Here is a 72,089-nt window from a genome sequence, read left to right as displayed (position 1 = left end):
CATACAACGGCCCGTCTATTATGTGAGCAAGTCGTTGCATGAAGCAGAGATCTGTTACCTCCCCCTAGAAAAAGCCGTCCTGGCAATCATATAAGCCACGCGAAAGCTCCTCTACTATTTCCAAGCACACACCATTGTTGGATTAACCTAACTCCCGCTCAAATCAATACTCAGGAGTGCCGATTACACAGGGAGAATAGCTAAGTAAGGGACCATTCTTGGCACCTTCGACATGAGATACATGCCCCGCACCGCTGTAAAGGGCTAAGTCCTCACAAATCTGGTAGTTGAGTTTGCCAAGCCCTCACTAGAAGAAGAGAGAGAGACACTAAGCACAGACGAAAAACTGGTTGGCACAGTCTCTCAGCAAGAGCCCATTTATTGGAAAACATACGTTGACGGCACGGCCAATCAAAGAAGCTCTAGGGTAGGGCTCGTCCTGATCTCTCCTGAGGGGATTACCATCGAAAAATTGCTAAGACTGGGTCTCCCGGCCACGAATAATGAGGCAGAATATGGAGCACTATTGGAAGGAATGTCTATGGTCGAGAAACTGGGCAGGAAATCTGTAAACATGTTCTCAGACTCAAGACTTGTTGTAGGATAAGTAAATGGGGAGTTAGAGGCATGGGATGAAAGAATGCAAGGATACCTAGTCCAAGCCAAGCGCTTGTGGGCATGTTTTAACTTTTTTAGCCTAATACACGTGTCCAGGAGTGGAAACACCCATGCTGATTCTCTTGCCACACTAGCCACCTCCTCGGCACAATGCCTACCTCGAGTTATACTCATGGAAGATCTCCACAGGCCCTCGATGGTAAGAACCGGGTCGATGTGTGTTCACAGTGTCAAGCCAGGGCCTAGCTGAATGGACCCTATAATACTGTTTTTGAAGGAGGGTGTCTTACCCGAAGAGAAGAGCGAGGCCGAAAAGGTTAGAAGAAAGGCTACTCAATTCTGGTTGTCCGAAGATTTGAAACTGTATAAGCGCTAATCTTCAAGGCCGTACTTGCTATTCGTACACCCAGATGCCACGGAGCTTATCCTGGAGGAGTTGTACGAAGGGATTTATGGGAGCCACACGGGGGGTAGATCCTTATCCCATAGGGCCATAACCCAAGGTTATTGGTGGCCGAGTATGCAGAAAGAGGCGCACGAATACGTGAAGAAATGCAACTAATGTCAGAGGTTCGCCCCAACATACATCAACTAGGTGGGACCCTCAACCCGTTGTCTAGCCCTTGGCCATTTGCTCAGTGGGGCCTGGATATCCTAGGACCTTTCCCTAAAGAAGTGGGGAACAACAGGTTCCTTCTCGTTGGCACGGATTATTTCACAAAATGGGACGAAGCTGAGCCCCTAGAAAACATAAAAGACGTAGATGCTAAGAAATTTATTTAGAAGAACATTGTCACAAGGTTCGGAGTCCCTCACCCCCTAATCATGGACAACTGTCTCCAGTTTGATAGTAAATCTTTCAGAAGGCATCGCAGCGAGCTAGGAATCATGAACAAATACTCCACCCCAGCTTATCCCCAGGGGAATGGGCAGGCCAAAGCCATCAACAAAGTCATAGTAAATGGGCTACAGAAGAGGTTAGATGACGCGAAAGAAAGAGAGGAATTGCCCTATGTCCTGTGGACGTACCGCACCACGCCACGCAGGTTCACAAGGGAGACCCCCTTTTCAATGACCTATGGAGCTGAGGCCGTCATTCCTCTAGAGACAAATTTTCCAACACTAAAGACCAGCACATTCTACCTTAATGCTAACAACGAGTTGCAAGAAAAAAGCTTAGACCTCATCAAGGAAAGAAGGGAGAGAGTAATGGTCAAACTCGCCTACTACCAGCACAAGCTCAAGCAAGGTTATGATGCCAAGGTGAAGGTAAGACCCCTAGCACCTGGGGACCTGGTATTGAAGAAAGTTCCTCTACTTTCAACTTAGGTGAGATCATAAATGAACCTAAGATAGTCAGAAAAATTCATTGTGCTCTCTCTAAAAGCATCCGACCTAAGATAGGTGACTGACATAAATGCCATGAAAGTAACAAAACTTTTTCTTATCTTGTTTGGATTGCTTTTTGATGTTGTGGGTTTTGTTATGGAGGTTATTTTATTAAGTTTGTTTGGACATTAAACACCCATTTGGATTGCGCATTTTGCGCATCTTCGTTCAGCATTTTGGGTTTTTTTTTTTTTTAATTTTATTTTAATGTATAAACAGTAAAATCATAATAATTTATTGTGCAGAGACAAAAATTACTGTTCAGGCACTTTGGTAGCACTGTTCATGCACGGTAGCAGCACTATTAATGCATTTAAAAATGGGTCTCACGGTACTATTCACATATTTAAAAATTATTTTGCTATAGTGTTTTCTGTTTTCAGTTTTCAGTTTTTTGTTTTCAGTTTTCAGTTTCAGAAAAAATAAGTTCAATCCAAACGGATCCTAAGAGTTATTTTCTAAATTTTTGAACACGTTTTTTTTTTTTTTTTTTTTTTTTTTTTTTTTTGTCTTTTATGTTTTGAAAGCAAATACACAGCTTTTAGGAACGATCTAAACTATGGATTACACATGAACATTTTCGTTTTTTGTTTCTTTCGAGGGAATTTTTTTCAATAATTCTAAACATAGCGAATCTTCGTATGGACCAAGAGTTTGTCCATAGACTGTTTGTTTGTCTTCTTACAATTATGTGATGGTGCAAATGACGAAAGTGTGATTGTATGAACATGGTGTTAAGGTAATCATCATGAAGAAGTACGAAGTTTAGAGCTATTGTTGAAATTTTGATGCACTTGTCAGGCACGTTTTAAACCAATTTTTTCTATCCCGCATGCAAATTGGGTGCATAGGATAGGGATAGCCACTTTACTTGGATAAGTTCTCATAGTCTAATTGCAATGAAAAAAAAAAGAAGATTATTTTTAGTACACATACTTTTTCTCGCATTGGATTTACTTGAAATTGACAAGTAATGAATAGTCTACCATGTGGGATTTGATGTAAAGAAAATTCAAGATGCATGTTCTTGTACAGAGCTTCAGTATGTTCAAGTGAACAGGCACGAGTGAGAAAATTATGAAGAAAAGATGTACAATATAATGCTAACAACAATAATAAGATTGATTGAAAGGTGACAAAATGAAGTCAACAATTGAGTGGTGATATAGTAGTACATTGATAAAGACTCGCAAAGATATTAGTTGAATGTAGACTATATAGAAAATGGTATAAATATGGAGTCCTAAAAAATTTCAAGACTTAAAACTTTCATATGTTTTTGCTGTAAAAGGTTTAAAACTCTCATTATATATATATATATATATATATATATATGTTAAGGACATTTTATGTAATTGGCTAATCATTTGACAAAATGCACTTTACTGATAATTGGATAAATTTGGGATAAGTTTAGTACTCCAAAAAATAAGAATTCAAGTCAAGTGTTAAAGCCATGAAGATTGAACCAAGAAACAAGTGAAGAAAAACTGTTTATTAAAGCTCAACAAATACCTCAACAGAAACAATATCTATCAAGATTTAAAAACAAAACTCGACAAAAGTTTAGCAGAAGCTGAATCTATCGAGATCTACGAAGTCAGAATTTCCAAATCTGGTTTTTGGCCCTAACTGACATGTATGTGTAGGGTTTCTTTTTTCACAACCCTAGGCATATATAAGGCCTATTTTGAAGGTCATTATAGATGGAGAACACATGCATAAAGTAACCTAATGCCTTATTTTCTCTGCAAGAAGTTACTACACCTTTTGTGCCTTAGTGTTTTGTAACCAAGTACTTCTTGATCTTCATTGTTGATGAAGTGAAGAACTTTGCAGTCAACAACATCTTCAAGTTTCTGGAGTTAGTTATGTACTGGGATTCATGCAAAAGGGTGGCGTTCATATATTGAAGAGTTCAAAGGTTCTGAAGTGATAGAAGGTTTCTACTGTAAGTTCATCTATGAGGATTATAGAGTCTAGGGACAAAGGTTTTGTACTAGATCTGAAACTTCTCTTTACTATAGTGAATTGCTTTTCGGGAAGGTTTCTCCCCAGGTTTTTTGCTGTGAAACTAGTTTGTTTCATTGATTTTCCTGGGTCTTGATATTGATGTTTGTTTGTTTTAACAAGACTTATTCATAATAAATCTAATTAACAACTTGAATTTAAAATTTGTTAATTCTATCAACCAGAGTCTAAATTTACCAACAATATATATATAGGCGCAAATGATAAAAGTGTGATTGTTTGAACATGGTGTTAACAAGAAGGTAATCATCATAATGAAGTATGAAATTTAGAGCTATTGTTGAAATATTGATGCACCTATCAAGCACGTTTTAAACCAATTTTTTCTATCCCGTGCACAAATTGGGTGCATAGGATAGGGATTGCTATTTTACTTGGACAAGTTCTCAGAGTCTAATTTCAAAGGAAGGAAAAAAAAAAATTCTAGTAAACATACTTTTCCGCACATTAGGCTTATGTGAAAGTGACAAGTAATGAATCAAAACCTGTTGTGTCAGATTTGACGTGAAGAAAAATCAAGACACATGGTCTTGTACATAACTTTTGTATTTCTCAACTAAGTGAACGGGCAAGAGTGAGAATTATTTTAAGAAATTTAAAATCGGGACACATGGTCTTGTATAAACTATTCTCCGTCTGTTTCTCTCACTTTATATTCATAACATTTTAAAGAAACTTAAAAATTCAAATGATTGTGTGTATTGACACTTTCTCTATCGTTCTTTGAGGCCCAAATTTAAAAGTTTTGAAAATTTGATTTGAGTGCTATTCTATTGCTGCTTGTCTCCACCTAAAAAAATCCATTAAAATAATATTGGGCATACTATAGAAAATCATGCTGAGCAACTGAGATTGAATAGTTTGGAAGTTTTGTTTATGTGTTTTGGTGGTTTTATTTTAATTATTTTTTCTTGGAAACATAAATTAGTTTTAAAGTTAGAAGAAAATTAGACATGTAATTCGCTAATAATTCTGATTTTTATTTGACTTGTAGATGATGGTAAAATTGGTTGTAATACTTGATGATGCACGAAAAACAGTAGGCTGAAATACTTCGGGGTATGGTAATGGTTGTGAATCCTGAAAAGAAAGAAAGAATTATCAAAGGTGACTGGTGTGATTCGGCCAAAGACCTTCCAATGATTAAGTTAGTTTTCTCTTTTGGACACATGGAAAGAAAATAGTGAATGGTCTAGACTTACATTGGATGAATGGGATTTACTCCTTTTATAGAGAGTTAGACATGGGACTACTTGTTTGGATCCATCACCATCATGGGTAATGTTGGCATTTGATAAAGAAAATGGGCTATATGGAGCGTTGTACTTGGAATTTCTTCCACGTATTATGCAATGTGTTGAATTTTGCCTATGTGAATCTAATGGAGGATTTTCTACAAAACTCACCAAGTATATTTTTGTCATCCATGCACTAGTTGTCCGTAGATAATGTCATCTATGGAGAACTCCCTTCACTATATAACTCAATCATCAATGAACGAGTGTTTTTGTATGCTCTCATTCTTGGATGAGTTGATATAAGTTTGGCTACATTTTGGACGACGACACAAAGACAAGTAATACTTGTGTTTATCTCTATCAATACTTTTTTATTAATGAATTTTCAAAACTAGGTTTTGCAATAAAATAGAAAATGATTTTTAAAATTTAGTACATAAGTAAGCATTGATGATTATTGGGATTTGAAACACGTCGACTTTCATTTTAAAAGAAGATTAAGTTGAAATGTATTAAGAATGATTATTTTATATAATTTATTTTGTTTATATTATGTTAATGGAAATGTTAGCTTGAATTTTCATATGTTAATCTAGTTTCTAATTTTATTATAAATCTTATTCTTGAATTGTGGAAAAAAAAATGTTAATTGGTATTTTGACCAAAGATGAAATTATGGTTTCGTCTTTGTGCACAATCCAATTGTTGCTAATATTTTCCCAAAATTAAACACGGAATCTACTCTATTGATAGCCTCTTATTTGTACAGGGCACATGGATTCCAACATTTAATCACAACGTCTACTCTGTTGGAAACTTATTATTTGTAGGATGCTCAAAGTCTATTTTAATTGAGAGTAATTCTTAGATACTCTCAAAAGACGAAAAATAATGTTTTGTCCTCTCACATTCGTGGTAAGATCTACTAATTAAATGTATGGTGCGGTCTACCATGAATGTGGGAAGAGGGAATACCATTTTTCCATGTTTCGAGAGTATTTAAAAATTTTCCTTTGATGGAGGTCAATTATTTGTACATAATTAATATTTTGAAAATCTATTTGTTAGATTACATATTCTTTTTATTTTTAATATTTATACCAAATTCCAACTCATATATTTTATGTAAGAAATATGTATATATTGTCAATAAAAAAATTACTAAAATGGCATTTAAATCCAACTTTTAATTGTTTCTATTTTATAACTAATTACGTAAAATTGATTTTAGAACAGAATCTATGTTTTCAACAGAATTCTATTGCACCACGACACGTTACCAGCTGAATATGTAGTCAAGCTCCAAAAAACTCTCAACACTTAGATTGTGTATGGGTTGTGTTTAGATGATATCTCCTCTCAAGGTATGTCAACGAGAGAAGGAATGAGTAGTGACTACAAAAGAATTCTCTATTAAGTAAGAGTAACTCTCTATCAAAAGTGGGTGTTTCTGATCTGTGAAACCCTCAATCTCTACGTTAAAATTCATGGAAAAGAGATGTATTTATTGAGGAGGAAAAAGATGCACAACTGGCCTAGAAACATTAGCTATGAGTATAACATGTGGTCACACGCTGGTTGAACTACTTGAGGTTATTGGGGAGTCACTACCGTTGTAACTGACTTTTGAAATTCTTCACTTGCTCCTCACATGTCCACTTGAGGGTGCTGCAGTTCCAGGCTTCTCGTGCTTCGGTCCCAAGTTTCACTGAATGTGAAATTCTTCACCAACTCTAGACTAAACTTATATACACTAAATCCCACAAAAATACAAGGAGATTATTGCATAAAATACAAGCAAATTGACACGGAATAGAGCCAACAAAAACAACATAGAAAAAATCACAACTTAATAAATACAGCATGCTTGCACAGTGAATCAAAAAGTCACAATATTGTAAAAACTCATTGGATCGTGTTGAATTTTGGACAATCTCATAAGGTATATTTTTCCCTTTGAAATGATAGTTTATGGTCCAAAATCAAAGTAAAAATGAATGAGATATCACAAAAATACTAAAACCCTAATAAATTATTCATTATATTTTTCAAGAAGACGGGCCGTTTTTTACCCAAATTTGCACAATAAACTGAACCGATTGGGCAAGAACAAGGACAAGCTGGCTAGACCTTCTTGAAGAACAAGTTCTTAGCTATTTGTCACCAAAAGGACTCGACGATATTAGCTTCGGATTGAAATGTATGAATTTTTCAAGAACAGACATTCAAAATTTCTTAGTTTTGGATTACCATCCTTCTGAGCACAATATCTCGATGACCATTGGAAACTAGACAACCGGAGCTATTCGTGAATATTTAAAAAAAAAAAAAGAAAAAAAAAAAAAAAAAAAAAAAAAAAAAGAAAAAAAAAAAAAAAAAAAAAAAAAAAAAAAAAAAAAGAGAGAACTTGGAAAGGCCTCCAAACATCAGCGTGAAGATTGGGCCAGAAATCAAAAAGTGGCAAAAAAAAAATTGATGATGTGACAGATGAGAGGGTAGGCTTGCATTGGTGTAGCATTGTTGTATCAGGATACACCAATGCTAGCCGCCTCTTTCAAGGATGGCTAGCACTAGTGTATCTTGATACACTAATGCTAGCCCCCTATTCCTCATATTCTCCTATAAATACACCCCCTCCCCCACACTCCCCATTTTTGGAAAATTCATGTAGAAATTTTTGTAGAAAATCATGCAAAAATTGCGAAAAAAAAAAGTGTGAGGAAAATAGGAAAAAAAATAGAGGACAGTTAGAGAGAGAGAGAGAGAGAGAGAGATCCAAAAAAGAGAAAAAAAATTTCAAATAAAAACCTTTTTTTTTTAAGGGGGAATGTGAAACTTTTCAAAAAAAAAAAAATTTTTTGTAAAAACCCCTTTTTTTTTTTTTAATAAAACTGTTTTAAAAAACCACCCTTTACTGTTTTTGTTTGGCCCTCAAAAAATTGTTTTCCTAAAAATCTGATTTCCAAAGAACCTGTTTTTCAAAACTGTTTTATAAAATCTGTTTTCAAAATATAAAAAAAAAAATGTTTTATAAAATCTGTTTACAAAATATAAAAATATGTTTTCAAATCTACTTTTCTAAAACTGTTTTGAAAATATGCTTTTTTATAAAACTATTTTTTTACAAAACTGCTCTTTATGAATTTTTTTTTTGTAAAAAAAAATTTCACACAATTGTTTTTTTTTTTTTATAAAACTGTTTTTCTTTATATATTCTACTACTCATGAGGTTTAATCTCTTCGGCTTTCCTTCTTTACTTTCGTAGCTTCATCTCTATAGTTTGTTAATGGATCACAACCATCAAAATGAATATTGTTAGGCTCTAAGACTTTAGGAACTAAATGTATTAGAACTTCACTTTGTATATGTTGACAGACCATGATCAAAACAATGAGTCTAGGTTTAGGCTTGCTCAAAGTTTATTTGTTATAGTTTGAATCAAGCTAAATGCAAAAACTTATTGTGCAAAATTGCAAAGCTCGATCGATCAAAAGTAAGGCTGGATCGATCGAGAATCGTATATGCAGAATTTGAATTAAGCCCAAACAGCAGTTCAAGCCCATTAAGGATTAGGGTTTCAAATCTACTTCTCCTAATATATAAAAAAAAACGCTAAGCACGTTTTTAAAAGGCTTTTTAGAGAGAGAAGAGTGTGCCTCTTTTATAGATCTCAGGTTTTGTACCCAAAAGCTCGCTAAGGTCTTTGTTGAGTTTTGTGTTGAATTTTTTATGAGATCTAGAGGTGTTTACCTTCATACACACACATACAGCTATCAAGATCAAGATTTGCATCAAGAACTTGATAGTGGTTTCAGTTGCTGCATAAAAATCTTTTAAGAAGATCCAAAACCTTTGAATAGAGTCTCAAAGTCATAAGTAGGAGAACTTGCGGTTGCAGTGGATCAAAGAAAGAAGTAGTCTGTGGATTCAGAGCTGTCACATGGTCATGGTAGTAAGTTTTCTACTCAAGGTAGCAATAGGATGTTAGTGGTCTAAGTTCTATTATAAAAACTTCAATTCTTTCATAGCGGATTTGTTTTACCTTGTGAATGGCTAGATTAAATCCTCTCCAGGTTTTTTACCTGTTAGGTTTTCTTGGATTATCATATCATTGTATTCGTTTTTTGTTTCTTTCGAGGGAATTTTTTTCAATAATTCTAAACATAGCGAATCTTCGTATGGACCAAGAGTTTGTCCATAGACTGTTTGTTTGTCATCTTACAATTATGTGGTGGCGCAAATGATAAAAGTGTGATTGTATGAACATGGTGTTAACAAGAAGGTAATCATCATGAAGAAGTACAAAGTTTAGAGCTATTGTTGAAATTTTGGTGAACTTGTCAGGCACATTTTAAACCAATTTTTTCCATCCCGCATGCAAATTGGGTGCATAGGATTGGAATAGCCACTTTACTTGGACATGCAAGTTCTCAGAGTCTAATTGCATGGAAAATATATATATATATATATATATATATATTTTTTTTTAGTACACATACTTTTTCTCGCATTGGATTTACGTGAAATTGACAAGTAATGAACAGGCTACCATATAGGATTTGATGTAAAGAAAAATCAAGATGCATTGTCTTGTACATAGCTTCAGTATGTTCAAGTGAACAGGCAAGAGTGAGAAAATTATGAAGAAAAGATGTACAATGTAATGCTAACAACAATAATAAGATTGATTGAAAGGTGACAAAATGAAGTCAACAATTGAGTGGTGATATAGTAGTACATTGATAAAGACTCGCAAGAATATTAGTTGAATGTAGACTATATAGAAAATGATATAAATATGGAGTCCTAAAAAATTTCAAGACTTAAAACTTTCATATGTTTTTGCTATAAAAGTGATAGGCCAAAAACGAATTGACCCTTGTGATGAATTAATTGATTAATTAGCCAAGTTTATTAATTAATCAAATTAACATGCAAACGCGTGGTAGCACAAACAAAACACCAATAAACTAAAGTATGCAGTGGAAAATAAATTGATACGGTGATTTGTTTACAAATTAGGAAAACCTACACGGCAAAACCCCACCGGGTGATTTTAAGGTCACCATTCCTGAGAATCCACTATTATAATAACAAACGGTTACAAGTAAAGGAATCCTAGTATCTTATACCAACCTGTAGTTGAACCCTTACCCCAATACCCAATTGGACTTGTTCTGTAGTGACAATCTCTCCTTGTAATGCACGGCTCCAGTATGTGACTAACCAATTGTGCAGATCCTAAGACGCGACTTCAATCACCAACTAAAGGAAGTTGTTCACTGCAAAGTTCTTCAGTTCATCACACGATGAAGATCAAGAAGTTCCTTGGTTACAAAATCCTACGATGCATAAACACAGCAGCTTTTTCACAAGAAAGATGAATTTGGGAAAATCCTGTCTCTGGTCACAATTTGCTTGAACAAACTTTTCTCAACACTTGTGCAACTTATGTCCACCTTTGACGGCCCTTAAAATGATCTTTTTATATGCCTAAGGTTGTGCGAAAAGAAAGCTCAAATATACAATCACAGATTGGATTCAAAATAGAACTGAAACTCTATTTTTCATAAACCTCAACAGATGCCTATCCGTTGAGCTGCTATCGAGCCACGAGCTAGAACAGCTCTTCAAGGCTCGACAGATAACTAGCTGTCGAGCTTTAATGAACAACACTTTCTACACCTGAATCTTAGACAAAATTACATGACTTTAACACTTAAAATTGAAACGAGATTTCTTAAAGTATTAATGACATCCTAGATCTATACAAATACAAATAAAGTACGTTTGTCAAAAGATTAGCCGATTACATAAAATAGTGACATATATTCCTAATAAGTGAATCACATATGTCCTAACAAAAAGGTGTAAAACTCTCATTATATTATATTATATTATATATATATATATATATATATATGTTAAGGACATTTTATGTAATTGGCTAATCTTTTGACAGAATGTACTTTACTGGTAATTGGGTAAATCTAGGATGAGTTTAGTACTTCAAGAAACAAGAGTTCAAGTCAAGTGTTAAAGGTATGAAGCTTAGACCAAGAAACAAGTGAAGAAAAACTGTTCATTAAAGCTCGACAGAAGCTGAATCTATCAAGATCTACAAAATCAGAATTTCCAAATTTGATTTTTTACCATAACTGACATGCTTGTGTAGGGTTTCTTTTCTCACAACCCTACGCATATATAAGGCTTATTTTAAAGGCCATTATAGAAGGAGAACACATGCAAAAAGTGACCTAGTACCTTATTTTCTCTGCAAGAAGTTACTATGTCTCTTGCGCCGTAAGGTTTTATAACCAAGTACTTCTTAATCTATATTGTTGATGAAGTGAAGAACTTTGCAGTCAACAACATCTTCAAGTTGCTAGAGTTAGTCACGTACTGGAATTCATGCAAATGGGTGGCGTTCATATATTGAAAAGTTCAGAAGTTCTGAAGCGATAAAAGGTTTTTGCTATAAGTTCATCTATGAGAATTATAGAGTCTAGGGACAAAGGTTTTGTACTAGACCTGAAACTTCTATTTAGTATAGTGAATTGCTTTTCGAGAAGGTTGCCCCCCAGGTTTTTTACTGTAAAACTAGTTTGTTTCATTGGTTTTCCTGGATCATCATATCTTATCTTATATACTATTCTGCTATGCATGATATTGATGTTTGTTTGTTTTAACAAGACTTATTCATAATAAATCTAATTAACAACTTAAATTTTAAACTTGTTAATTCTATCAACCGGGGTCTAAATTTCCCAGCAATATATATATATATATATATATATAGGCGCAAATGATAAAAGTGTGATTGTTTGAACATGGTGTTAACAAGAAGGTAATCATCATAAAGAAGTACAAAATTTAGAGCTATTGGTGAAATATTGATGCACCTAGGCTGTCAGGCACGTTTTAAACCAATTTTTTCTATCCCGCACACAAATTGGGTGCATAGGATAGGGATAGCCATTTTACTTGGACAATTTCTTAGAGTCTAATTTCACAGGAAGGAAAAAAAAAAACTATATATATATATATATATAATTCTAGTAAACATATTTTTTTGCACATTAGACTTATGTGAAAGTGACAAGCAATGAATCACAACTTGCTGTGCTAGATTTGACGTGAAGAAAAATCGAGACGCATGGTCTTGTACATAACTTCGGTATGTCTCAACTAAGTGAACGGGCAAGCAGACAAAACACAGCCGCGGCTTGACATGGATAAGCCAAATCATGTGTGAATTATTTCTCAAAAATAAAAAATAAAAAAAATGTGTGAATTGGCTAACGACAAAAATATGAAAAGGAAAATAACAGAGAATCATTACAAAAAGATAAAAGAATAATTATTTGGAAGAAGATGTGCGTACAGATCATGCATGATTGTACGTATTCAGGATGTACGTACAGACCATGCATGATTTTCCTTCCCGAAAAATTAGACTGTTAGTATTTTTTTGAGAAACTGACTCTTTGTAATTGATTATTCAAATCCATGCAAAACTTTATGCCTATTTTAATATAACAACTTACTTATATATATATATATATATATATATATCCATTTTTCAAAATTTTCTAGATCAAATTATCTATTTTATACTATCATTTATTAAAATATCAAATTTTCTTAATTTTTTAATTACTTCTCTTTAACTACCATTTACTCACTACTTTTATCCAAAGTTACTATAACAACTAGCAACTAAGAAAACATAGCAGTTGAATTGATGTTGTGTTCGTGGGGTTTGGATTCTGGAGATTTGAGCCCATATTTGAAATGACATTGAATAAATTATTTTAAATTTTTATATTAAGTTCAAATCACTTCATGGACACCATTTTGTAATAGCATTCATATCAAATATATTAAAAAATATAGCATTTAGCATCTTAAAGTATCTATTTTAACACTATAATTTATAATCCACCAACATCAAAGATTTTATCTTTTTTACTATTTCATTAAAATATTATTTATTTATTATTTTTAATTCATTTTTATTCTCCACATCTCTTTCTCTCTCTTTCTATGTCTCTCTCTTCTCCAAGTTAAAACAACCAACCCACCCTTACCACCGTCAACTACCACCCATTCAATGTCACCACCCTCACCACCCTCGAAATGAAAACATTGGAAGTGAACCCATTGTTAAAATTGTATATATTGGTTTTGTTATTATAATTTCGAAGAAGAATCATCTTGTTGAACTAATTTTAGATCCAAATTAATCAAACACACACCACAAGCAAGACTAATAAACTAAAAGCAAAGCAAAAAAATGGTATTTCCCAAAACCCAAATTTTTAAAATAATATTTTAAGTAAAATATAAAGGGCAAGCAAAATATAAAAACTATTTGCTTCATAATCTCCAAAAAAAAAAAAAAAAAAAAAAAAAAAAAAAAAAAAAACAAACAAACAAACAAACAAAAACAAAACAAAACAAAAATCACACCCCACAATCCCGTGCAGCCTCGTGAGCCATAGTTTCACTTGATGATGATATTTCATAAAATAAAATTCAATCATTATCATCTTCATAGTGAATTCTTACAATTTACATTTGCAATAAAAATTACTATGTTGTGTATCAAAATGAATAAAAAACCTCCAATGAAACCAACAAAATCTTCAAAATTGTGAATGATCCAAAGCCTTAAAAGTATTGTTGAGAAACAAACGAAATTACAAAAAATGAAATTAAGAAAATTATACATTATCTCCATAATTATTGGGTCTATTAGTCTATTCTTTTTTTCTTTTTTTTTAGAGCATTGTTTGAGAACTTGATTTTTTTTTTTTTCTTTTGGGTGGGGGGGGGGGGGGAATCCTAATTTTTCAATGAAACCTTTAAAAATTTTCACTAATATATATATACATATATATATATATATTTATATATATATACTAGGAAAAGATATTTTAGATTTTTGAAAGAGCCATGGCCCCCAGGGGGCAATGTATTTCCACCCCTGAATTGAACGATTGTAATATTGTTATAAACAATCAGCTTTTGCAAGAAACACACTTTTTTTTTTTTCATTCAATCATTGCTCCCTTTGCATCAATTTTACTATTTGCCACGTTGAAGTGAAAAATTCTAGACAAGTAATCATTCAAATTATTCAATGTCCAAAAAACTATCAATCATAATACAATGTCTATTGGTAGGATCCTTTAGTTGATTATTTAATTGAGAACATTTTTAGTTCTTAATGAAAGCAATGGTCATTCAAGGGAACCAACCTCGTTAGAAATATGGAATAAAGTGTCAGAAGAGGGAAAGGTATTGTAGAACAACAAAAACTTGACTTGTTTTCTTGATATTTTTAATTTATAGTGCAAGACCTTTTATAAATTTCTTTACTAACAAATAACTAACTGCTTAAAACTACTAACATTATATGTATAAGAAATTTTAAATAATTTAAATTTATATAATATGATATAAATTTCAATGTTATGTGTATTCGTGAAACATAAATGTCAAGGTCTCAAGAGTTTAATTTTGTGTCTTTAAACTTTCAAAAAATTATTATTGATTTGAAATTCTCAATTGATAGATATATTTAGCCATTTCCAATCAAAGTGAAGACAATTCTTGAATTGAAGATTTTTCCAAGTAGATCGAATCAAAGAATTATTCTATTGTAATAGAATTTAATTGTAGAAAATTGTACTAAAATATTCATCTATATAAAAAATACATTTGTGAAACTTTTCAATTGTTTGATTTCCAAACATGAAAATTACTGTTTACAAGTGTAATACACATGGTTTTGAAAACCGGATCTGATCGATTGGTCTGACCAATTTAACTGGGAACCAGTTACCAGTCCGGTCCAGTAAAAACCCTCAAAACTAGTAAAAAACCTGGTTGAACCAGGAACTGAAGGCAAAAACAATTTTTCCTCAGTCTAGTTTTTAAAACCATGGTAATACATGGCTTGAAACATGCCTGACAAATAAAAAATTTCGCATATATTTTTCTTATTTTCACCATAACTTATTATGTGATAAATATTATAACAACAAGATGGCAGGAAAATGCTAATTGGAAACAAAATTTTCTTTAACATGTCTACAAAATTTTTTGAAGATAAAAAACATTAACAATGTTATCCATCAAAGGTTTAAATTTCAAGTTTTTATATTTTCAAATTACATTGAAAATGTGAGTTTATATATTGAATAGCAATAACATACGATTAGCACTTAAAATTTAACCTACATGTTAGGAACGAGTAGATCACACGCGGTAGAATTTTTAAAACAAAAAAATTCAATAAAATAGTGAGAGTTTTACACCTTTTATAACTTAAACCCAACTCATTATATATATATATATATATATATATGCATATATAATATGAGAGTTTCACACCTTTTATAGCAAAAACATATGAAAGTTTTAAGTCTTAAAATTTTTTAGCACTCCATATTTAAACCATTAATACTATATAGTCTACATTCAACTAATATTCTTGCGAGTCTTTTTATGGACTACTATATCACCACTCAATTGTTGACTTCATTTTGTCACCTTTCAATCAATCTTATTATATTGTGCAGCTTGCTTGTTCACTTGAAACATACTGAAGATATGTACCAGACCACGCGTCTTGCTTTTTCTTCACATCAAATGCTACATGGCAGGCTGTTCATTTCTTATCACTTTCACGTGAATCCAATGTGCAGATAAGTATGTGTACTAGAAATATTCTTTTTTTTTTTGTTCCTTCCTGTGGAATTAGACTCTGAGAATTTGTCCAAGTAAAGTAGCTATCCCTATACTATGCACCCAATTTGCGTGCGGGATAGAAAAAATTGATTTAAAACGTGCCTAACAAGTGCATCAAAATTTCAACACTAACTCTAAATTTCGTACTTCTTCTTGTTAACACCATGTTCATACAATCACACTTTTATGATTTGCGCCATCATATAATTGTAAGAAGACAAACAAACAGTCTATGGACAGACTCTTGGTCCATACGTAAATTCGATGTTTAGAATTATTGGAAAAAAAAATCCCTCGAAAGAAACAAAAAACAAAAATGTTCATGTGTAATCCATAGTTTAAATCGTTCCTAAGAGCTATGTGCATTTGCTTTTAAAACATAAAAAGCGAAGACAAAAAAATGTGTCCAAAAATTTAGACAGTAGCTCTTAATGTCCGAAAAAACTCAACAAAACAACCTCCATAACGCAATTCACAACATCAAAAAGCAATCCAAACAAGATTAGGTAAAGTTCTGTTACTTTCATGGCAGTTATGTCAGTCACGTATCTTAGGTCGGATGCTTTTAGAGAGAGCTCAATGAATTTTTCTGACTATCTTAGGTTCATTTATGGTCTCACCTAAGTTGAAAGTAGAGTACACTATGCCATTGAGTTTAGCATCAAACTCATAAAATGTCTCAACTTCAATCATGATTTCGTAAAACATAGAGGTGAGCATCTGAAGTTTTGCAGCTTTTCTAGGTTTCTTTCTTAAAACAAATTATTATTGTTCAATTTTATTTTTCCATTTAAAAATCAATAATGGGCATTCAAATTCAACTTTTCATTATTTTTTTTCTTAAAAATAATTTTAAAATTTATTTTAGCACAATTATTGTTCAAATTTATTTTTCCAATTAAAAAAATTGTGCATAAGGATCAAATTATTAATTATTTAGTTATTGAAAGAATGTGTATAAGAAAATTTTAAATAATTTAAATTTATATAGGGCGTTTATATGTTTATATACTTGAGGTTGGATTGTGTAAATTTATAGATAAGATCATAAAATATCAAATCATCCACTTCGTAGTAACAATAAATAATTTTTTTTAAGACCATAAGATTAGTGAATCCAAATTTTATAAGTTCATTAAAAAAAAAAAATCTATCTAATTAACTCAAAGAATAAAATTTTAATTATGTATTTGTTGTTAATTACTAGTATAGATTTGTGAAGCGGTTAAAAATTTTTGTCATTGTATTTATTATTTATGAGAAAAAAAAGTTAATCGAATAACTTGCGTACAAGCTTAGGTTTGATTGAAAAGAAAATGAAATATGCTTAAACACGTAATCTAACTTAATGATGAGCTCAAACTCAACTCATATTTTAAAATTAAATGAACAAATTTAAAAATTTTGATACTCAACTCAACTTGAGATGTTTAATTAGAAAAATACAAAAGGTCAATATATAAAATCCTTCCAAAAGTAGAGAGGCAACTTATCTTGATATACATTGTTTTTTTTTATAATTCAATAGTTGAGAGATGAAGATTTAAACATTTGATATGTCTATTAGAAACACCAGGAAATGCCAACAAACTCAACTAACAAGACTCTTGTCAACTTAACAAGATATTATTATTTTTTCCGGTGTAGGGGTCTAGTCGTCAAGCACCTTGTCCACCTAGCCATAGCTCTTGGGTTCAAGTAGTGTGGGACACATTAGCACCTAGGCCGTGGGTCAATGAGGGAATCCTATTGTATATCCTACCTGGTAGGATATGATTTACCTCGATGATCATACGTTTATTCAACAACATATATATTTAGAATTAGAACACATGCTCAGATTCTAATTTGGCCGGAAGAAAAATCACACTTTGTTACAAGAACTCTAGCTAGTAGGTTACTATGCGATGGATATTATAACAAAACGATGGTAAGATAATGCTAACAACAATAGTAAGATTGATAGTGAGGTGACAAAATGGTGTCAATGGAGTAGTGGGAGCAGGACTTAAGGAAGCGGTAATACTAATATTGGGATTATTTCACATCCAATGATAATGGGAATGTCATGGAAATGATATACAGTATAGTAGTACATTGATAATTAAGACAAGATGGTAATGATATTATATTTTTTTTTTTTTTTTGATGGAAACGGGGTCTTATTTATAAGTTAAAGAGTTTATACATCAACAACATTTGACCGTTGGGCACAAAGTCTAGGTGCTCCGAGGCCTGCCAAATCCCTAACGTAGTGCACATATACAAAACTGGGACAGGACCCATACACAGACAAAATGTGTTGTTGGTGAGTTCCCCGCTTCGCCAACACATCCACACAAGCATTAGCTTCACGATACACGTGAAGCACCCGAACCTCCCAGCCCCAGTCCATGAGATTCCTACAATCACAAATTAAAGGTAGCATATTAGGAGGATAAGTGACATTGTGATCTATTAACCAATGTACCACAACATTGGAGTCGAGTTCAAGCTGTATGATATTAATTGAATAATATGGTAGTAATGGATTTAGGATGGAGTCATAAAAAATTTCTAGGATTAAAATTACTATTGAAGGGGTACAACTCTCATTATTTATTCTCATTAAAAAAAAAAAAAAAAAAAAAAAAAAAAAAAAAAAAAAAAAAAAAAACCTTTCTGATTGTAGTTGCATATACTTTTATAGTTTTTATTGCAATTATGAAACTATCATCTATAGTCATGCATAATGTCAAAATTCAAAATTAGGCTACACGACAAAATAAAAATGATTTTTTTTTTTTATAGATTCTATTATTTTGTACATTAAAAAGAAATTTTTTACAACACTTTGTACAAAATCAATCATAGATAATTGTGAGCTTTAAAAAACTATCGAGTTACATTTTGATAGATCACAAAATGATTGAGCAAAAATGTATTAGAACTGTGGTGTATTTTTACCCCGCAAGCTTATTGTCCTCTTTGGGGAGCCAAGCCCGCAAGGTTTTGTTTCTCAGCCTTGAGTATGTAAGTCAAGGATTTTCACCTCAGGCCAAGGACTTGCCTTGTAACCATTTTGGCTTGACACCTTTGTCTCACATCAGTTGGAGATGTGCCTCACTCATGGCTTATAAGCCCTTGGAGCAACCATAAGTGTACCACTACTCTGCATGCGGGACAAAGGTGTCAAGCCAAAATGGCTACAAGGCAAGCCCTTGGCCTGAGGTGAAAATCCTGGACTTCCATACTCGGGGCCGAGAAACAAAATCTTGCGGGTTTGGCTCCTCAAAGAGGACAATAAGCTTGCGGGGTAAAAATACCTCACAAGAACAATTTAATATATTTTATTTTATTTATATTTTGTTATTATTGAATAGATATATTTTTTTAATATATTAATTTAGTTAGAGTTTTAGTACATTTTTTTATTTTTGAAAGGTTATATTATTTATGCATTTCCCTTAGGAAACTAATGCAGCAGAATACCTACAAGAAACAAAAAATGTTTGTTTTAGGAAAATAACCTTGAATTCACAATGGGTTCCTTAAATCCGCAAGATTTGGAATCAATCATAGAAAATTGAGAAGAAACTTTGAATTTTTATAAATCTAATTTGTCTTAGAGGCTACAATTTTTTTTAAATACTGAAAAGAAATCCTAGGGCAACTAGGAAAACGTATAACAAACCATAATTTACGGTAATCAGGAAATTAGGTGTCAAAAATAATAAATTTTACCAAAAACAACCAAATTAGGATAATTACATAATTGAAAACTACTATCTAACACGTCTCAAAATGAGAAACTACATCCTGTTTCGGGTGTATGTTTCTCCTATCTCACAGCTGGTGGGACCTACCAACTGAGGGTCCCACCAACTTGTGAGATGGAGGAAACATACACCCGAAACAGGGTTTAGTTTCTCGTCCCAAAATAGATGAGACTTTATTTTGACTTTTAAATAAAAAATTATTAAGAAAACAAAAATTACTAAAAGTGACAAAAACAAGGACTATGGGACCAAATTGAAAACATATTTTAACTTTGTGATTTCGAGTTTGGCCATATTTGAAATGACATTAAATAAATTATTTTAAATTTTTAGATTCAGTTCAAATCACTTCATGGACACCATTTTATCACACCTCTATATTATTCTTATTATTGTTGCTAATTATCATTAACGAACCACAATATCATTTTTTTTTTTTTTTTGTGTGGTAAAAGTACCACAATATCTTGTTATTATAACGTACTATCCTTACCATCCTTTGGGATATTGGATCTGCATAGTCAATCAAATATATTATATTGGACTAAATTGTGAAGGAAATCTATCCATAAAAGACATGTAATCAAAATAAATTACAATGAATATAATTTTGAAATAAAGGTAGAAGTAAAATCATACCAAAAATGAAGTTATCAAGACTTCCATTGGGCATAAACTCATAAATTAGAAGCCTTTCAATTCCTTCCAAGCAAAATCCTAGGAGTCTAACTAAATGTCGGTGTTGAAGCTTGGCCACTAACGAAACTTCATTCTTAAATTCAAGATCTCCTTGACCAGAATTTTTTGAAAGCCTTTTCACAGCACACTACAACAAAATGTATTTTTAGTGATGAAAATTAGTGAGGAAATATTTTTCGTCGCTAAAAATACAACTTTAGTGACGAAATATGCATTTCGTCACTAATAGTTAAAAAAATTATAACATTTAGCGACGAAAAATAAATTTCGTCACTATTGAGATCTAAAAAATGGGCGCCTGTGGAGGGAAATTTTGGCGGGAGTGTAATTAATCTATAGTGACGAAATATTTCGTCACTAAAAGTTGAAATTTTTAGTGACGAAATATTTCGTCACTGTAGGAATTGCTGTGGTATATTTTTAGTGACGAAATCTAAATTCGTCACTAAAAGTATACTACAGCGACGAAAGTTAAATTTCGTCGCTAAAAATGTTAACAAAATATAGTTTCTTTAGTGACGAAAATAATATTCGTCGCTAAAGGTTTAAGAAATTCTGGGTCCTTTTGTGACGAAACAGAAATTCGTCACTAAAAATATGCTACAGCGACGAAATTTAAATTTCGTCGCTAAAAATCATAACAAAAAAAATGGTTTCTTTAGTGACGAAAAAGAAATTCGTCACTAGAAGTAGGAAACAGCGACGAAAAAATTTCGTCGCTATAAAGTGGTCTTTAGCGACGAAATTATTTCGTCGCTATTGCCCACTTCTAGTGACGAATTTATTTTTCGTCACAAAAAGTGGTCTTTAGCGACGAAAAAATTTCGTCGCTAAAATACCACTATAAATACTCCCAAAAAAAAGAGAACCTCACACTCAGCAAAACAAAGAACTGAGAACTCACGCTCAAAAAAAAAAGAGAGAAACCCACGCTAGAAAAAAAAAAAAGAGAGAAACCCATCTCCGTCGACGCCATCTCCGACGACGTTGAAGCCGTCGCCGTCGAGGCCTATTACGACGACGTTGAAGCCGTCGCCGTCAAGGCCTATTACGACGACGTTGAAGCCGTCGCCGTCGAGGCCTATTACGACAACGTTGAAGCCGTCGCCGTCGAGGTCTATTACGACGACGTTGAAGCCGTCGCCGTTGAAGCCGTCGCCGTCGAGGTCTATTACGACGACGTTGAAGCCATCGCCGTTGAAGCCGTCGCCGTTGCCGTTGCTGTTGAAGCCGTCGTCGTCGCCGTCGCCGTTGCCGTTGCCATTCGCGACGATCGGTAAGGTTTTTCTGATTTTTTATTTTTTATTTATTTATTTATTTATTCTTTCATTCCCTTAGGCTCAGGTCTCTCAAGGTATGCTCTTTCCCAACAACACCCTTGGATTCTATGGAAACAAAAATGATTTTATTGAAACAAAATTGGAGTTCAGGTTGAATTTTCAGAGACCAGGTTTTTGTTGTAATTTTTGCAAGAAAAGTTTAAAACTTTGTTTATCTAATAATCTAAAACATGATAATTTTAATTTCTGTGAAATATTGAAACTTTTAGTGCTTTTGGATGAAGCTTGTATAAGTTGCTGGTGAGATTTTAAAATATAAAAAGCTAGCGGTGAATTTTTTTTGGGAATCAATAGAAAATAAGAAATCGAAGTATACTTACTAGAGCTTTGCTAATGGGTTCTGGGCAAATCACCTAAGTTTGGATTTTAATCCTAGAGAAGCCTGAGACTTTCTCTTTAATAGTGTGCTAAAATAATTTACAAGCTTTTTAAATAAAATAAAATCTGTAAATAACTGAATATGGATGACTAATTTTAAATAATAAATATAAATAGTTACCTTTGGCTATTACCAGCTGTTAGAGAGTAGAGACTGATCATAAAATCCTCTTGAGTCTTGAGTGTTGTGCTGATCGAGCGAGCTATTTTTATCCAATAAATTACTCTGTTTAATGATCTAGGAGTCCTCCTGTTTCTCAATCGTGGCTTGAGCTAGCCATTAATTAAATCTCAGTTTCTTCTTTCTTTCTTCTGTCGCTGAAGTAGGATCACTTACATATTACAACAACCTACATGTATTTACACACAAATTAAATTGGTGTTTTAAGCTAAAACAAACAAACAAACCTGTGTCACTATATGATGCTACTGTGTTGATTTTGATTAAATTTGCTTGTATTGTCTTTTTGGTGGTAATTTATTTATTTAGGTTTCATTAAACTAACAAGAAAGTTCATTAAACTTTTCTTTTGCAAGCTAAATTCACATTGTTTGCAATAACTTTGGATTTTTTCTGAAAGTTGTAAGCTTAGCTTGAGCAAAGTAAGTAAATTTTAGTTGAAAACCTTATAAAACTTTATACTTGTGATGTTGGAAATTGGATTTGTGATGGTATGTTGTGTTGGAGCAAGCGGGTGGCTTGCATGGTGTTATAAGGTGGTTTAAATACATATTGGGAGTGTTTTTAGTTTCTTGAAAATGTGAATGGAACTTGTTAATTAGATATGATGAATATTACTTTATTCGATTTCAATACTTGTAAGCACTCTATACTTGTGATGTTTGTGATTGGTTTTGTGGTGGGTTGTTGTATTGGAGCAAGCGGGTGGCTTGCATGGTGCTATAAGGTTGTTTAAATTCATATTGGGAGTGTTTTTAGTTTCTTGAAAATGTGAATGGAACTTGTTAATTAGATATGATGAATATTACTTTATTCGATTTCAATACTTGTAAGCACTCTATACTTGTGATGTTTGTGATTGGTTTTGTGGTGGGTTGTTGTATTGGAGCAAGCGGGTGGCTTGCATGGTGCTATAAGGTTGTTTAAATTCATATTAGGAGTGTTTTTAGTTTCTTGAAAATGTGAATGGAACTTGTTAATTAGATGTGATGAATATTACTTTATTTGATTTCAATACTTGTAAGCACTCTACACTTGTGATGTTTGTGATTGGTTTTGTGGTGGATTGTTGTATTGGAGCAAGCGGGTGGCTTGCATGGTGCTATAAGGTTGTTTAAACTTGTATTGAGAGTGTTTTTAGTTTCTTGAAAATGTGAATGGAACTTGTTAATTAGATATGATGAATATTACTTTATTCGATTTCAATACTTGTAAGCACTCTACACTTGTGATGTTTGTGATTGGTTTTGTGGTGGGTTGTTGTATTGGAGCAAGCGGGTGGCTTGCATGGTGCTATAAGGTTGTTTAAACTCATATTGAGAGTGTTTTTAGTTTCTTGAAAATGTGAATGGAACTTGTTAATTAGATATGATGAATATTACTTTATTCGATTTCAATACTTGTAAGCACTCTATACTTGTGATTGGTTTTGTGGTGGGTTGTTGTATTGGAGCAAGCGGGTGGCTTGCATGGTGCTATAAGGTTGTTTAAATTCATATTGGGAGTGTTTTTAGTTTCTTGAAAATGTGAATGGAACTTGTTAATTAGATATGATGAATATTACTTTATTCAATTTCAATACTTGTAAGCACTCTATACTTGTGATGTTTGTGATTGGTTTTGTGGTGGGTTGTTGTATTGGAGCAAGCGGGTGGCTTGCATGGTGCTATAAGGTGGTTTAAATTCATATTGGAAGTGTATATTTGTGTGTGCAACGTATATTTGTTTAAGTATTAATATAGACTTGTGCATTCATGAATGTGATAGAACTTTATCTCAGTGGCTTATAGACTTAGATGTTAGAATACATTATGCATGAGTTGTCCTTATCTTACTAAAGTAGGATTCATTTTATAATTGTAGTCAAACATGGATAAAAGTTGGATGACAATGGGTAAGACACCCGATGGCAGATTAAGTCATCCATATATTGAAGGGGTGAATGCATTTATTAATTCTGCAAGAGCGGTTGTGGACTTGAGTGGTAATATTCCGTGTCCATGTATTCACTGTGTGAATTGCTATCGACAATCTCCTCAAATTGTGCGTATCCATTTGCTTCATCGTGGAATTATGCAATCTTATATTAATTGGTATAATCATGGAGAACCTCGTGTATTGAACGAGAACATTCATGATAATGAAATGTCGGATGGTGATCATATGGATGGTATCGATGCCTTGGTAGATGACCGAATTAGAGGGGAACCAAGAAATGCAACCGAAGATGAGGAGGTGCGTCATTTTGACAAACTTGAGGAAGATGCAAAACGTGAGTTGTATCCGGGTTGCACTGATTATAGTATCTTGAAGTTTGTTATTGAGATGTTGAATGTAAAAGTAATGACCAACTTGAGTAATAAGGGACTTGATATGATGCTAGAATTGCTGACAAAGGTTTTACCGAAAGGTAACTTGGTTCCAAGGTCAACTTATGAAGCAAAGAAGATATTACGTGACTTGGGCATGTCATACGAGCATATAGATGCATGCAAAAATGACTGTGCATTATTTTGGAAGGAAAATGAAAATCTTGATAAATGTCCGGTGTGTGAGATGCCTAGGTACAAAGATACACGTACCCAAGGTAAGAAGATTCCTCATAAAGTATTGCGTTACTTTCCGTTGACACCGAGATTGAGGAGATTGTACATGTCAAGCCAAAGAGCTAAGGACATGAGATGGTATATAGACAAACGTGTGGACGATGGGATAATGAGGCATCCGGCTGATAGTGAGGAATGGAAGGAATTTGATTTGCAACATCCTGATTTTGCCCTCAAACCTCGCAATGTAAGGTTAGGGTTGGCTACAGATGGATTTAATCATTTTGGGAATATGAACAATAATTATAGTATGTGGCCTGTCATACTTATCCCCTATAATTTACCGCCTTGGTTGGTTATGAAGGAGCCATATTTTATGTTGTCCTTGCTTATTCCCGGTCCCCATCAACCGGGGAATGATATTGATATTTATTTGAAACCATTGGTTGATGAGTTGAAGGAGTTGTGGGAAGAAGGTGTAGAAACTTATGATGCTTATAGTAAAGAGCATTTTCAGATGCGTGCAACTTTGTTGTGGACAATACATGACTATCCTGGATTTGGTAACGTATCCGGGTGGAGGACAAAGGGTTATCATTCTTGTTACACTTGCAACGATCAACCATATTCAGAAGCTTTGGAAAGTAAAATTGGATTCATTAATCATCGAGCTTATTTACCTATGGAACATCGTTGGAGACATAGTCGGTTGCATAATGGTTTACCGGAGAAACGGAAGAGATCTTTAGAGTTACAAGTGGGAAAGATACAAGAGCAACTAGATAGAATGCCAAATATAATTTTAGGAAAGCATCCAAGTAACAAGAAGAGACAACTCATTGGGGAGCCAAATTGGTCAAAGGTAAGTATTTTGTACAAGCTTCCGTACTGGAAAAATAAGAAGCTTAAGCACAACATTGATGTCATGCATGTGGAGAAGAACATTAGTGAGAGTACTTATGGTACTTTGTTGGGCATTGAGGGGAAAAATAAGGACACTGATAAGGCACGGATAGACTTACAAAATATGAACTTCAGGCACACGTTGCATTTGAAACAACGTCCTGATGGATCATATGATAAACCTCGGGCTTTCTTTTCATTAAGCCCCAATGAAAGAGATGGTTTTTATGACTTTTTGAAATCAGTCAAGTATCCGGATGGCTATGCAGCCAACATATCAAGGTCAGTGAATGCAAAAAATGGTAGATTATCTGGTTTGAAAAGCCACGACTGTCATGTGTTACTACAACGAATTCTTCCAATTGGGTTGCGAGGGTTTGCAGATAAAGACATTAGTATTGTATTGTTTGAGTTAGGCAATTTCTTCCAAGACTTATGCTCAAGGACCCTAAAGCGGAGTGAATTAGAGAAACTAGAAGAACGTATAGTTCTTATACTATGCAAGCTTGAGAGGTTCTTGCCTCCAGCATTCTTTGATGTTATGGTCCACCTTGCTGTTCACTTGCCTCGAGAAGCAATTCTAGGAGGCCCGGTACAATATCGGTGGATGTATCCAATTGAAAGGTAATTAGATCTTTTGATGCATTCATCAATTGCATATTTCCCACGTGGTATAAAATCACATTCTGTGCGTATTTTTTCCTCGTAGGTATCTTGGAAAATTGAAAAGATACGTTTCCAACCGAGCTCGACCAGAAGGTTCGATTGCAGAGGCTTACATTCTTAAAGAATGTATTAACAACTAGTCTTTGTATATTGATGGGATCGAAACTATTCATAATCGAAGAGAAAGAAATGAAGATTTTGGTGAATCTAGCGAAGGATTGATAGTTTTTTCACAGACTGCCCGACCTACAGGTGGTAGGCGAAATGATGGCGACTTCTCTCGTGCATTGCTTGATACTGCTCATTGGTACTTGTTGTACAATAGTCCTGAACTAGAGCCTTATTTAAAGTATGTGATTTCATATGCATATATTGTTTAATCAAGTTTTGAATATTATGTATAATGCTTAGCTGAAAATAAATCATCTTATTTTTCGTCACAAATATGGCAACAAAAAATTGTTTTAGTGACGAAATATTTCGTCACTAAATGCAGCGGAATTTTGTAAGAAATGGTTTTAGTGACGAAAATTTTCGTCACTATATGTGTCTGAATTTTCTTAAAAATAGTTTTAGCGACGAATTTTTTCGTCACTAAATGTACCCGAAAATAGTTTTAGTGACGAAATATTTCGTCACTAAATATGATTTAATAAACTGAAATAGTTTTAGTGATGAAAATATTTCGTCACTAAATACTGTTTTTAGCGAGGAAAACATTTAGTGACGAAACGTTTTCGTCGCTAAAAGTTTTTTTTTTTAAAAACAAATCGGACTTTTAGTGACGAAAAATTTCGTCGCTAGGACTTTTAGCGACGGGGCTACAGCGACGAAACGAATTTCGTCACTAAAAGTCCAATTTCGTCACTAAAGGTTCTTAGTGACGAAAAACAGGACTTTTAGTGACGAATTTTTTCGTCACTAAAAATACATTTTCTTGTAGTGGCAATAACTTGTCCATTGGAGAGTTTACCCTAAAACCGTGTAAGATTAGAACATATTTAACCCTTTAGGCTTAACATGTGCATCATGACTACAAACTTTTCCAATTTGGGGTGGGGGTGGGGGGAAAGTGTTTGAATCAATATCCTATTTCAATCATGAGGCTGGTCCTGCCCATTAAATTATCCTTTTTAAGGTTATTGATAATGTTAGATTTACCTTGTAAACAACACCAAATCCACCTTGTCCAAGCTTATTTGCATCAGAAAAGTCATCTGTTGCAACTTTAATAGTGCCAAAGCCTAACTGAAAAGATTCCCCACTTCTAAACTCATCCACAGATTCGCCTGAACAAGAGGTTAGTGCATTATTTAAAACAACACAATTTAAAATACGTGCATGCAACAGCAATGACCTCTAAAAACTAATTATTTATCAAAATCTTCTAGATAGGAAACTCATGTCTATTAGTATATAATAAATTTTTGTTTGCTTTAGTGCAAGTCAATTTATTGACAGAACACGTTGATTATTTTTAATTTGTAGTAGCTAAGTATCATTTTATGAAAAAATAAATAAATAAATAAATAATCCCCAAAGTATGTCGTGTCTTACGTTAATACTTGCAGGGAAATTTGTCCTCATAGGCTCATAATATAGGTGGAATTTTTTACTCCCACAAATATCACACATATCTGAGAACTTTAGGAAGCACATCTACGTAACCAAGCACATAATTTCTGACATTTTTTGTTATTATCGTTGCAATAATTCAAATTTTGGGATAACAAAAAGAAATAAACGAATTATTTTACTTACTTTGTGGTTTCTCCTTTGGTTTCCTTACTCTTAAGTAGATGCAGAAGGAGATTATAATTAGTACCACAAAAGAAATAATGAGTACAACTATGATGACTGTTTGAGATTTGTTACTCTCCTTTCCTACAAAACCAAAAATATGTTTACATAATAAAATCTGACAGATGTATGTTAAAAGATTCAAATGGATACATGGATAGAGTAACAATATTAAAATTAGTTTTGAAACTTAAGAACTTATAGGGAAAGTAATAAGGACTCCTTTATAAAAAGTTGTCAGCTTTTGACCTGATTAGATGACCAATTGCCCCAAAAACTTAAAAATTATTAGGAAATTATAAGTTTAATCATTTAACTATAATTCTAACGGAACTTATTTGCTTTTATACAACTTTTTAAAGTCTTTTTTATTTCTTTAATCAACATTCAGCAAAGCAAATAAGTATTCACCAAAAGGTTGCATCCAAATGGATTATATTTTAAGCTTAATGGAATTGGTACCTTTTGCAGCAGGGGTGTTGTTTGATGCTGGAGGAGATACTGATGGTACTGGAGGCGGTGGTGGAGACAGTGATGGTGATGATGCATTATCAGCTGTGGCGTCATAGAAGAGACCGACCTCAAACCTTAAATTACAGCTGGGTTTGATAACTCTCCCACCTTGCTTCCCATCACAACAATTTGGTATTTCTCCCATAGCCCCAGTCAAGCAATCACTGCAATCTTGATCGGACAAATCAGGTGTGCACTGCACAACTGAATATAGTGTTTGATTGTTTGGTGCTGTTGCATTTCCCGCTGCAAACTTACGAAGAGAACCACCTGCAGCAGCTTGAACTCTTTTGCTATCCAACAAGGTTATCAGGTCCTGACTGAACTGATCATAATTGGCTGATACATTATTTGGGTTCCACAAATAGATAGAAGGACTAGTTTCCTCGATGTTAAATATGTCGCGGAATGAGTAGCGTAACATGCACTCGTCATACCAGAGGGAGAAGATTTGTAGCGTTATTGACGCAACTACGGCAAATATCTGGCTTGACGTCTCCTCTACAAAGTCCAAGTGAATATACTTTGTCAGGGCTTTTGCCATAAGAAAAATTGTAGAACCCATAGTCAATTTCTGTGTTGGAGGAGAGGGAGGAGAGGACTTGATTGAGGTTTGTATAGTAGGTACTGTTGCTTGCGTAGTTACCCTTGTCTAAGCAGTCAGAGTATCGGAAGTCTGGCTGAGCAATGGCTTGAGAAATCAGTATGCAAATGGAAAAGAAGAGGAAGACTTGAAGAAACCATTGCCATGTGTTTGAGGCAAGACTTGGGTTAAGAAACTTATTATTTAAGCTTTTAGAGAGGGAGGTGAACTAGTGGGCTGAGTAAAGACTTCGAAGAAAAGGAAGTCCATGATTTTTTTGAAATATTCAACCATTTGTTTCTCTATACTTTTCAGCCAAACTAACGTGTCCAATTTTTCCATGTAAATACAAGCGCAAGACTAATGGCATAAGAGGAATTGATCAACAGCGTAAGTCTTTTGGGAACGTTTATAATGAACAATATTCCACAGCTAGATATAGCCTTTTTTTTTTTTTTTTCTTTGATTTGGTATAGGGGATAATTACTAGTAAAACTTTATATGTTTTCTTGACATGATGATTGTACTTGTTTTCTTTGCCCTAATAAAATAGTCGGTCTTTAATAAAACTAGTCGTTTACCTACAGAATGAGTTTGAAAAAAAAAAGGTCATTTTTTTTTTTTTTAGTTGGAGTAGTAAGCAAAAATTCATGAAATTAAAAAAAAAATGATATTGAAAGAAATAACACAAAGTTTTATTAATTAGGTAAAAGAGAGCAATATTGTTTTATTTATTAGTTTTTTGTGGGAAGGAATAAGAGTCTTACATAATGACTAATGTAAGATTAATTACTTTTCTTCATATTGTGTGTTTTTTCTTATAATGTTTTGTCTTTTTATTGCTTTTATTTTTAAATATAATTTTTATAATTGTTTTGATTGTATGGTAGAAATAAAGAAATAAACATATATTGTTTATTAAAATCACAATCTAATACAATTTTTAAATTGAAAAATTTCTAATAATTCCCATGGCACCAAGATTTCCTGGTCAATTCCCCCATTGGTGTTAACATGCTTCTCTTCTTCGTACTCACTTAACTTTCATGAAAGTTAATACAAATATCTTTCAGATTTGAGTACCCGGACAACTTCTATAAGGAGCATCCCATGGGTTTAATAAAGTCATCAAAGACATGTTATTTTACATAAGCAAATTAAAATTCATAAAAACAATCTATGAATCCAATTTGATCTCCAAGACCCTAAAATTGATGTTCCTTATGCATGAATAATGACCTTTATATAATACTTACACTGTGAATCTGTGATGCTGCACATCCGTCGATCATTGATTGGGTTTCTAAATTTTGATGTTTATTATTTTTGTTTAGAATGGTTTTTTTTTTTAATTGATAAGAATGGATTGGTGATGAAAGATGTCACTTAAATAGGTTGTAAAACCTTATTTATATAAAATGCATTGTAATATATATACCAAAAGGTGCCTATTGAAAAGTTATAACCCTTTAAATGTAATATACCAAAAGATATCCATTAAAAGGTCATAGTCCTTCATATTTGAATATACCAAAAGATGCCTATTGACCCAAAAAAGTGTCTATTAAATGAAAATGTGCCTATTAATTGAAAATGTGTCTATTGGTCGAAAATGTGTCTATTAAATGAAAATGTACCTATTAACTGAAAAGGTGTCTATTGGCCAAAAATGTAACTATTGAATGAAAATGTGCCCATTAACTGAAAATGTGGTTATCAAAAAATGAAAAGTCACAATTGTTCGATATTTTTAAATATATAAGTGTTCATAATGGCTTACCTTCCATGCAAAAAACAGAAGAGTCAAAACTTAAACCAATATTATTTATATTTAAAAAGTAATGATTAACATAATGTCTCTAGCATAATTCTCCCAAATATGTAATTTTAAGCAATAAGTAGCAACTGCTCGATTTACATCTTCAATATCACCTTTAAAATCATGAGCAATCATATCCCCTATCCTAAGATCCAATATCAAATAGCCATATCATATATATATAAATATATATATATATATATATAAGTTTGACATTGTCTAGAAAAAATGCAATTATAAATATAGTGAATATATATATATATATATATATATGGATTCAATACTTCACTTAGTTTTGAATAGTTACCTACCATCTATATGGAAGGAGGAAGCAACAATATGATTCAAACACATATAATTCACACTAAACCAAAAATCATGAAATATCCTCATAATAATTCACACTAAACCTTCATAATATGAATCAAACACATATAAGAATAGAAATTAAATTAGAAACAATTAAAAACCTTATAAGAAGCTACAAAATAGAAAAACAGGGAAAAAATTAAAATATTTTGAAAAGAGAGGGCTAACTGAATTTTTAATAGCATCATCTTCTTGTTTGTATTTCTTATAGCAAGGAGTTGAAGACTATTTTTCAAGACCTCATTTAGGTATTATAAGGAACATCTTTCCTTTCCATACAATAGTTAAAACAAAATAAATAATATATAATCCATAGAACTTCAGAAAACCATGAAAAATACAAACCTCTCTTGTAAGGTCAAATTCACATAATTAAGCCTATCACCATCTAATTTTTTACAATAAAATATGCAATTAGAATGGTTACAAAGTATCTCCCATATGCCACACACAGAAACCTAATCGAAAAAAGAAAAGAAGAAAGAAAAAGCTATTTAACACTTTCTAAGAAGAAGAAGCGGGCTGGAGACATAGGAGAAGACGTTACTATGTTGCATGTGTTTAAAATTTGTGGAGCACCTACATTTAGGATTTGTGGAGGAAGACTTTAAAACTCAAATAATAAAACCAGAAAACCTATAATGGAATATAGCAGTGGCGACTCTAGGAAATTTTTTCAGGGTGTTCCTCAATAAGTATAAATTACACAATCTAATAAAAAGAAAATTTTATATATTGACAACAACAACAATCAAAAAAATACACAAATACATAGAATTTACAATTGCCTTCTACGAGTTTTCATATTTTGAAATTGTTGCATAATAGTCTCATTATCAATGCTACAAGCTACATCTTTTTCAATATATACAATCAAGCAATCATTCATCCATTGATCTCTCATTCGATTGCGCAGTTCATTCTTTACATATTTCATTGCTGAAAAACTTCTTTCTACTGTTGCAGTAGCAACTGGAAGGGTCAAAGCTAGCTTCACCAGCAAATAGACTAATGGATAAGTCTCGTGTTTTCTTGTGCTCACTAACTTTTCAGCAAGTTCACTAACTCCTTGAAGCCCTAAAAAGAAGTCATTGCTGCGTATATCAAAAATATAATTCTGCAGTTGAGAGTCAAGTGCCAAAATATCTGTCCCAAGAAAATCAGAGGGATAGAACTTAGCTAGACGTATCAACTTTTCCTTATCGAAAGCCACAAATGAATTACTTGGATTCAAGCAAGCCATACAAAGTAGCAAATCGGTATTCGCCTCAGAAAAACGGTTGTTAAGCTCTTGAAGTTGCATATCTATGACTGTGTAGAATAGCTCAACACGATAATGATGTAAATTTGTATTTTGTTGGGTGTTGCGTCGCGGCCTCCCACTAACTACAAATATCGCTTCCATGTCCAAGATAGGAATATCATGTGAGGTACAAAATAAAGATACTTCAGCCAATAAAGATGCCCATCCATCATCTCTCATCACTTGCAACCGTTGCTTAGACACTTTTACAAGATCCATAGCATTTACTATATCTTGATTTTTTTTTTTTTGTAATGCTATTGACAACTCATTTGTGATCCCTAAAATATTTTTCATCAAGTGTAAAGCAAAGACAAATTCAAAAGAAAGAATTGACCTCATAATAAATCGAGCTTCAACTTTTTGGTCGGAGAGGCCATCTTCTTCAATAATCTCTAGTACATCAACAACAGCAGAGAACATCAAAATCAAACTGAGAATGGTCCCATAATATGATCCCCAACGTGTATCACCAGGACGTTTAAGATTTGTCTCTTGATTCAAACCTTGCCCACTTCTACGTACACCATTCTCTAAATCTTCTTTAATTTTGGCAAATTGTGTATCTCGAAGAGCATCTCGTCTCTTACAAGAGCCTCCAACAACAGTTACTAAATTACTAACCACATAAAAAAATTCAGCAATGTTAATGTGATTTTTAGTAACAGCAACAAGTGTCAATTGAAGTTGATGAGCAAAACAATGGACATAAAATGCTGACTTGTTCTCTTTCAAAATTAAAGTTTTGAGACCATTGATATCACCTTGCATATTACTAGCCCCGTCATAACCATGCCCACGTAGGTTCGATAAACTCAAATTATGTTCACAAAGTAAACATTCAATAGCATGCTTGAGTGACAAAGCGGTAGTACTTGCTACATATACAATACCAAGGAATCGCTCTATAATAATTCCTTCTTTTTTCACATAACGAAGAACGAGGGCCATTTGTTCTTTCACTGAGATATCACGTGACTCATCAACTAATATTGAAAAGAACCCATTGTCAAGATCCTTGATGATGGCTTTGGATGTTTCACATGCAATTGCATTCACAATATCTTTTTGAATGTCAGGGTGGGTAAGCTTGCAATTTTTCGGAGCTTTTTGCAACACTTCATTGATAGATTCATTGTGATCCCCCAAAATTGTATAAGCTCAAGGAAATTTCTTTTATCACTTGAACCTTGAGATTCATCGTGACCACGAAAAGCTAATCCCCAGCATAAAAGGAATCTTATGCAATCAACTATTGCATTTAATTGAATCCGATAGTCAATTTTATCTTGATTTGATTGCTTAACAAAAACATTTTGAATGTGTTGCTTTTCCTTCAACAAATCATTACTCTTCTGGACAGCTTGGTAATGAGCACTATTAACTCCTCCAACATGGGAATTTAACTTATCTTTCTGATTCCAAAGTTTGAATCCCTTCGTTACAAAAGTGTCACCTCCCCCTTGCTTACCAACATCTTGTCCAAATAGGTAGCAATAAAAACAGAATACTGCATCTTTGTCTATACTATATTCCAACCAGTATCTATCTTTATACCATTTGGATAAAAATCGACGGGGCTTTCCAGAAAAATAAGATATAGGGTAATCATCAATGTGTAAAACAAGTTGACAAGGGCCTTTTGTTAAATAATATCTTCTTATTTCATCATGATGATTAGGATGATAAGATGATATTTTTTCTCGTAGCCCAGGATCTGAAGGAAGATTCTCTAAGTTAAAGTCAACACAAATTCGCTTAAAAGATGAAGATGAATCTTGTGCAGGAGCTGAATCTTGGGTACGTGGTTTTCTTATCAAATATTTGTCCATAATTCTAGCAAAAGAATAAACAAAAAACTATAAATTTATTTGAAATATTAATAAAATTATTAATTATTGTTGTTTAGTTGTTTTATTAATTTGTTTGTTTTTTATAAACTATAATTTGTTACATTATTGTTTCATTAATTATAAAATTATTAATTATTATTTAGCCTAACATAATTTAATTTATTTGTCTTTTATAATGCATTGATTAATTATACTGTTTTAATTATTATTGTTTAGCATAACAATAAACTATATTACTTTAATTTATTTGTTATTAATTATATTACTTTAATTTGTTATATTGTTTAGTTCTTTGTGCACATTACACTAAAAGAGCTAAACATTATACATCTCATGTGCAGTATAATAAAAGCAGTGTAATGTGCAACACATTACACTGCTTTAATTATCATTTACTGTCCGGTCCCATGTGCCCACTGCCCGTCAGCCCATTTATCCCTACCCCACTCAACAGACAAGCACAAATCATCCCCCAATCACAACCTGCCAATCAGAAAATTTCACAATCACAATACATATTACTAATTAGCAACACACACTAAGCCACTACCCCACAGACAAAAGCAACAAATAAAGCTATAAGATAAAGCCAAAAAAACAGACAAAAAAAAAAAATAAAGTTAAAAGTAAAGATTGGTTCCCAAAAAAAAAAAAAAAAAAAGGAAAGAGTAAAGATTCGGCACAGCCAGCCAATCAGATTATTCCAGTTCAAATTTCAAAAGAGAGAGAGAGAGAGTTAATGACTTAAACACTAGAATAAAAAGAGAGAGAGGCATCAAACTTTTCATTTCATCATTTCATGGTTTTCATTTCAGTGTGAGAGAGAGAGAGAGAGAGAGAGAGAGAGAGAGAGTCAGAGAGAAAAAGGGGGAGAAATACCTTGAGGCCGACTGGCTGAGCACCGGAACAGCTGAGACGGTGAGACCGTTCTGATCTGCGACGACGGGCAAGTGACGACGGGCCAGTGACGAGCGACGACGGCGGGCGACGAGCGACGACGGCGGGCAAGCGAGGGACGACGACTAGACGAGGAGCGGCGGAGGTCACGGAGCGAGCTGCGCCTGCGAGCAGTGGCGGCGCCACCGTGGGTTTGGTTTGCTCTGGGTTTGGGGTTTCTTTTTTGCTCTGTATTTTGTTTCTTTTTATTTTTTTTGATAAACGCCTCTGTATTGCAGTGTTGGGTAATGGGGTTTGATTTGTTTTTGCTTTGTATAGAGTATAGACTGTCTTGATCTCTGCCAACGACGTGACCGTGGTTTGATTTCTGATTTGCTCTGTTATTTTATTTTATTTTTTTTTTTTTTGGGTGAGAATCCATGGGTTTTGCTACCTCCGTATTATGTTGGGCTTTCCGGGTTTGCCGTGGGCAGTGGGCTTGGTTCTGTTAACAATTTTTTTTTTTTTTTTTTTCAGATTTTAGTTCAAAATTTTTTTTTGGGTTTTTTTTTTTTTTTGGCTTGAAAGTAGGACAGATAAATTTTTTTTTAATTATTTAATTTGAGGGTATTCCTAATTTTTTGATTTAGGGTGTTCCTAATTTTGGGATGAGGGTGTTCCTAGCATAGATTAAATATAAATTTTTTTTTTTTTTAATTTTTTTCAGGTTAGGGTGTTCCTGGGAACACCCTGGCCTGTACGTGGCGCCGCCACTAAATATAGCATTAAAACTTGCCAAAAATATATTTGTGAAAACCAAAGGTTCTCCATGTTAGAATAATGTGGCCCAACATAATATATATATGATGCCTCTATTATTAACAAATAAATATTCAGTCTCTTGTGAAATTATGCAATATTTTTATAATGTAAGATATTGATATATTGAAATAGGTCTACTTGATTTAGTAGACTAAAATTATGAATGCATTCATTGTAGTCCTTGACTTGACCATATCCATCATGATGTAGCCTATTCTGATAGGTATATTATTGGACCATGATGGAAGGGAGGTGCAAGTTAAAATTGCTCAAACTATGGAAGACAATAAGGGCTAGTCTTTCAATGGTTAGTGCATAATAATCTCGAAAGTCCTTCCATAATGAGATTTATGCACGTTGAGTGTTGGCTTTAATAAATCTATCGTGTCAATACCAGTAACTTGAACTCCTATTAAAGGTGTTGTCATTATAGTAGTTCTGGATATGAATGATAGATGAATCCATGTATTAGCATGGAGTTACAAAAGTAATAACACATTAATGAACTTCTTCATTAATGAATCTAATTAATAAATTTGTTTATTAACAAATGTAACATTTCTGTTACATGAAGTGTTATTACGATAGGAAGGATTTTATGGCTGGTCATGTCCTTTCTAAATATTATAAATATTGTCAAGGCCACACTTGCAAGGGGGTGTGAAAGAGAAAATAAAGCTCTTGTTAATCCTGACCAGCTGGGGAGAGCATCCTGATTGCTTGTGAGGTCCTTGAATAACATAATCTAGTATGTAAATTTCTCACATCTTATTGTTGATTTTTATTACATATGCACATGATATAATTGTTATTTGATAGATGTATTATATTTGTTTCTCTTGAATTATTACTTTTTAAGTATAATTCCAACACTCCACTGTGCATAGAGAGATGGTGAAGAATCATAATGAACTTGAAGTTTTTGAGTTTTGTCTCAAGAAATATAAACTGAAATTTATTAGGAAATGTGTAAAATTTATAACTACCTGCAAGAACAATGCAACTGAACACCAATAGGCAACAATAGCAAAAGAATTGTACTGAAATGGTTTGTATAAGAACCAAATGAAAAGGTACATTGTTTTGTGTTTTTAATGGTAGACATGGCATTAATTTATGTAGCCACATGGCGCAATAAGGATTGGTCAACAAAAAGTCAAACGTTTCGGCTATTAGTTATTATTAGTCGTTTAACCCGTGCGATGCACGGGTTAAATTAGTGAATGAGTTTGGAAGGGAAAAAAAAAAAAGCATTATATTTGAGTTTAAATGGTTACTATTGAGACTTTAAAAAGAAAAATAGTTAGCAACATAGCATAGATGCATGGAATGCTTGTGAGGAGATGGGTCGATGGCTATATCTACCCACAACAGCCATTGGAATCATTTTAAAAAAAATGTAATCATAAACAGGTAATAAATAACACTGTATAACTAAAAGAAAATAAAAGGACATAAGAAAATGACTTAATATTTTAAAAATATATTCATAGTTAATTAGAATTTTTTTATAGAAAGTAATTAATTGATATCAAGAACATGATAAATTTAGGCCTAAAAAACCAACTGCATAAATAAATCTTTAAATTATCATTTTAAAAAAACATTTTGTGATTAATACTGAATCAACTATGTACAAAAATCTATATAGTATACACGTCTAAGTATTACTCTAGTCTTTGTAGTATATTATATGCCCATACCAACTTAAAAGGAAACTGTGTAGATCTAACTAATAGAGTCACGTAACACAAATATTCTAATAAAACCACTGGGAGATAGTTGGAAACCAAGGCCCAAGTGAAAGTGAAAGATGAAATAAATGAATGAAACAAATTTAGTAATTTTTTTTTGGGGGTATAAAATAATAAAAGTAAGGATGGAATTCAATCAAAAAAAAAAAAAAAGGATGGAATTCAATCAAAAAAAAAAAAAAAAGGATGGAATGGTATTTTATGTGTACCTTCCAAGAAGTTGCCTTTCTGCTTAAAAGTTGCCAAAGTAGAAAAACTCAACTCTCTCACATGACTCTCATCTCCTCTTCTACAACGCCACTTTTTCTTTATCTTTTTAATTCTTTCCCCTTCTTAATTCTCTTCATTCTTATTTTTTCTGTGACATTCCCTTGTCTCCTTTTTTTATTTATTTTTTTAATCTTGTTTTCTCTCATAGTGATTCTATAACTCTCTCATATGTTTTCAATTTTTCATTTTATTTATGTTTCTTTTCCCCCACAATAAGATCATCCATTGCTTTCATTCTCATCTTCTTCTGTCAAATGCTGTAAAAGTTGAAAAATGGGAAACTGTTGGGTTTGGTGGAGTTTGGACCTATAAAGTTGAGAAGTAAAGAGAGACGCATCAAATCACGAAATTAAGATTTTATTATTTTGGCCTTTCTATTTTTTTTTTCTTCTATGTTTTTTGTGTCTTTGTTTTACAATTGTATGGTACTTGTATCCAATGAAACAATATAGTTTTTTAAAGAGAATTAAGTCAACTTCTGTTAGTGTTAGACAGTTTCGAGGTTAATAAATATAAATAATGTGGTGCACCATCGTCGCTACCGACGCTAATTGTTCCATTTTCTTCAACAATGATTCAAGAGTACTCCTTGAAAAATAGCATAATCAGTAGCCAAAATATAAAAGAAATAGTAGAAAAACAAAGGTAGATCAGAATGAAGTGATAAATAAGGACGAAAATGCACCTCCTGTTTGCTTAGTGGTAATGACTTGGAAGCGCAGTGATTTTCATGAACATGGTGATCGCTTGCTTTATTGGCGTTGAGATTGTCAACGATTTTTTTCAAAGGCAGAGGTGTGTGGTTGGAAAAGAAAAAGTGCTTGCAAATTGCAGTTTTTTTGTAGTTCGGTTATATTTATATGTACTGAGGGAAAACAACTGTATGATATAGTGCAATGATTTGTTTCTTTTTGTTGTGGTTAGTTATTTAAAATTCCATAAGATACAATTGTTCAGTGTCTTATTTTGCAAAACGAAAAGACAGAAATTGTTTGGTTTTTAAATGTAGTTGTGTGGCATAAATTTATGTAGCCACGTGACGCAATGAGAAGTGGTCAACAAAAAGTCAAACGTTTTGACTATTAGTTATTATATAGATATAAATAGATAAAAATTATAAGTTTATTACAACTTTTGGGAATTTAGGTCTTGTTTGCACCACTCTCTCCCAACTAGGGCTATCCACGAGTCAACACAACCCATGGAATGTGATCTAAGAGAATCAACAAAATACAATAAATAATGGGAGCAAAAGAAAAGAGAAATACTAAGTTAAGCAAAACATTATCTAATTTAAAACATCGCATGGAATTTCTAAAACTTTTCTAAAGGTGGATTTTGATTCACTCTTTATCTTAACTCTTTGATTTGTCTATTAAAATATTTTTATATGTTCTAAATTTTAAATCTTGGGTAATATTTTCTTTCTATGTATATTTTTCAAGATGATTCCATTTGTATAATTTAATATTTTCCAATTTTCTGTATTTAAATCCCTCTCTCCCAACTAGGGCTATCCACGAGTTAAGTCATCGAGTTTGGGCTCAACCCTTGGATCCGACCTGATCGGGAGGAACATTTCTCAACCCACCACTGATCGAAAAAGTTGATCGGATTAGATAGATCAAGCCTTCAAATGGTAGCCGTCAGTTTTGGTGTCGTTGATCTAAAAAACAACGACAATCTGGTAAGATAAAAGTGAAAATCTAGTAAAATTTCGTTAGATCTGGTGAAAATATCACCGGATTTGGTGAGATATTGCTAGATTCAATAGAAATTTAGATGAATCTAGCTGAGATCTTGCTAGAAATGGCTAATAGCTCACTAGATTTGGCAAATCTCGCCCAAAAAAAGGGCCTCCTAATTGATTAGTTTGAGTTTTTTCAGGTTTTAGGGGAGGAGATCTACAACCGACCCACCGGCATCAGTTTGTGCAGAAAGAGACCCGTTGGCAATTGCCAGAGTAGTGAGGTAGGGGTGGCAATCAACTCGGATCTAGTCGGATATTTCAGGTGAGTCAGGTCTGTGGGTGAGATGGACAACCCTTCCCCCAACTATTGAACTATAAAAAAATAATAAAAACAAAAGGAAATGCCTCAAATTTTTTTAATATATTTTATAACTCATAAAAAAAAAAAATTCTATTACGCATGATTCTAACATTTGTATCACAATAATAACATTTAGTTTTAAAAGGATGTGTGAATATATAATAAATCAATAAATACTTTATTTATAAAAAATAAATACCTTATTTTTCTATAGAGTAATATAGAAGGAACAAATTTGCATACTCTACCCAAATTTAAAAGCTAATTGATAGTATTAACCTAAATACCTAATTCCTGAACGTCATATATGTAACTAATTTTGGACATTTAAAAAATTAAAAAAGAAATATATATATATATATATATAGAGAGAGAGAGAGAGAGAGAGAGAGAGAGAGAGAGAGAGAGAGAGAGAGAGAGAGAGAGAGAGTAATATCTATATCTTGACAGATGCAATTTCAATGCCAACCATTAAACTTTCAAAGCCCAACATTTTTATCTTATTAAAATAAAATAAAATCCCTCATTACAAGTATGATATGGTTATTTAATTATAATATCTATGAAAGTTCAAATATATGTAAAAACACCATTGAACGTTTAGACCCCCAATTTACAAATTAACCAATTCAAGCATTATGTCAAACAACTAGTGTGCGGAAAATGAACATAAGCTATAATATAGAATTGGATAAACTATCTAAGCCAAATCAAAATCACAACCCACAGCAGATAATAAAAGGCAAAGATAAAAGGGAAGGAAGATGCAAACACAAAGACAACACGCAATGTGTTATCGAAGAGGAAACCGAAGCTCTCGGCGTAAAACCTCTCCGCCGCCCTCCAAGCGGTAAACAATCCACTAGAAAATGTAGTCGGGATACAAGGACAGCAATAGACCCTCCAAGCCTAATCTACCCAGTGCACCTAAGCCCTCCAAGCTTCTTGCGCCAACGAGGTTGCGCCGAACCTTTTTCTTTTCTAGCTTCCCGGCTTCCGCTATTAGACCGTAGCATCAACCAATGTAGATTGGTTCCTTCCTAACTGCTTCCCAGAAATCCAAACAGCCCTCTCACAGTGATGAATATGGTGAGAACAAGGTTTGGTAAAATGCCTCTCAAGGATTTGACAATGGAGAGGAAGAAAGTTGAGGAATTTGAAGAGACTCTAATGTATAGATTGTGGGTGAAACAATCTTGTTTTTCTTTAGGGTTTCTCTCTCAAAATTCTCTCTGGAAGCTCTCTTTCTTTTGTGGGTAATAGGGGTATTTATACTGGAGTGGGAGAGGAATGTGAAACGTCAGGATTTACAAAACAGAGGTAGCTCGCGGCTTGGCCTCGCGACTTGACTGAGTCGCAAGATCCAGTCGCGAGATAACCGTATAGCCAGTTGTCCTGTTTTGTCCTGTAGTGCTCCAGCTAGCATGACTGTTCACCTTCTGGCATGCTTGGCACGTGTGCTGCATTTGGCAGCTTGCAGCCGCAAGTCACCCGTGAGGCCCAGCCGCGAGTCTCTGTTTTACTCTATCTCACTCACTACCCTTACAACAAACCCACCTAAATACAGGGTTACTAAATGCTGAAATACAAGCAAATTTGGCACGGAATAAAGCCAATTAGATGATTGAATAAATTCAATCTTACAATTTATAATTATACAAAGATTACAAGTCAGTTTCTAATGAAGAAAAAACCTTGATATCCAATTTGCTAGTTTCTGATGTGAAATTCTTGTAACAAACAGAGTTAGGCAGGTTGGAGTTTGACTTATTAGGGCTTTAATGTGTTAGCTCAATCCATTATAACTTGCATTTTTTTTTTTCATATTAAAAAAAAAAATACAAAACAAAACCCTTGAACTACATAGGCAACCCTCATTTTCTTCATCATGTATTCGATTTCCATCTCTCTGAAAAAAGAAAAAGAAAAAGGGTTTTGCAAGTTCCAGAACTACTCCATATTCTATACGGTGATTAATGAACACTATGGGAAGAAAAATGATCAATATATATATACATATGTTTGGTTGAAGGGAAGCTGGAGGGAAAGCTGGGGATGGCAAAGGTAGGAAGGGAAAGAAAAATCATTTATTTGTTTGGAGAGAAATGGAATGAGGGAAAGGAAAATGCAGAGTTCTCCATAGGGCCAACATTTTCCTTTCCTCCCAAATTGGAAGGAAATAGAGAGGAGAGAATCTGTACTAGAGCATGAGGATTTTTTTTTTTCCCCCTTTCCTTTCTCCCTTGCAAACCAAACACTTTGATTGCATGGTACTCTCATTTCCTTTTCCTTCTTTTCGTTTCAACTCATGACTTTTTTCTCCCCCACCCCCTCCCCCACCCCCCCCTCTCCATTTTTCCAAAACATTAAATCTTTAACCCCATGCAATATAAATGTTCTAAAATTACTAACTTAGAATTTCAATCTAGTAATTTGTGACCATTAAAGCGGCTACAACCATCATAAAGAAATGAAACATTACATGATATCATACAACCATATTTTGAATATATATCAAATTAATTTTATACAAAATCCAACAGCATGGTCATTAAAAACTCAAATAACGATTGAAAAGGAGGAATTGAAATTAAAGATGGAGGGAGATTGGCATATCGTAGTGTGGCTAGAGGTTTGGTTGAGTAAGAGTAAAGGCAAAGGGAGAAAGAACAAATGAGATTAAACCAACAGCCAACCTATCTTGAGATTTATCGAATTTATACTTCTTACAAACATATGTATTAATGATACTTTCCCTTGGTTATTATAAATAACACTCTGCCCCTTATGGTTTGTAAACATGAGTGAATCTTTTTTTTTTAAATGAAAAATTCTATGAAGGAAGTACCACTATGAAAGGGCATTTGGATTTATTGCATTTATAGAAACCTCGAGGGAGGAACTTATGAAGGTGAAGTAATAGAGAGAGACCACAGGTGGTTATTTGAGATTTGTTCTGGTCAATTTGAGAATTGAGATTGACAATATTTTTTTATCTGTGATCTATCTAATTGAGGGAAAACAAAATAAAAAGGGAGATTTTTATTTCAAAAATTGGGACCAACATATATAACCTAACCCAACCTATCATTTTAGCTAAAAAATGTTATTGAGTGTCTTGGCACTCTCTTAATGAGCATGAAATTACCAATTTACCTTTTTTTTTTCTAATAAAGAAAATTTTCAAAATTGCATTTGAAGTTGAGGGTTTATAATAAATGAATTCAATATTATTTTTAATATAAAGCCCTCTATAAATTTCATCAGCACATGAAGATTTTGAGTTATAGGAGAGAAAAAAAGAAAGGGGAAAAAAAAAAGAGTGAGGTCACTTATGATATTATAAATGATAAAGATTTAGAATTATAGTAGTTGCTTGTAAGAAAATAATTTCCTTAATGACAAATTATAAATAATGTTTTCGGTAAGATAGAGGGGGGGGGGGTGGAACTAAAGTATACAATACCTGATTTTTGTAAAAAGATGCACCAGATGATAGTGTCCCACATCCAATACCTTGCTCAAAGTGTCCTAGCTATAAATGAATGCCCGAGTCGACAAAAAACGGAAGTTTGTACCTGAGGGAAAGTACCCCATTATAAAGTGAAGCAAACAATTTTGTTGGGCTTCTTACTGCCACTCCAATGCCTGCAGTTTTACAGTCATGAATCATGTAACAAAAAGAAAAGACAATAAAAAACACTTGGGAAATTCTATTTGAGATTTATTCTTCAGGACCTCAGCCCTCAACTTTTATTTCTCTAAAGAGAGGAAGCTTACATAAATTATTGTTAGAAGTCTATTTTTTATATAGCAACTTACAAAATATTGTCTATAGATCAGTCTAGAAGGTTTTAGATAGCTGAGTTAGCATGGATCTCCACCATTTGTATGTATAATCATTATGTCTTGGAAGGAGGACTTGTGTTTGGACCTCAAGATTCCATTTTCCAACCAAATTCCCCCCCCCCCCCCCAAAACACCCTTTTTTATTTATTTATTAAGTTTTGTAGTTTATGAACTATAAGAAGTTTCTCCAAAAAAGGACATATAAATAAGTTTTTTTGGTTATGAACTATAGGAAGTCTAAAAAAAAAAGACATATATAGGACAATAAAAAGGAAAATTTCTGTAGATAAAAAATTTTCATGCCCAAGGCACATCGCACCCACTTGTGCAAGGTCTATGAGTGTTGGCTGGAAGATAGCCTCCCCAATTTGGAGATGTAATTTGAAAAAAAATGTGATTTTCCTTTGTATAAAACAGCACAAACGAACTAAAAGTGAGTAACACCAACCTCCAGCACCCATCATGCAAATTGCTAGTTTCTGTAAAACATGGAGATGTTATGAGAATGAATTCACATAGATTTCTTATGATATGGCATGAGTAATCTCATTATTTCATATTCGACAACAATGCCATTGCATTCAATGAACTTTAGAAAGGATTTCACCTTTGGACTCCACAATGCCATGTTTCTGAAATTTTAAATTGGGTCACTTTCTATGGATCATGCAACCGTCTCAATAAAAGTTGATGAAGTGCAACGACAATGTTTAAGAGAATATGAACATGGCAAAAGCACCAATCTGTTCTGTATAAAATTTCATTCACATGCAATACAAATTTGCATCAACATGTCATTAGAATCTCCAGTGAAATAATATAGATCTTGCTGACATTACTCCATAAATTAAAATTAATTAGATCCATGTTGTGATCTATATTGAAATAGGCCTTTTTGTGGGAAAGAAAGTATTTCCAATCATCAATGAGACCGAACAGTCAATTAAATTCAAATTCATATGACTACATTCCCAGGCAAGAGTGGGGGAAAAGCGTGATAATTTGTAGTTGTGTTTGTCAGTGTTTATGCATGAATTGTCATCATCAGTGTCAAAGTTGCACAAGAAAGAAGATAGAACCAACACCTCAGAAGTCCTTATCACAATCAAAGGCTATCTACGGCAAAAAATTGGTTCTAGTAACACATTATGCATTGCATTCAATAACCAACTTTAGCAGTATACAACACAGCTGCATCATGAATGACACGATTTTACTAAAAGCTAGCAACAGGAATGGTGGATTTATTTACATTGAATGATGAAAGAACAAGATATACATAGTCACAACCATCTAGGTCACAGAAGAATACTAATGAATAAACTAACATTGACAAATTCAATGGAGGGTGTTGCAGAAGAAAATTAGTTTTAGTAGCATTGACTCGCATCATACCCAATAAGCCGCATCAGCTGTAAGCAACGGTGCACAATTTAAATGCAAATAAGGATAAAGAAGACATTTTTTCTTTGTTAAGAATCTTGTTACGATCGGTTTTTGTTAAGAAGTTAAAGAGAGCTCACCAACTTTATGAGACTGAAGAAGTAAATCAGTTTTAGCAACATTGACTCGCATCATACCCAATAAGCCACATCAGCTGTAAGCAATGGTGCACAAAATAAACGCAAATAAGGACAAATAGGACCTTTTTGTTTGTTAAGAAGTTTTTTCAATTGGTTTTTGTTAAGAAGTTAAAGAGAGCTCACCAACATTATAAGAATGAATAATTGAACGGCAAAATATTTCCCTCAAGCTTTGTTTCAGCTTCTAGTTGTTTCAAACAATCGATCAAAGATGTCCATATTTTTTTTATACTCATTTCATTGCAATGCAAATTATGCAATAGCTATCACCTCCTAGGAATTTCATGTGTGCATTAAGAAATTCCACCAATGTAGTCATTATTTGAGCAAAAACTTTAACATGCACCATTATGCTATCACATCAACCTTGGGAAACAAATATAGATATGGTCAAAAGCCTAATTTCTGGAAGATGTATCTTCTTGTTGAAGCCAATGGATATCCTGCTCAAAGAAAGGAGAAATAAATAATGCTAAAAAGAAGAAGAAATTATTAGACAAGTAACTAGACACCTATTTATTCTTAAACAGGTTTCACCACAATACAAGGGACAACTGAAATTTTCAGCAACACTGTTTCCGAAGAAACAGCTTCTTTTGTCTTTTCACAAAGCAAGCACAATTTATCACTTTCAATAACAAAATAGTGCCACCAGTTTTCGATGTCTCACTTTCAGTGCCACCTACTAAAATGTAATTTTACTTGAAAGAGAATCATTATTATGTGGGCAATGGTAAAATTCAAGGGAGACCTTCCACCAGTGTCATAATATTAATGCATGTAATGTATACAGCTGGATGCCCCCTCAACCAAAGTGGTTTTAGCTTTCCTAAAGTAGACTATCCTACTACAATATTATAAATATCCAAAACTCTCCGAATTAATACTTCCAAAGCACTTTTTCATTCTTCTTAGACTACAATCAATTGGAAAAAAAGCAGAGGATAAATAAAGAAGAAAACAGTGGTCTCCTTACATCTATTTGCATTTATGCCGAAAATTCTATTAAATGTCACTCTGACCTACTAACCTTTACATGCTAAACCCAGTTTTTCCATTTATAGACCCAAAACATGCAGGATAAAAAAGACCCAACATATAAACTTCAATTATTGAATTTAGTCAGGGATTTGCTCAAACCTAGATGTAGTTGCACGATTTTCCTGGCCCAAATCTTATTGATCAGGCCTTGGCCCAAGGCGCAACCCACAATAAATATTTGTAGAGGATGGGTCAAAGAACTTAGCCTCAGTGAGCCTATTCGGTCTGATACATGGACAGTATTGTTATAGAAAATAAAAACACAAGAATGGATCTCTTACGTCTGATTCTATTTCTTTTGTTCCGAATACAGTTTTTTCGTCCCTCTCTTTAAGGGACTCCACTACATTATATAGTTCTCCTCCTCTCATCTCAACCTTACACTTGTTGATCATCTAAGCATCTACTTGAGCACCTATCCCATCAGACGCCCTCATCACTCCCTTTGTGAGTTGCAGAGGCCAAGGTGGTACTGTTCAGGGGTCTTTTCCTCATTAATGCGGCCAAGAGGGTGGTTGGGGCGCAATTAATGTGGTGGTAGCTTTCCATGAGATATTTTGGATTTTATTCATTTTATATGTTGGGAGGATGAACTGAATTGGCTGGGGAGAGTTCCTCGTCTGGGCTTCGTAGTCTCCGAGGAGGAGTTACTCCTCGGACAGGTTTCCTTGGCGTTATCGGGACTGAGTAATGCTTCATATGTGGTTTTTCTTTGGACAGGACGCTCCTCGGACGGGCCTGAATTTGGAATAGCCCATTATTTCTGGGCCGGGCTCCACAATAGCCCCTCAAAACTCCGGTTTTTATCTCCTTCCGAGGAGAAAAAGCGGGGTTTTGATGTTTGGGAGAGGATGGAAATAAGGAGAGCGTGTGGCGCGCGTGTGGACCGTTACTTTTGACGCGCTACAATTTACGAGGCGCGGCCATTAACTTCTGGAGGCGTTATGTTCCCCTCATCCAACAGTGTGGCGTAGATCGAACGGCCATCGTTTTTTTCTCGTATTTTTAGGTAGGAGTGATCTTTTCTCTCTCCTCCTGGCTATATAAGACGTCAAAGGGGTTCAGTTCCTTCTTTTTATCTGCATTTCATAAACCTCAGAGGCTGCCAGAGAACTCCATCGAATTCCAGAGATATTCGAATACTTGCGTCCGTTACGCCACCGTAACCATTTTTCGCGAAGCGTTTCCTCCAGGAGAGATTTCCAGGCGTCCCATTGAGCGTTTTTGTGAAGGTACCAGTAAATTTCGTTCATCTTGTCGTTTCAATTCCCTCCTCGGACTCTACCTTTCTCCTTGGTCTTTACTTCCATTTCCCCCAGTTCAGCTCAGATGGGTAGATTCGAAAAATTAGTAAAAACTCCGGCCTCTATGGAGGCCTTTAGGGCAAAATACCACATTCCCCCGGGGGTAGGGCTGCATTACTGTCCTCTTGAAGGAGTATTGACAGAGAGAGGTGAGAGAGAAGTTGTTATCCCCATGATTGCTTTCATAGAGGGAGGGATGACACTTCCCATGCGTAGGATTACAAGGGAATACCTGTTCAACCATAGGTTGACGCCGTATCAGTGTGCCCCGAATATGTTCAAAATACTAAGCTGTGTAGATGTCTTAGACGAGCAGATGAATCTAGGCCTTACTTGGCACGATGTGGCTTATCTGTACGAGTGTCACCGCCTCGGGGATGATGGATATTATCTTAAATCCCGGAACGAGGACGTTAGGTTGATCTCTTGTCTCCCAATATCCAATAAGATCGTGAAGAATGACTTCCTTATTACTTCTGGGGAGTGGTTCGACGGTATTCATTGTCCAACTCGGGCAGGAACCCCAGATGCGGCGTCTTTAGGGCCAGTCCTTTTTGGGAAAGGATTTAGTATTGAGGGTTTATTTTTCTCGCTTTCTTTGTAATTGTAAAATTTCATGAACTAACCCCACCTTTCTTGGTTGTTTGCAGATAAAGTTCACGTCGCTCCTCGGCTAAACTTTGTGAACGTGCCAGCGTTGAACTACCTTCTTAAGTCGGAGATTTACGTTTCCGAGGACGGACAGTTGCGTGCGGCCCATCTGGTTCTGGGCTATCAACCTCTGAGCAGCTCTTTCCAGGCTATCGGTCACGCTATAAGGGCTGACAGTCCGAGGCTGGCTAGGATTGACGTGTCCAAGGACGGGTTCCTAGCTCAACACGATCTGCCACCAGTTGTGTTGCTCGGTGTTAGAAATCCCTACTTAGCAGAGCAGCTACCTCCGCCAAACGAGCCTGGTGTTGCCGTTCAGGTTGAAGAGGAAGCTGAATCATCTCTTCTTTCCCTTGAGGAAGAGATAGACGAGTTTTATTTTGAGGAGGAAGTTCAACAAACCCCCTTGGTGGAGCTTTCCGATCCTGAAGGAGAGCGGGACCGACATTCTGCAGTTGGCGTTCCTTCAATCGTCATCTGCTCGGACGATACTTCGGACGAAGAAACAGAGCCCATGGCAGGAAAGGGAAAAACTCTAAAGGAGTTGATGGCCTCCCGAGGGAAAGGTCAGTCATCGAAAGGACAGTCATCAAAGGGACCAACTCCACCACAGGTCAAGACCCTCCCTCCTGTGGCCCCTCCGGGCACCTCGGACCTTAGCCTTAAGGTTAATCCGGACTTAAAGAAGAAAAGGCCGGCTGACACTCCTGAGGAGGGCGAGGTGGTTGCCCAGCCGACCAAGCATCAAAAAACCACTCGCGCGCCAAGGAGCAGAAGGGGCAACTCCTCGGAGAGTCGGGACGAGGAGAACCTTGCGGAGGTACGCGCTACCCCGCGTGTATGGAGCCCCAAGTTGGAGCTGGATGGGGTTGCCATCCCCTACAATGCTTCGGTCCTAGAGCACAACCGAGGCCGGGCAGGGTACGTGGCCGAGGTCTTAGAGCAACCCCTACTCCTTCCTCGGGATATGGAGGCTTACAGGCGGTTCTCTCAACCCGAGATCTTCCTATCCCTTAAAAGGGATCTCGCGATGGTAAGTAATCCTTCTACTGTTTCATTAATTTATTTGACCTTTTTTTTTAAAAGCAATCTTGTTTCGTTCGTAGATCACTCAGCAGGTATTTGTGGCTGAGGAATTCTGCCGAGGTAAACGTAATCGGGCTGAGGCTGAGACCCAGGCTCGGACAGAGATGGAGAAAACCTTGGAGTCCCTCAAGCACGATCACCTTAAACTCACGGACGAGTTCAAGGAGTCGGAGAACCAGCGCAAAAGTGCAGAGGCTGGTTTGAAGAGTGCCGAGACCCAGGCGGAGGACCAGCGCAAAGAGCTGTACTCGACACAGATTAACCTCGCCACCGAGAGGAAGGCAGTGCAGGATCTCAAGACTGCTCTGCAAAAAGTCGAGGATGAGCTGAGGCGGGTCAAAGAGGAGGCCCAGCTGATCCGAGAGGCTACAGAGGCTGAGAAGAATGCTGCTCGCCAGCTCGGGGCCGAAGAGACGGAGGCCAGGCTATCCGAGGAGATCCCCGAGGTGTGCAAGGATTACTGCAGTATTTCATGGGCTCATGCTCTCGATGCTGCAGGAGTTCCTGCGGATTCGGCACTAAGACTGCCCGAGAACATCTTCTATCCTCAAGAGATCCGAGAGAATCCTGATGACGCCCAAGTGGCTTCAGAGCAGGACCTGGCGGTGCCTGATGCCGTCCTTGTGCCTAATATGGCGAAGGATCCCGCCACAGACTCTACCATCGAGGTTCCTCCCCCTCAGCCCGAGCAGAAAGAAGATCCTCCTGCTAAGGCTTAGCCTTTTAGGCTTTTGATCTTTGTACTCTTTCCCTTTTTCTTTTTTTGAATGAGAGTCGTCCTATTTTTCCATTCTTTTGTAAGGACCTCTCTTTCTAATGTACTCGGAATATTAATATAAAATGTTCGTTTTGCCTACTATGGATGTATGTCAGTAGCGCTCTTTTTTTTTTTAAACATTTGCAACGATGTAGATACAGGTAAACGGTCAAAATAAAATGGGTTTTTGGGCTGCGCATTTGAGGGTTGCGATGGCGCCAGACTGCGCGCACACATTAAAATGATTTCCTTTAAGCAATAATCTCCCAATCTATCATAAGTAATAATTTCCCCTAAGTCTGTGGTTCGAGGAGCCATGTAGGACTTAGATTCTGTTTAAAACTTATGAATAGTTGCCTTAAGTATTAATTTCCCCTAAGTCTGTGGTGCGAGGATCCATGCAGGACTTAGGTTCTGTTTAAAACTTATAGAAATTGTCATGAGTAATAATTTCCTCTAAGTCTGTGGTCCGAGGAGCCATGCAGGACTTAGGTTCTGTTTAAAACTATGAATAGTTGCCTTAAGTATTAATTTCCCCTAAGTCTGTGGTCCGAGGAGCCATGCAGGACTTAGGTTCTGTTTAAAACTTATAAAAATTGTCATGAGTATTAATTTCCCCTAAGTCTGTGGCCCGAGGAGCCATGCAGGACTTAGGTTCTGTTTAAAACTATGACAGTTGCCTTAAGTAATAATTTCCCCTAAGCCTGTGGTCCGAGGAGCCATGCAGGACTTAGGTTCTGTTTAAAACCTATAAAAATTGTCATGAGTAATAATTTCCCCTAAGTCTGTGGTCCGAGGAGCCATGCAGGACTTAGGTTCTGTTTAAAACTTATAAAAATTGTCATGAGTATTAATTTCCCCTAAGTCTGTGGCCCGAGGAGCCATGCAGGACTTAGGTTCTGTTTAAAACTATGAATAGTTGCCTTAAGTAATAATTTCCCCTAAACCTGTGGTCCGAGGAGCCATGTAGGACTTAGGTTCTGTTTAAAACTATGAATAGTTGTCTTAAGTATTAATTTCCCCTAAGTCTGTGGTCCGAGGAGCCATGCAGGACTTAGGTTCTGTTTAAAACTTATAAAAATTGTCATGAGTATTAATTTCCCCTAAGCCTGTGGTCCGAGGAGCCATGCAGGACTTAGGTTCTGTTTAAAACTTATAAAAATTGTCAAGAGTATTAATTTCCCCTAAGCCTGTGGTCCGAGGAGCCATGCAGGACTTAGGTTCTGTTTAAAACTATGAACAGTTGCCTTAAGTAATAATTTCCCCTAAGTCTGTGGTCCGAGGAGCCATACAGGACTTAGGTTCTGTTTAAAACTTATAAAAATTGTCATGAGTATTAATTTCCCCTAAGTCTGTGGCCCGAGGAGCCATGCAGGACTTAGGTTCTGTTTAAAACTATGAACAGTTGCCTTAAGTAATAATTTCCCCTAAGCCTGTGGTCCGAGGAGCCATGCAGGACTTAGGTTCTGACTATAGGTAATAATTTCCCCTGTTTAAAACTTATAAAAATTGTCATGAGTATTAATTTCCCCTAAGTCTGTGGCCCGAGGAGCCATGCAGGACTTAGGTTCTGTTTAAAACTACGAACAGTTGCCTTAACTAATAATTTCCCCTAAGCCTGTGGTCCGAGGAGCCATGCAGGACTTAGGTTCTGTTTAAAACTTATAAAAATTGTCATGAGTAGTAATTTCCCCTAAGTCTGTGGTCCGAGGAGCCATGCAGGACTTAGGTTCTGTTTAAAAATGAATAGTTGCCTTAAGTATTAATTTCCCCTAAGTCTGTGGTCCGAGGAGCCATGCAGGACTTAGGTTCTGTTTAAAACTTATAAAAATTGTCATGAGTAATTAATTTCCCCTAAGCCTGTGGTCCGAGGAGCCATGCAGGACTTAGGTTCTGTTTAAAACTATGAACAGTTGCCTTAAGTAATAATTTCCCCTAAGTCTGTGGTCCGAGGAGCCATACAGGACTTAGGTTCTGTTTAAAACTTATAAAAATTGTCATGAGTATTAATTTCCCCTAAGTCTGTGGTCCGAGGAGCCATGCAGGACTTAGGTTCTGTTTAAAACTATGAATAGTTGCCTTAAGTATTAATTTCCCCTAAGTCAGTGGTCCGAGGAGCCATGCAGGACTTAGGTTCTGTTTAAAACTTATAAAAATTGTCATGAGTATTAATTTCCCCTAAGTCTGTGGCCCGAGGAGCCATGCAGGACTTAGGTTCTGTTTAAAACTATGAACAGTTGCCTTAAGTAATAATTTCCCCTAAGCCTGTGGTCCGAGGAGCCATGCAGGACTTAGGTTCTGTTTAAAACTATGAATAGTTGTCTTAAGTATTAATTTCCCCTAAGTCTGTGGTCCGAGGAGCCATGCAGGACTTAGGTTCTGTTTAAAACTTATAAAAATTGTCATGAGTAATAATTTCCCCTAAGTCTGTGGTCCGAGGAGCCATGCAGGACTTAGGTTCTGTTTAAAACTATGAACAGTTGCCTTAGTAATAATTTCCCCTAAGTCTGTGTCCGAGGAGCCATACAGGACTTAGGTTCTGTTTAAAACTTTAAAATTGTCATGATATTAATTTCCCCTAAGTCTGTGGTCCGAGGAGCCATGCAGGACTTAGGTTCTGTTTAAAACTATGAATAGTTGCCTTAAGTATTAATTTCCCCTAAGTCTGTGGTCCGAGGAGCCATGCAGGACTTAGGTTCTGTTTAAAACTTATAAAAATTGTCATAAGTATTAATTTCCCCTAAGTCTGTGGCCCGAGGAGCCATGCAGGACTTAGGTTCTGTTTAAAACTATGAACAGTTGCCTTAAGTAATAATTTCCCCTAAGCCTGTGGTCCGAGGAGCCATGCAGGACTTAGGTTCTGTTTAAAACCTATAAAAATTGTCATGAGTAATAATTTCCCCTAAGTCTGTGGTCCGAGGAGCCATGCAGGACTTAGGTTCTGTTTAAAACTTATAAAAATTGTCATGAGTATTAATTTCCCCTAAGTCTGTGGCCCGAGGAGCCATGCAGGACTTAGGTTCTGTTTAAAACTATGAATAGTTGCCTTAAGTAATAATTTCCACTAAACCTGTGGTCCGAGGAGCCATGTAGGACTTAGGTTCTGTTTAAAACTATGAATAGTTGTCTTAAGTATTAATTTCCCCTAAGTCTGTGGTCCGAGGAGCCATGCAGGACTTAGGTTCTGTTTAAAACTTATAAAAATTGTCATGAGTATTAATTTCCCCTAAGCCTGTGGTCCGAGGAGCCATGCAGGACTTAGGTTCTGTTTAAAACTTATAAAAATTGTCAAGAGTATTAATTTCCCCTAAGCCTGTGGTCCGAGGAGCCATGCAGGACTTAGGTTCTGTTTAAAACTATGAACAGTTGCCTTAAGTAATAATTTCCCCTAAGTCTGTGGTCCGAGGAGCCATACAGGACTTAGGTTCTGTTTAAAACTTATAAAAATTGTCATGAGTATTAATTTCCCCTAAGTCTGTGGCCCGAGGAGCCATGCAGGACTTAGGTTCTGTTTAAAACTATGAACAGTTGCCTTAACTAATAATTTCCCCTAAGCCTGTGGTCCGAGGAGCCATGCAGGACTTAGGTTCTGTTTAAAACTTATAAAAATTGTCATGAGTAGTAATTTCCCCTAAGTCTGTGGTCCGAGGAGCCATGCAGGACTTAGGTTCTGTTTAAAACTATGAATAGTTGCCTTAAGTATTAATTTCCCCTAAGTCTGTGGTCCGAGGAGCCATGCAGGACTTAGGTTCTGTTTAAAACTATGAACAGGTGCCTTAAATAATAATTTCCCCTAAGTCTGTGGTCCGAGGAGCCATACAGGACTTAGGTTCTGTTTAAAACTTCTAAAAATTGTCATGAGTATTAATTTCCCCTAAGTCTGTGGCCCGAGGAGCCATGCAGGACTTAGGTTCTGTTTAAAACTATGAACAGTTGCCTTAACTAATAATTTCCCCTAAGCCTGTGGTCCGAGGAGCCATGCAGGACTTAGGTTCTGTTTAAAACTTATAAAAATTGTCATGAGTAGTAATTTCCCCTAAGTCTGTGGTCCGAGGAGCCATGCAGGACTTAGGTTCTGTTTAAAACTATGAATAGTTGCCTTAAGTATTAATTTCCCCTAAGTCTGTGGTCCGAGGAGCCATGCAGGACTTAGGTTCTGTTTAAAACTTATAAAAATTGTCATGAGTATTAATTTCCCCTAAGCCTGTGGTCCGAGGAGCCATGCAGGACTTAGGTTCTGTTTAAAACTATGAACAGTTGCCTTAAGTAATAATTTCCCCTAAGTCTGTGGTCCGAGGAGCCATACAGGACTTAGGTTCTGTTTAAAACTTATAAAAATTGTCATGAGTATTAATTTCCCCTAAGTCTGTGGCCCAAGGAGCCATGCAGGACTTACGTTCTGTTTAAAACTATGAACAGTTGCCTTAAGTAATAATTTCCCCTAAGCCTGTGGTCCGAGGTGCCATGCAGGACTTAGGTTCTGTTTAAAACTTATAAAAATTGTCATGAGTAGTAATTTCCCCTAAGTCTGTGGTCCGAGGAGCCATGCAGGACTTAGGTTCTGTTTAAAACTTATAAAAATTGTCATGAGTATTAATTTCCCCTAAGCCTGTGGTCCGAGGAGCCATGCAGGACTTAGGTTCTGTTTAAAACTATGAACAGTTGCCTTAAGTAATAATTTCCCCTAAGTCTGTGGTCCGAGGAGCCATGCAGGACTTAGGTTCTGTTTAAAACTTATAAAAATTGTCATGTAGACCAGCAAGCAGTGGATAGTCATGAAAAAAAATGTGGGCGAAGCCATTTTCATTAATAACAATATCTTCTGAGGTTATTTACATTCCATGGTCGAGGTACAGTTTTTTCATCCAAATCTTCTAGGTAGTAGGCGCCTATTCCGGCCACGGATGTGACACGGTATGGTCCCTCCCAATTGGGCCCCAACTTGCCCCAAGAGGGGTTTTTTGCGCTGCCAAGAATCTTCCTCATCACGAGATCACCTGGACCCAAAGGCCGCAGTTTGACGTTGGCATCATACCCTTGTCTCAGCTTCTGGTGATAATAGGCCATATGAATCATCGCTTTTTCCCTTCTTTCTTCGGCTAGGTCCAGACTCCGTTCCAATAACTCGTCGTTATCGTTTGGGGTAAACGATCTAGACCTTAGTGTGGGAAAGTTGTTCTCGATTGGGAGCACGGCCTCAGCCCCATAAGTCATCGAGAAGGGGGTCTCACCGGTCGATCGTCGCGGCGTCGTCCGATAAGTCCATAAGACGTGGGGGAGTTCTTCTACCCATCTCCCCTTTGCCTCGTCCAGTCTCTTCTTCAGTCCGTTCACTATGACCTTGTTCACGGCTTCGACCTGCCCATTTCCTTGAGGGTAGGCGGGGGTGGAATATCGGTTAATGATTCCAAACTCGCGGCAATACTCCCTAAAGTTCTTACTGTCGAACTGCAGACCATTGTCGGAAATGAGTGTACGCGGAGTCCCGAAGCGGGTGATGATGTTCTTCCAGATGAATTTTTGGGCGTCCACGTCCCTAATGTTGGCCAAGGGTTCAGCTTCCACCCATTTAGTGAAGTAATCAGTTCCGACTATTATGTATTGCTTGTTCCCCGCAGCTTTGGGGAAGGGTCCAACTATATCAAGGCCCCATTGTGCGAACGGCCATGGGCTAGAGAGGGGGTTGAGAACCCCTCCGGGTTGGTGGATATTCGGGGCGAATCTTTGGCACTGGTCGCACTTCTTAGCGTACTCTTGGGCCTCTCTTTGCATGTTCGGCCACCAATACCCTTGGGTAAGTGCCCTGTGCGCCAGCGACCTTCCCCTGGTATGACTTCCACAAATCCCCTCGTGTAACTCCTCAAGTAGAGATTCGGATTCTTCTGGATGTACGCAGAGTAGGTACGGTCCAGAGTAAGAGCGCCGATATAGTTTGTGGTCCTCTGATAGCCAGAACCGAAGAGCATTCCTACGTATCTTCTCGGCTTCCAATCTTTCCTCCGACAAGACGTCGTTTTGGAGGAAGTTTTTTATGGGGTCCATCCAGCTGTGACTCTTTCTGATCTGATGGACTCTGGCCGGGCTTCTACTGATGGGACTTGCCTGGGCTAGATCTTCAACCAGGATCATTCGCGGCAGATTATGTGCCGAGGACGTGGCGAGAGTGGCCAGCGAGTCTGCATGGGTGTTTACACTCCTGGAAATGTGCGTCAGATTGAAGGATTCAAAATTCGTTTGCAGCCGCTTGACTTGTCCCAGATACTCTTGCATCCTAGTATCTCGAGCTTCCAGCTCACCTATCACTTGTCCGACTACCAGTCTGGAGTCCGAGAACGCTTTTATTATTCTTCCGCCCAATCTTTGAACCATCGTCATCCCTTGAAGTAAGGCTTCGTATTCGGCTTCATTGTTCGTAGCCGAGAATCCGAGCCTCAATGATTTTTCAATGGCAGCACCGTCCGGGGATATTAAAACTATCCCAACTCCTGACCCTCTCTGGTTAGCTGCGCCATCTACGTAGACCTTCCAATGCATGGTCCTCCCTGTTGAAATCGCTCCAACCGATTTTCCATCCATGTCTTTCTCCTCGGTTATTGTTTCTATAGAGGGCTCAGCAAACTCCGCCACCAAGTCTGCGAGGACCTGTCCTTTGATGGAGGATCTGGGCATATATTTAATATCAAAGGCCCCCAAAAGCGCACTCCACATGGCGATCCTTCCGGTGTAGTCAGCGCTTCGAAGCACTGCTCGAAGGGGAAGATGAGTTAGAACGATGATCGTATGCGCCTGAAAGTAATGAGGAAGCTTCCGGGTTGCATGCACTATCGCCAGAATTGCCTTTTCTAAAGGTAGGTACCGCACCTCGGCCTCATGTAATGATTTGCTCACATAGTAAACCGGTCGCTGCACCCCATTATCATCCCGTATCAGTACCAAGCTTACAGCATGGGGAGCTACGGCGACATACGCAAACAGCACCTCATCTGCCTCAGGGCTGGACATGATGGGTGGTCGGGACAGGTAGTCCTTGAGCTGCTGGAAAGCCTGAGTGCAATCCTCCGACCATTCGAACCCTTTCCATTTGTTTATCAGTAGGTAAAAAGGCCGACATCGATCCGCCGATCGTGATATGAACCGGTTTAATGCCGCAATCATGCCAGTGAGCTTCTGCACTTCCTTCGGATTCTGAGGAACCTGTAGGCTGTTAATGGCTTTGATTTGGTCGGGACTTACTTCTATTCCCCTGTGGGTGACCATGTACCCTAGGAATTTCCCAGATCCGACCCCGAATGAACATTTGGAAGCGTTCAGCCGCAACCGGTGCTCCCTTAGGATAGCGAAGATTATTCCGAGGTCTTTCACGTGCTCGGACACCCTTTTACTCTTCACAACCATATCGTCTATATAAACCTCAATGATCTTGCCCAGTTGTGGTTCGAACATCCGAGTCATCATCCTTTGGTAAGTTGAGCCTGCGTTCTTCAGGCCAAACGGCATCACCTTATAATAATAGTTTCCGATGGGCGTCATGAAAGACGTTTTCTCTTGGTCATCTAGCGCAAGGGGTATCTGATGATAGCCCTGGAAGGCGTCCAGGAAGCTCATTCGAGGGTGTCCCACAGTTGCGTCCACCAGTCGGTCGATTCGGGGTAGGGGGAATGGGTCCTTCGGGCACGCCTTGTTCAGGTCCGTGAAGTCCACGCAGACCCTCCACTTCCCTGTCTTCTTTCTTACCACCACCGTGTTCACCAACCATTCGGGATAAAAGACCTCTTCGATAGCCCCTGCCCTCTTCAATTTCGCCACTTCGTCTCTTACGGCACTAGCATGTTCCTTCGAAGGACGTCGGGGTGGCTGTTTCTTCGGAGCTAAAGAAGGGTTGATGTTCAAGTGATGACAAATAAGGCTGGGATCAACTCCCGGGGCGTCGTAGGCGTCCCATGCGAACACGTCGACATTTTCTCTGAGAAATCTGACCAGCTCCTCTTTTTCCTGAGAAGGTAATTCAGAGCCGACCTGAAAGAACTTCTCTGGGTCGTCATTGACAGCGATCCTATCTAAACTTTCACACCTTATCTCCTCGGCCAGCCCCTCGCCTTGCCTTGCCGAGGGGGTTGGTTGCTATAAGCTCTCTGGGGCCGAGGACTCAATTGGGGGCCAATGTAAAATGGCGGCCACCATGCACTTCCTGGCCACGGCCTGATCTCCTCGGATCTCTTCTACTTGTCCTTTGGATGGGTATTTCACTTTTTGATGAAGTGTGGAGGTTACGGCTTCCAGGGCGTGGATCCATGGCCTGGCGACTATCGCGGTGTAGGGTGAGTAAGCGTCGACGACGATAAAATTCACCTCCACCACCTCCGACCCCGTCTGTATGGGTAGTTGGATCTGCCTTTTTGGCGTAACGATTTTTCCTTCGAAGCTGCCAAATCTTCTGGCTTCAAGTTCAGCCCCTTGTATAGATCAGGATACATTATCTCTACTGCACTTCCCGAGTCCACCAGCACCCTTTTCACGTCGAAGCCCCCAATCCTCAATGTGACCACCAAGGCATCATCGTGAGGTTGAATAGTTCCTCTCTTATCCTCATCCGAGAATCCCAATATCAAAGAGCTTCCCTTTTTTGACCTTTTGGGTTCCCTTTGCCTGCCCTCGGAGGGGAGCCGATCAACAGCTAATACCCTGGGGATGGGTGGCCCAGTTCTTCCTGGTGCCGCGAGGATGACATGTATCGTCCCGGTGGGGGGTCTTAAGGACACGTCCTTTCGAGGCTCTTGTGTTGCTTGGCCGAGATGGCCGCTCGATGGGTGCAGCAGGTGACGTAGCTTTCCTTCTCGGACCAACTGATCTAAGTGATTCCATAGATTCCTACAGTCCTCAGTAGTATGCCCATGGTCTTGATGATAGTGGTAGTACAAGTTCTGGTTACGTTTGGAAGGGTCTCCAGCCATCTTTCCCGGCCACCTGAAATAGGGCTCATCCCTTACTTTCTCCAGTACCTGTTGTACTGGCTCTCTGAATACGGCATTCACTGTTTGCGGGTTGCTCTGCCCAGCCTGTCGTGAAAAATATCTCCTTGGCTGACCAGGGTTGTGCCATTCCGACCTGAAATCATTTGCTTTGGGGGGGATAACCTTCTCCTTTCCCCTCCCTTGCAGCAGATCTTCCTCTACTCTTTTGTACTTGTCGATCCTATCCATCAGCTGATGGACATCAGCAACTGGTTTTCCGGTGAGGGATTTCCTTAAGCCATGCTCGGTGGGGAGACCGCTTTTGAACGTGCTGATAGCAATATTATCATGGTTGTCATCTAAATCGTTATACACCTCCCAATACCTATCTGAGTACGCTTTCAGGGTTTCTCCTTCGTGCATAGATAAGGATAGTAGCGAACTGAGAGGTCGAGGGACTCTGGTGTTTGTAATAAAACGGGAGCAAAAAGCTTGAGTGAGCTGCTTGTAGGAGCCTACGGAGTTTGTCTTCAGGCTGTTGAACCACCTCATTGCCATCGATCCTAAGCTGGATGGGAAGATTTTACACATTAGGGCTTCATTTTGCGAGTAAATCGCCATTTTTTGGTTAAACTGACTCACGTGCTCTACCGGGTCTGCTCTGCCGTTATAGATGGCGAACACCGGTTGGTTGAAACGTCTAGGCAGCTTAGCCCCTTCGATTCTATTCGTGAAGGGTGACCTTGAGACCTGGTCCAGCGCTTTCTTCATGGCGTCATTCCCCGAACTTTTGCTGGATGGGCTTTCATACTTTCGTACAGGGCGCGGTTCCCTTTCGTAAGAAAAGGTTTCACTTGGAGGGGTCCTTGACCTTTGTCTGTAACTCGCATCCTCCGCATTAGAAGTCTCGCCTGAGTCAGAGGGAGATCGTCTTCGCTGCACACGCCGTAACTTCCTTTTTAGGTCATCTATCTCTCGCTGCATGGCCTGGTGACTATTTCGCCACTGAGACATGTGACTTCCTATCTGAGTGTGACTCTGGCTCATCCGGGTAGTATGCACACTTCCCTCACGATTCCCCCTGCCGCCTGGGTTGGTTAGGTTATTTTGCCTCTGGGACTCGGCGGGTTGTGTCCGTTGGGAGTTAGCTTGGTGAGGATCCTCCTGGTGCGGACCTAGTTCTGCCATGCTCGACCGTTGCACTAGCTGATGCCCTAGTTCTTCCCACAGACGGCACCAATTGTAGTTGCACGATTTTCCTGGCCCAAATCTTATTGATCAGGCCTTGGCCCAAGGCGCAACCCACAATAAATATTTGTAGAGGATGGGTCAAAGAACTTAGCCTCAGTGAGCCTATTCGGTCTGATACATGGACAGTATTGTTGCAGAAAATAAAAACACAAGAATGGATCTCTTACGTCTGATTCTATTTCTTTTGTTCCGAATACAGTTTTTTCGTCCCTCTCTTTGAGGGACTCCACTACATTATATAGTTCTCCTCCTCTCATCTCAACCTTACACTTGTTGATCATCTAAGCATCTACTTGAGCACCTGTCCCATCAGACGCCCTCATCACTCCCTTTGTGAGTTGCAGAGGCCAAAGTGGTACTATTCAGGGGTCTTTTCCTCATTAATGCGGCCAAGAGGGTGGTTGGGGCGCAATTAATGTGGTGGTAGCTTTCCATGAGATATTTTGGATTTTATTCATTTTATATGTTGGGAGGATGAACTGAATTGGCTGGGGAGAGTTCCTCGTCTGGGCTTCGTAGTGTCCGAGGAGGAGTTACTCCTCGGACAGGTTTCCTTGGCGTTATCGGGACTGAGTAATGCTTCATATGTGGTTTCTCTTTGGACAGGGCGCTCCTCGGACGGGCCTGAATTTGGAATAGCCCATTATTTCTGGGCCGGGCCCCACACTAGATATTCTTTCTTTTTTTTGGCTAAATACTCAAACCAAAATAAGTAGATAACTAAGAAGATACAATGACAGACAGCTAGTCTCCAGTACAGCAAGAAAACCAGCTTTCATCATTCAATTCAACGTAGTTAGATATCATTATCCCACAACACAGAAGATGGCAAACAAATATTCTCCTAAAGGGTGCAAATTCATGAATCCATAATTATTCTAAAGACTCAGATTTATTTTAACTTGGAGCAATTTTCTCTCACATCTTGCAAATTTTAAGTAGAAACCAATTTCACAACAAAATGGATAGACACTATATATATTTGACAAAATTTTGAGAACTGACAACTTCAATAGGAAAAAACATGATTTGTTTCCATAATGTATACCAAAGCTTGAGCAAAGAAAATGTAGATAAAGAGAGAGTGACCATCTGACATATGCTATCTGACAGTTGAAGTGCTTCTTCCCACTTGTTAATATTGATGAGCCCTTTAATGAGGTGAACAAATGTGCTCAGCTCTGCAACACCACCCATCCTTACCATATCTGTGTACAGCTCAAAAGCCTTAATGACTTTACCTGCACGAGAGAGGCTCTCAATCAAAGAAGTATACATATAATGCAGCTCCAGAGCTGATTCTAATCTCCCAGCCTTAATAAAACTATCAATCAGGATTCTGTATAATGGAACGACAGGAACAGAATCATTCTCACTGATCTCATCTAAAAGCCCAAGTGAGATAATAAACTCTCGGTTGAAACCTTCAATGACCTTGCGGTAGCTTGATATATGCCTTGGCCAATATGTCTGTTTCATTTCATCCAAGAGTTTATGAGCCTCATACAGAAGGCCAGTGGCACAACAATGATTTATAAGAACCCTATAGGTGACAAAATTTGGAGCACAACCCTTTGAGCCCATTTCTCTAAAGAGATCAAGACATTTTTCGATTTTACCCACTCTCCCAAAGCCATCTATCATTGCAGTATAAGTCACAACATTTGGATAAAACCTCTTTTCTTCCATCATTAGCATAAGCTTATAGGCTTCATCTGTCATTCCAACTTTACAGAGGCCATCAATCATCTCTGTGTATACGACAACATTTGGTGCACAAGAATTTTCTAGCATTTTGGACAAGACTTTCAAAGCAAGATCCAGTCTTTTATCCTTAAACAACCTTTCAATCAAAGAGCTGTAAGTATGGACATTAGGACTATTACCATGCTCTAACATCTTAGCAAACACCTCTTGTGCATCATCTGAATTCCCAGCCTTGCAGAATCCATCTATAAGAGCATCATACACGATATGGTTTGGCTCACAGCCTTCCACTGACATAGCATCCAACAAGTTACAGGCCTCTTTGACCTTGTGAGCTTTGCACAAACCATCAACCAATGCTCCATATGTAAACATATTTGGCTCTTTGGAATTGCCATCATCAATTCTAAAATACATATCTACATCAGAAATTTCCACATTACCTCTCATTCTCGCATATATTTGGCACGCTTTTTCAATCTCCCCAGCTTTACAGTGGCCATCAATCAAAGCCGTATATGTAAGAACATTAGGAATGCAACCTTCTGATTTTGGTGATTCTAAAAATAAAAGGTTGATAATGCTAAATCATTGATTTTGCGTAAGATTTGAAGTGTGGAAACATGGAGAGAAGGGGAAAAGAAACGAAAGTAAAGAGAAAATGGAGTACTATTCTATTTTTCTTTTCTAGTTGATTGCCTTTTTTTAATTGTATTTTGTTGTCTTGGATGCAATAATACTAGATAAACAATTTTTTTCCATAGAATTGTTACAATAATTGATAGTATAAGTTGTGAGGCTACTTAAAAATTAATAACAATTTGTACAAAAATATTGTGGAAAATATTGTGTACTTCTGAAATGACTTCATTTATGTGCCATACGTGTTCAATGGGATGGGAGTCCACTAAGACCACTGCACCTCTATGGTTGACTACTATTTTTTAAGTTTGAAGAGAAGTCTTTCCCATAGGTCCCCAACCCACTAGTTTCTTAGGCTGTTTAGGGACAAGTTGAATGAGACTCTAGTGGTTGAGGTGTTGAGTCTTGTGCAAAATCCTGAATTGGGTGTCAAGTTTTTTGTTTGGGCGGGGCGGCAAATTGGGTATAGTCACACTGGATTTGTGTATGATGCATTGTTAAGAGAGATTGGGGTGTGATAGTAATGAGAGAATACCGGAACAATTTTTAGGAGAGAGTAAGGATGATGATAAGGAAGTGCTTGGGAAGTTGCTTAATTTTTTGATTCAAAAGTGTTGCCGAAATGGGTTGTGGAATTTAGCATTGGAGGAGCTTGGGAGGCTTAAACATTTTGGGTACAAGCCCACGAGATGGACGTATAATGCATTGGTTCAAGTGTTTCTTAAAGCTGATCGGTTGGACACGGCTTATTTGGTTCATAGGGAGATGTTGAGTTCAAGGTTTATTATGGTTGAGTTTACCTTAGGTTGTTTTGCACAATCTCTCTGCAAAGCGGGGAGGTGGAGAGAAGCTCTCTCGCTGTTTGAGAAGGAAGAAATTGTGCAACACAGTTCTTTATACAAAGATGATATCTGGGCTGTGTGAAGCTTCTCTTTTTGAGGAAGCTATGGATTTCTTGAACAGAATGCGGACTAATTCTTGTATTCCTAATGTTGTGACATATAGGACTTTGCTTTGTGGGTGTTTGAGGAAAAGACAGCTTGATAGGTGTAAGAGAATTCTTAGTATTATAATCACAGAAGGTTGTTATCCTAGTCCTAAGATTTTTAATTCTCTTGTTCATGCCTTTTGCAGATCAGTTGATTATTCTTATGCCTGTAAGTTGCTTAAGAGTTGGCTGAGAAAGCTTTTATGGTGAGATGCTTGATGCAGGGGTCGTATTGAATAAGGTCAATGTCAGCAATTTTGCTCGATGTCTTTGTGGTGCTGGAAAATTTGAGAGGGCATATATTGTTATTCGTGAAATGATGAGTAAGGGATTCATACCTGATACTAGTACCTATGCTAAAGTGATTGGCTTTTTGTGTAATGCCTCCAAGGTAGAGAAGGCCTTTTTATTGTTTGATGAAATGAAAAGGAACGGTATTGTTCCTGATGTTTATACATATACAATTTTAATTGATAGTTTCTATAAAGCTGGTCTTATTAAACAGGCTCACAACTGGTTTGATGAAATGGTAAGGGATGGTTGTGCCCCTAATGTGGTGACATATACTGCTCTTATACATGCCTACCTTAAAACTAGGAAACTTTCCAATGCAAATATCTGTTTGAGATTATGTGTTCCCTTAAAACTTTCATATGTTTTTGCTGTAAAAGGTTTAAAACTCTTATTATTATATTTATATATATATATATATATATATATCCGATTTTCAACATTTTCTACATCAAATTATCTATTTTATGCTATTGTTTATTAAAATATCAAATTTTCTTAATTTTTTAATTACTTCTCTTTCACTACCATTTGCTCTCTTCTTTTATCCAAAGTTACTATAACAACTAGCAACTAAGTAAACACAACAGTTGAATTGATGTTGTGTTCGTGGGGGTTGGATTCTGGAGATTTGATCCCATATTTGGAATGACATTGGATAAATTATTTTAAATTTTTAGATTTCTTTCAAATCATGTCATGGACACCATTTTGTAAGAGCAGTCATATCAAATTTAATAAAAAATATAGCATTTAGCATCTTAAAGTATCTATTTTAACACTATAATTTATAATCAACCAACATCAAAGATTTTATCTTTTTTACTATTTCATTAAAATATTATTTATTTATTATTTTTAATTCATTTTTATTCTCCACATCTCTTTCCCTCTCTCTTTCTATGTGTCTCTCTCTTCTCCATGTTAAAACAACCAACCCACCCTTACAACCGTCAACCACCACCCATTCAATGTCACCACCCTCGAAATGAAAACATTGAACGTGAACCCATTGTTAAAAAAAAAATATATATATATATATATATATATATATTGGTTTTGTTATTATATTTTCATAGAAGAATCATCTTGTTGAACTAATTTTAGATCCAAATTAATCAAACACACACCACAAGCAACACTGATAAACTAAAAGCAAAGCAAAAAATTGGTATTTCCCAAAACCCAAATTTTTAAAATAATATTTTAAGTAAAATATAAAGGGTAAGAAAAATATAAAAACTATTTGCTTCATAACCTCAAAAAAAAAAAAACAAAACAAAAATCACACTCCACAGTCTAGTGAAGCCTCGTGAGCCACAGTTTTACTTGATGACGATATTTCATAAAATAAAATTCAATCATCACCATTTTCATTGTGAATTCTTACAATTTTCATTTGCAATAAAAATTACTATGTTGTGTATCAAAATGAATAAAAGACCTCCTATGAAACCAACGAAATCTTCAAAATTTTGAATGATCCAAAGCCTTAAAAGTATTGTTGAGAAACAAACGAAATTACAAAAAATGAAATTAAGAAAATTATATATTATCTCCATAATTATTTGGTCTATTAGTCTATACTTTTTTTTTTTTTTAGAGCACTGTTGGAGAACTTGATTTTTTTTTTTTCTTTGGGGGGCGGGGGTGGGGAATCCTAATTTTTCAATGAAACCTTTAAAAATTTTCACTAATATATATATACTAGGAAAAGATATTTTATATTTTTGAAAGAGCCATGGCCCCCCAAGGGGCAATGTAGTTCAACCCCTGAATTGAACGATTGTAATATTATTATAAACAATCAACTTCTACAAGAAACACAATGTAGTCCCTCATTGACCCACGGTCCTGGTGCTAATGATTCCCACACTACTTGAACCCGAGTACACTAACTACGTGGACAATTATACTAAAATTAATTTTAACAATTATTTTCAAGAAAAAAATAATGAAAAGTTGAATTTAAATACCCATTATTGATTTTTAAATGGAAAATTAAAATTGAACAATAATAATTTGATTTGAGAAAGAAACTAAGAAAAGCTGCAAAACTACAGATGCTCACCTCTATGTTTGAGGAAATCATGATTGAACTCAATGGCATAGTGAACTCTACTTTCAACTTAGGTTAGATCATAAATGAACCTAAGATAGTCAGAAAAATTCATCGTGCTCCCTCTAAAAGCATCCGACCTAAGATAGGTGACTGACATAAATGCCATGAAAGTAACAAAACTTTTTCTTATCTTGTTTGGATTGCTTTTTGATGTTGTGGGTTTTGTTATGGAGGTTATTTTATTGAGTTTGTTCGGACATTAAACACCCATTTGGATTGCGCATTTTGCGCATCTACGTTCAGCATTTTGGGTTTTTTTTTTTTTTTTTTAATTTATAAACAGTAAAATCACAATAATTTATTGTGCAAAGACAAAAATTACTGTTCAGGCACTGTGGTGGCACTGTTCATACGGTAGCAGCATTGTTCATGCATTTAAAAATGGGTCTCACGGTACTATTCACATTTAAAAATTATTTTGCTATAGTATTTTCTGTTTTCAGTTTTCAATTTTCAGTTTCAGCAAAAATAAGTTCAATCCAAACGGATCCTAAGAGTTATTATCTAAATTTTTGAACACGTTTTTTTGTTTTTGTCTTTTATGTTTTGAAAGCAAATACACAGCTTTTAGGAACGATCTAAACTATGGATTACACATGAACGTTTTCGTTTTTTGTTTCTTTCGAGGGAATTATTTTCAATAATTCTAAACATAGCGAATCTTCGTATGGACCAAGAGTTTGTCCATAGACTGTTTGTTTGTCTTCTTACAATTATGTGATGGCGCAAATGATAAAAGTGTGATTGTATGAACATGGTGTTAACAAGAAGGTAATCATCATGAAGAAGTACGAAGTTTAGAGCTATTGTTGAAATTTTGATGCACTTGTCAGGCACGTTTTAAACCAATTTTTTCTATCCCGCACGCAAATTGGGTGCGTAGGATAGGGATAGCCACTTTACTTGGATAAGTTCTCATAGTCTAATTGCAATGAAAAAAAAAAAAAGATTATTTTTAGTACACATACTTTTTCTCGCATTGGATTTACGTGAAATTGACAAGTAATGAACAGTACCATGTAGGATTTGATGTAAAGAAAATTCAAGATGCATGTTCTTGTAAAGAGCTTCAGTATGTTCAAGTGAACAGGCACGAGTGAGAAAATTATGAAGAAAAGATGTACAATATAATGCTAACAACAATGATAAGATTGATTGAAAGGTGACAAAATGAAGTCAACAATTGAGTGGTGATATAGTAGTACATTGATAAAGACTCGCAAAGATATTAGTTGAATGTAGACTATATAGAAAATGGTATAAATATGGAGTCCTAAAAAATTTCAAGACTTAAAACTTTCATATGTTTTTGCTGTAAAAGATTTAAAACTCTCATTATATATATATATATATATATATATATGTTAAGGACATTTTATGTTATTGGCTAATCATTTGGCAAAATACACTTTACTGATAATTGGATAAATCTAGGATAAGTTTAGTACTCCAAAAAATAAGAATTCAAGTCAAGTGTTAAAACCATGAAGATTGAACCAAGAAACAAGTGAGGAAAAACTGTTTATTAAAGCTGAACAGATACCTCAACAGAAACAATATCTATCAAGATTTAAAAACAAAACTCGACAAAAGTTTAGCAGAAGCTGAATCTATTAAGATCTACGAAATTAGAATTTCCAAATCTGATTTTTGGCCCTAACTGACATGTATGTGTAGGGTTTCTTTTTTCACAACCCTTGGCATATATAAGGCTTATTTTGAAGGTCATTATAGATGGAGAACACATGCAAAAAGTAACCTAATGCCTTATTTTCTCTGCAAGAAGTTACTGCACCTTTTGTGCCTTAGTGTTTTGTAACCAAGTACTTCTTGATCTTCATTGTTGATGAAGTGAAGAACTTTGCAGTCAACAACATCTTCAAGTTTCTGGAGTTAGTTATGTACTGGGATTCGTGCAAAAGGGTGGCGTTCATATATTGAAGAGTTCAAAGGTTCTGAAGTGATAGAAGGTTTCTGCTTTAAGTTCATCTACGAGGATTATAGAGTCTAGGGACAAAGGTTTTATACTAGATCTGAAACTTCTCTTGACTATAGTGAATTGCTTTTCGGAAAGGTTTCTCCCCAGGTTTTTTGCTGTGAAACTAGTTTGTTTCATTGATTTTCCTGGGTCATCATATCTTGTCTTATATACTATTCCGTTGTGCATGATATTGATGTTTGTTTGTTTTAACAAGACTTATTCATAATAAATCTAATTAACAACTTGAATTTAAAATTTGTTAATTCTATAAACCGGAGTCTAAATTTACCAACAATATATATATATAGGCGCAAATGATAAAAGTGTGATTGTTTGAACATGGTGTTAACAAGAAGGTAATCATCATAATGAAGTATGAAATTTAGAGCTATTGTTGAAATATTGATGCACCTATCAGGCACGTTTTAAACCAATTTTTTCTATCCCGCGCACAAATTGGGTGCATAGGATAGGGATTGCTATTTTACTTGGACAAGTTCTCAGAGTCTAATTTCAAAGGAAGGAAAAAAAAAAATTTTCTAGTAAACATACTTTTTCGCACATTAGGCTTATGTGAAAGTGACAAGTAATGAATCAAAACCTGTTGTGTCAGATTTGACGTGAAGAAAAATCGAGACACATGGTCTTGTACATAACTCCAATATTTCTCAACTAAGTGAACGGGCAAGAGTGAGAATTATTTTAAGAAATTTAAAATCGGGACACATGGTCTTGTATAAACTATTCTCAGTCTGTTTCTCTCACTTTATATTCATAACATTTTAAAAAAAATTAAAAATTCAAATGATTGTGTGTATTGACACTTTCTCTATCGTTCTTTGAGGCCCAAATTTAAAAGTTTTGAAAATTTGATTTGAGTGCTATTCTATTGCTGCTTGTCTCCACCTAAAAAATCCAATAAAATAATATTGGGCATACTATAGAAAATCATGCTGAGCAACTGAGATTGAATAGTTTGGTAGTTTTGTTTATGTGTTTTGGTGGTTTTATTTTAATTATTTTTTCTTGGAAACATAAATTAGTTTTTAAGTTAGAAGAAAATTAGACATGTAATTCGTTAATAATTCTGATTTTTATTTGACTTGTAGATGATGGTAAAATTGGTTGTAATACTTGATGATGCACGAAAAACAGTTGGCTGAAATACTTCGAGGTATGGTAATGGTTGTGAATCCTGAAAAGAAAGAAAGAATTATCAAAGGTGACTGGTGTGATTCGGCCAAAGACCTTCCAACAATTAAGTTAGTTTTCTCTTTTGGACACATAGAAAGAAAATAGTGATTGGTCTAGACTTACATTGGATGAATGGGATTTACTCCGTTTATAGAGAGTTAGACGTGGGACTACTTGTTTGGATCCATCACCATCATGGGTAATGTTGGCAGTTGATAAAGAAAATGGGCTACATGGAGCGTTGTACTTGGAATTTCTTCCACATATTATGCAATGTGTTGAATTTTGCCTATGTGAATCTAATGGAGGATTTTCTACAAAACTCACCAAGTATATTTTTGTCATCCATGCACTAGTTGTCCGTAGATAATGTCATCTATGGAGAACTCCCTTCACTATATAACTCAATCATCAATGAACGAGTGTTTTTGTATGCTCTCATTCTTGGACGAGTTGATATAAGTTTGGCTACGTTTTGGACGACGACACAAAGACAAGTAATACTTGTGTTTATCTCCATCAATACTTTTTTATTAATGAATTTTCAAAACTAGGTTTTGCAATAAAATAGAAAATGATTTTTTAAAATTTAGTACATAAGTAAGCATTGATGATTATTGGGATTTGAAACACGTCGACTTTCATTTTAAAAGAAGATTAAGTTGAAATGTATTAAGAATGAATATTTTATATAATTTATTTTGTTTATATTATGTTAATGAAAATGTTAGCTTGAATTTTCATATGTTAATCTAGTTTCTAATTTTATTATAAATCTTATTCTTGAATTGTGGAAAAAAAAAAATGTTAATTGGTATTTTGACCAAAGATGAAATTATGGTTTCGTCTTTGTGCACAATCCAATTGTTGCTAATATTTTCCCAAAACTAAACACGGAATCTACTCTATTGATAGCCTATTATTTGTACAGGGCACATGGATTCCGAAATTTAATCACAACGTCTACTCTGTTGGAAAATTATTATTTGTAGGATGCTCAAAGTCTATTTTAATTGAGAGTAATTCTTAGGTACTCTCAAAAGACGAAAAATAATGTTTTGTCCTCTCACATTCGTGGTAAGATCTACTAATTAAATTTATGGTGCGGTCTATCATGAATATGGGAAGAGGGAATACCATTTCTCCATGTTTCGAGAGTATATAAGAATTTTCCTTTGATGGAGGTCAATTATTTGTACATAATTAATATTTTGAAAATCTATTTGTTAGATTAAATATTCTTTTTATTTTTAATATTTATACCAAATTCCAACTCATATATTTTATGTAAGAAATATGTATATATTGTCAATAAAAAAATTACTAAAATGGCATTTAAATCCAACTTTTAATTGTTTCTTTTTTATAACTAATTACGTAAAATTGATTTTAGAACAGAATCTATGTTTTCAACAGAATTCTATTGCACCACCACACGTTACCAGCTGAATATGTAGTCAAGCTCCAATGTTTCCCAAGCTCCAAAAAACTCTCAACACTTAGATTGTGTATGGGTTGTGTTTGGATGATATCTCCTCTCAAGGTATGTCAACGAGAGAAGGAATGAGTAGAGACTACAAAAGAATTCTCTATTAAGTAAGAGTAACTCTCTATCAAAAGTGGGTGTTTCTGATCTGTGAAACCCTCAATCTCTACGTTAAAATTCATGGAAAAGAGATGTATTTATTGAGGAGGAAAAAGATGCACTACTGGCCTAGAAACATTAGCTATGAGTATAACATGTGGTCACACGCTGGTTGAACTACTTGAGGTTATTGGGGAGTCACTACCGTTGTAACTGACTTTTGAAATTCTTCACTTGCTCCTCACATGTCCACTTGAGGGTGCTGCAGTTCCAGGCTTCTCGTGCTTCGGTCCCAAGTTTCACTGAATGTGAAATTCTTCACCAACTCTAGACTAAACTTATATACACCAAATCCCACAAAAATACAAGGAGATTATTGCATAAAATACAAGCAAATTGACACAGAATAGAGCCAACAAAAACAACATAGAAAAAATCACAACTTAATAAATACAGCATGCTTGCACAGTGAATCAAAAAGTCACAATATTGTTAAAACTCATTGGATCGTGTTGAATTTTGGACAATCTCATAAGGTATATTTTTCCCTTTGAAATGATAGTTTATGGTCCAAAATCAAAGTTAAA

General features: G+C 35.9%; 2 protein-coding genes and 1 pseudogene across 2 annotated transcripts; 1 reads left to right on the top strand and 2 right to left on the bottom strand.

Moving 5' to 3' along the window:
* Positions 1–24,260: 24,260 nt before the first annotated feature.
* LOC115964848 lies at positions 24,261–26,646 on the top strand. Its single transcript, XM_031084084.1, has 2 exons — positions 24,261–26,464; positions 26,550–26,646. Exons 1-2 carry the CDS (start codon positions 24,261–24,263, stop codon positions 26,644–26,646), a joined length of 2,301 nt encoding a protein of 766 aa, XP_030939944.1.
* Positions 26,647–28,259: 1,613 nt separating this feature from the next.
* LOC115964847 lies at positions 28,260–33,112 on the bottom strand (annotated as a pseudogene).
* Positions 33,113–46,341: 13,229 nt separating this feature from the next.
* On the bottom strand, positions 46,342–63,461 carry LOC115964846 (pentatricopeptide repeat-containing protein At1g06710, mitochondrial-like). The gene is made up of 3 exons (XM_031084082.1): positions 63,440–63,461; positions 62,082–63,259; positions 46,342–46,394 (listed from the first exon to the last, which is right to left on the bottom strand). Exons 1-3 carry the CDS (start codon positions 63,459–63,461, stop codon positions 46,350–46,352), a joined length of 1,245 nt encoding a protein of 414 aa, XP_030939942.1. The 3' UTR covers positions 46,342–46,349.
* Between the last annotated feature and the right edge of the window lie 8,628 nt (positions 63,462–72,089).

This window comes from Quercus lobata, chromosome 10, assembly GCF_001633185.2.
Source record: "Quercus lobata isolate SW786 chromosome 10, ValleyOak3.0 Primary Assembly, whole genome shotgun sequence".
Classification (NCBI taxonomy): domain Eukaryota; kingdom Viridiplantae; phylum Streptophyta; class Magnoliopsida; order Fagales; family Fagaceae; genus Quercus; species Quercus lobata.
This window is presented reverse-complemented; position numbering and strand designations above follow the sequence as displayed.

Bases quoted from the DNA above. Each gene is read 5' to 3' on its own strand.
- LOC115964848 (XM_031084084.1), top strand. From the start codon at position 24,261: ATGGATAAAAGTTGGATGACAATGGGTAAGACACCCGATGGCAGATTA. The intron at 26,465-26,549 runs GTAATTAGATCT...TTTTCCTCGTAG, and splicing joins TGGATGTATCCAATTGAAAG to GTATCTTGGAAAATTGAAAA.
- LOC115964846 (XM_031084082.1), bottom strand. From the start codon at position 63,461: ATGGAAAAAAATTGTTTATCTA. The intron at 63,260-63,439 runs GTATTATTGCAT...TTTTATTTTTAG, and splicing joins GGAAAAAAATTGTTTATCTA to AATCACCAAAATCAGAAGGT. The intron at 46,395-62,081 runs GTCACTCTCTCT...TTCTTTGAGCAG, and splicing joins CAGATAGCATATGTCAGATG to GATATCCATTGGCTTCAACA.